General features: G+C 45.7%; 2 protein-coding genes across 2 annotated transcripts; one reads left to right on the forward strand and one right to left on the reverse strand.

Annotated features, from left to right (window-relative positions):
- Positions 1 to 1341: 1341 nt before the first annotated feature.
- On the reverse strand, positions 1342 to 3614 carry LLCFC1 (LLLL and CFNLAS motif containing 1). The gene is made up of 2 exons (XM_067568313.1): positions 3439 to 3614; positions 1342 to 1728 (listed from the first exon to the last, which is right to left on the reverse strand). The coding sequence occupies exons 1-2, from the start codon at positions 3587 to 3589 to the stop codon at positions 1544 to 1546; spliced, it is 336 nt and encodes a 111-aa protein (XP_067424414.1). The 5' UTR covers positions 3590 to 3614; the 3' UTR covers positions 1342 to 1543.
- A 24395-nt stretch (positions 3615 to 28009) lies between these two features.
- LOC137166537 (transient receptor potential cation channel subfamily V member 6-like) lies at positions 28010 to 59201 on the forward strand. Its single transcript, XM_067568308.1, has 15 exons — positions 28010 to 28137; positions 40724 to 40821; positions 41670 to 41792; positions 42745 to 42885; positions 43403 to 43501; positions 43749 to 43924; positions 45418 to 45564; positions 52256 to 52468; positions 52762 to 52848; positions 53328 to 53404; positions 53763 to 53928; positions 54268 to 54334; positions 54693 to 54961; positions 56272 to 56378; positions 58919 to 59201. Exons 1-15 carry the CDS (start codon positions 28010 to 28012, stop codon positions 59199 to 59201), a joined length of 2181 nt encoding a protein of 726 aa, XP_067424409.1.
- The last annotated feature ends 12298 nt before the right edge of the window (positions 59202 to 71499 follow it).

Consider the following 71499-nt stretch of genomic DNA (forward strand, 5'->3'; position numbering starts at 1 on the left):
AAGGAGTTCTGAACCATCTAAAAGCGTTCCCTTTGCAAGTGCTCAGCTTTCAGTCTTTGATGACTCTTACGTCATCTTTCCCCTCGTTATCCTATCTCTGTAGAATCTTTCAGGATGAACAAGACCTGAATTTCTAATGTTTAAAAAAAAAAAACACCACCACCAAACACAGGAAAATAAAGAAATAAATAAATCCTGCTCAGACCAGCAAAACTTGGCACAAGCCTAATTGTTAAAAATCCTTGGCAGATCAATTTTAATGCTCCTCCTATGCTTTCTATTGACTAGTTTGATGGGTTTTTTATCATTGGTATCCCAAAGTGTATTTAGTTACGTTGCTCATAATTTTCATCTGAAAAAAGATTGTATGGCTCCAATAAACCTATTTTTTATTATTTAAAGTGATGCTGATAGTAATCTACACTGAGATCTATGTTGAGTTTTTTATACCTTCTTAATCAAGGAAAAACATTTTCTCTGGAATGTTAGTTGGGAAATATGTATGTCTTTCAGTAGTTTCTGTTCCACCAATGTATCTAACATACGTGTTTAAAGCTGCTGCTCCTTCAAAGACAGAAACATCTTTAAATATGGGTGACTTGAATCAGTTCTTGGCCATTACAGAGTAAGACTTTATTACACAGTGCATAGCTGGCCTGTGGAATTCATTGCCTCAACCTAGTATGGAGATGCAGGGTATAGTGGTATTCAAAGCAGGCTGAGACATGTATCTGAGTAATAAATATCTGCAGTGAAATTGGATAGGATCAACTCTATACGGAATATCCAACCTAATGGGTTAGGGATAAACCAAACACGAGCTGCCTGTATTAAGAAATACCTTCCCCTGGAAGCATGTTTTTGTATAGTTATGGTACAGTTTGTAGCTTCATCTGCAGCATATGGCAATGGCCCCTGCAGGAGACAGAATACTAAACCAGATGGACCACCTGCTGCCCCCGTGTGTGGCTAGTTCCTTTCATGCATTCTCCCACCATGTGAGCAGTCATGTCACTCACTGAACTGTTCAAATACTTAACCCGAGTACCTCCAGGACGAGTCACTCCAGACCCTCGCACTGGGTGGCCCCCTGAATATTTTGGATGCCACCCCTGTAACTACGAGCTGGGTCTCTGTCGCCTTGGCGGGAGCGGAATCAAGGCTGTGACACCAAGGTAGGGCTCCTGCGTAGCAGAGTGCAGCGTGAGCCCCGCTGGCGCCCCCCGGTCCAGCTCACCGTGGAGCGCTCTGTGCTGCCGTACAGAGCAGAGGGGAGATGGAGGGTGGAGATCCTGAGATAGGAAAGTTTGGTTTATGAGAGACTCCACGAGCTTTGGATTGAGAGTTTATTGCTGTCCTCAACGGGGTAAGGCGATGAGGCAGGTCTGGGTGATGGGGAAGGTGCCTGCTGTTGTCACTTGGTGTCACAGGCTCCCTGGGCTGTGGGTGGTGGGGGAAAGCACCGCTGCCTAGTAGGCGATCATGAAACGCAAGTAGACATTCAGATTGTCTTCATCCATGACCATGGCAATGATTTCCGGCTCTATGTCACGCATAAAAAAAAGAGCATGATGCTGCCCGTGTTCAGGGAGATGGCCAGATCCAGCAGCAAATCCTTCATCACCGAGTTCCTCAGTCTTTGCTCCTCCTCGCTCTGCACCATGTCAATCACCTCCATGCCTTCCCCTGTTGACGAGGCCACAAATGTTTCTTCCATTTGCCCCCAGCCTGCAACCCAAGAGGGGGACATAAGCTCTCCTCTCTGCCTATTTCACTCTGTCCCTCCACCCTGTCTGTTCTCTCATTCCTTTTGTTCTCTCGCCGCTTCTCTGTCTGTCCTCTCCTTCCATCCTTTCTCTGTCCTCACCCCAGCGCCATCGTCTCTCTTTCACTCCCCTCCTCACTCAATTCCCAAGCCCTACAGCTCCCCAACTGTCTCCCTTCTTCTTCCCTTTTCTCTCACTTGATCTTCTCTCTCCTGAATTTCCTCCCCTCACTAGCCTTCCTCTGCTAGACCTCTCCCCTTAGCCCGACCCTCACCACATTGTTGTCGGAGCTGCCAAAATTCTATGCAGCGCCTCGAGTGACGTTTTTCTGGATGTGTGTGAAGGGAGTGAACTTTTTTTGAACCAGAAGAATCATCCACTGCTAATCAGTGAGCGCCAGTGCTAGTAAGTGAGTGCTAATACTGGTCTCCCCAGCTGTGAAGGTGCTATCACCACCTGTGAGGTAGGGCTGGGTCATCATCCCCATTTTATAGATGAGGAAACTGAGGCAACGCAGGGACATGAGACTTGCCCAAAGTCCTACCGCAAGTCAGTGGCAGAGCTGGGAATGGAACTCAGGAGTCCTGACTACCAGCCTGCGCAGTAGCCACACAGCCCTGCTTGTCAGCATCTTCCCTCCTCCCTTTTCCTCTCTCAACCACAAGCCCTCATCCAGTCTCTCCCAGCTGTAGATCTTGGTGGTTCTTTCTCTCTCTCTCTCTCTCTTTGCTCTCACCCAGCCCTTTCTCCTCCCCGTTTCCACTGTCCCTCTTCCCACAAGGACCCGGTGCCCCTCAGCCCTTCTGCCCCCTAAACTGTTTTGTGAACTCTGGCCCATTCTCCCGCATTGTGCGGCAGCCGGCGGGGAGTGGGATGTGCCCAGCCCCAGGCTGCTCTCATCTCTGTCTCCTCACCCGCCCCGCAGGTGAGGCAGGAAGCAGTGAGGCTAAGTGAGGGTGGGGCAAGGCGAGGAATGAGGAAGCCTTGGATGCCTGCTCAGAGACGCTCTGAGAACAACCCCCACTGGAAGGGGAGCAGAACGGATGAAGGGGAAACCTGGCTTATGAGCCACATTGCAGCTGGTGTGAGCGAGAGAACGGCAGGAGTGTATCATTCAGGAGTTATCTTTGTTACACGGATGCTCCTGGATGGGTATCAGCAGCTGGAGCAAACCTGGGACTTCTGGACCTTCATGCAGGAGCCTCTGCTGCCTGAACTAAAAAGCTGACTACTCTCTACGTGGCCTAGCCGCCCCAGGGAAGGAGAGAATGCCAGACCAGTAAGCAGAGTTTACACGTTATAGTAGCTCCCAGAGGCCCTGGTCCAGAGCAGGACCCCATTGCACTGAGGCCTTGCACATAAATATAAATAAAAAAGTCCTCGCTCCAACAAGCTCCTCTGAAATCTCCTCGCCTTATATCCTCCCTTCCCTTATGCTGCCATCACTTATCATCTTTTCCCCCTCCCCATCCCATTTCTTTTTCCCCCTCATTCCTCCTTGCCAGTCCCTATTCCCACTTCTCTCTCCATCTCTCTCCATCTCTAGCTGTCCCCTCTCACCCTCCCCCCTTTCTAGCCCTCGCCCTCCGATCGCTCCCTCACTGCATCCCACTGTGCCATCTCTTTAAACCATCCTCTCCCCATTGGCTCCCAACAGGAAAGCCCCTTTCACCTGCAGGTGGGCTCCTTCCCTCTTGCTTCCTGTCCTTGGCTCCCTGGAACATGGTCTGGCTTTTTGATGGTATGAAGGCATCAGAGAACACCAGGACGTGGGTGGCCAGGAGCACGGCCAACAGATAGATGGTGTATCCCAGGGAAACCATCAGGACTGGATCAGCCCTCCTCCACCTCTCCCGTCCAGCAGGAGATGCTTGTACTCATTGCCCCTTGAATTAATAAAGGACTCAGGATCCTCCTAGCAGACTGACTCCTGCTCAGGGTGGGTTATGACATCACCAGGCCCTTATGACATACCATGATGTCATGCTGTGTTATACATCTGCGTTGTGAGCAGGGGGGGAATGGTCCCCTTCAAAATAGAGCAAGGACTCCCAGCTAACAAGGACCTAGAACGTGGAGAGAGTGGGAAAGGAAAAGCTGTACAAAACTAAAAGGGAGGCCAAGGGAATGGAGTTACCAAACTGTAAGACCATAATTAAAGGAAGACCATTGATCTGAACATCACACTGAACATTTTTGTACATACTATCGTTACGAGTTTCACTTAATGCACTATAACAGAAACAGACTGGACAAATCCTGTTTTTCTCTGTTTTTGTGCAGCGGGGTGGGATGGGGTGTCGTCGTTTCTCTCCGCTGGGGCTGTGTGAAAGACCTATACACACAGCAGCGCTTCTTTCACACAGCCGCAGGGGAGAGAATCACATTTTTAAAAATAGGAAAACGTGTCTGTGAAACCACAAAAAAGTCAGGGGGGCTCAGAGGCAAACGTGGGACCTGAAACTACATTTTACGTAAGCAGCTGACTGTCTTTCGAGATGAAGTTTTAAATAGACACATGTGCACTAAAACAGCCTCCAGATGGTGCACTCGCATCATCAGTGAAGGGACACAGCTGCTATTAGGGAGTAGCTCTGTACTATAGATGGAAAAGTTCTTGTAGGTCATGTCTTGTCCATCACTTCTCTTTTCCCCAGCCACTAGAAGCGTGGCAATTTTCTCTAACCATTTTCAAACTCATGGTATAACTCCAGCTCCGTTCGCCTTAGCGGATGCCTACAAAGTTTGTGGAATTTTAGACAGAAAGTTTCTTATTCCTCTTGCTGTATTTGTTTCACATTTTCTGCCTTCCATCTCTGAATATGGGTCAGATTCTTGGGGCTATTTGCTTTGCCCTGGATATATCTGTTGGCCCGTGGCTGGTTAACAAACATCTCTGTGTCAAACCCACAGTGATCGCACACTCCTTCTTCAGGGATTCTGCTCCTACGCTCCAATGTTTGCTTCTTTCCTGTGTGCTCAAAAAATCTGCCTGGGATTTTTAGCCTCACATGATCAGGAAACCATTTCTTTCAAGCTTAGGAATGTATCAAAGGATTGAACGGGCTCGGGGCTGGAATATGGAGACTTTCACCTCTAGGCCAGGGGATATTTTGAAACAATCAGAAAAGAGACTTGCCCAGATAATCTTTCCCTGGTTCTACAATGAGCCCAGGGTGTGCTGGGCGGGACAGGACTTCAGGAGTTTATGACCAAATGTTCAGAGAGGACCATTAGTGTCACAATAGGACCTGCCGTTTGCTGAGCTCTGTTGAAAATCCGGCCTTTAGTGAGTGCTGCGTAGATACCACACAGAGCAGGCGAGATCACTATTTATAGACACCACTCTCACGTCTCAGTGCCTTGATTCAAGGGTACTTCAGTACATAAGACACCATGCGTTCCATTAGATCCCCAGATGTAGGCAGTGCACACTGGACATCTCAGGGGAATGGGACTGGGATATAGAATTTTTCATCTCGTGATCACTACTTGGAGTCCTCTTGCCCTGTTTAAAATGGGTGCAGTGGCTGCTCAGGTAACTCTCTGAAGCATGTTCCCTATAGAGACCCCAGGGGATCAACTGGACCCTGGTCCCAATTTAAAGATGGTATAGGATGTATCCCAGTGATGCCTATCTACGGGAACCTATTCCTTGTTTAAAGGAGGTACAGTGGCTGGGGCGCTCAGACCTAGGTTAGAAGCTCGTGGGCCTCTGAAATGGGAACAAGATAATTATATTATCTTCCCCTGCTTACGAAGTTCTGGCCACTCTGCTTTCACTCAGCCCACAGATAAATGAATCTGGCAGCCAAACAGACACATACCTGAGATAGGACAGACCCATGCAGAGGTGCTGCAGAGAATGAGAAGACTTTGGACTAATGCCAGCACGACTTACCAACAGTTTCTTGGTAGACCAAAATAATCTGGAAGTAAAATTTCTAAAAATAGAAACTCTGTGCAGGGTGTAACAGGGGCACACTGAGTGGTGAGTAAAAGGGATGGCCCAAGCAGTCCAATCAGGCACAGCCCTTCCAGCCACCGAGTGCGTGATGCTCTGACTCTACCCTGCCACCTGCATGTGCAGGCAGGTGCTTGGGTCAGAGGAGTTCAGGGCTGATAAGGAACTCGGAGGCATTCTGGGCAGTAGGATGTTTTTGTCCTAGACCGTCGAGCTAATCAAACACAGCACAGGGAAACTGTGAATGAGGCGCTACACACAGTGGGAAAGCCTGGTATGTTCATATGGCTCCCAAGCGGCTACTCTGGGGCAATCCATGTTTTCCTGCATTTTGAAAGCTGAGTCCCGTCCCCCCTCCCTCCTTTAATCCCTCAGTTATGGCCTGTTGCTAATGTCCTGCTCATCTTAACCGTTACCTCTTCCGCTCCATAACCCCCAGCCTCCTTGGGAGACCTGCACCATCTGCAGCAATGGTTCATGTCCAGCCAAGGGCTCAGATGAACAACCTTAGCTCTGACCTTGTATTTTCTCATGCACAGTGTAAACTTCCCCACTGCCTGTCTTTGTATAGCAGCTGGCAACTGAATGGTTAAACTTTTATCTGTTTTCAGTGAAAGGGACATGGCTCAGCTGTGAAGGCAGGATTTGGATTTGAACATCAGCTTGTTCAGAGGTGGGATTTGGGTTTGTGTCAGGGAGTCATAGAAGATTAGAGTTGGACAGGACCTCAGGAGGTCACCTAGTGTCCAACCCCCTGCTCAAAGCAGGACCAAGCCCAGCTAACTCATCCCAGCCAGGACTTTGTCAAGCCAGGCCTTAAAAACCTCTGAAAACCCTCTCTATCTAACCCTGATGCAAATAAGTATCAGAGAGACAGAGTGAGCATGGGAATGGGGCTTGACTACACTCAAATGTTTTGCCACTTTAACTATACCCGTATAATTAAATGCACGCTATCCCACCCCAGAGTATAGACATAGTTATATTGGTATAAAGGTGCTTATGATAATAGAGCTGAGGCCATATATGCACAAGGAAGGCTTTCCCAATATCAGACAACCAGTGTGCTATACCACAGTGTTCCTAGCAGGGATGCAGTTTATATCAGCAAAGCTGCAAATTTGCTGGCACTGCTTATTCCACCGCCACACCCGAGTGAAGTCAGCTATACCGGTAAGAAGGCAGTTCTGCTGCCGTCACTGGGCCTGCACTTGGCGCTTTTCCCAGTGCAGCTCGCTCAGCCAGGGATCACATCTCTTCACACCCCTTGACCAACAGAGCTGTGCCAGCAGAAGGCGTGGCCTCATTCTGGTTCTGGAAGGGAAATAAGCTGTACCAGCATAAGGCAACTTTTTACCGAAATAACTGTGTCCACCCTAGGGGCTTTTATCGATACAACTAGTTCGGTTAAAAAAAAAAATCATACTTCTGATCAAACTAATTATACCAATAACACTATTAAGCGTAGACCAGGCCTGAGAGAATGAGACCGGGAGAGAGGGAGAGGACGTACATCAGAGGAGGAAAGGGACGGTGGGAGAGAAAGGAGAATGAGAGAGAAAAGGTGTGGAGAAAGTGAGTACGGAAGTGTGATTTACCCTTCAACATAACACAAAAATGAGGGGCAGCAGGTTTAAAACAAACAAAAGGAAGTGCTTCTTCACACAGCGCATGGTCAACCTGTGGAACTCATTGCCAGGGGATGTTGTGAAGGCCAGAAGTATACCTGAGTTCAAAAAAGAATGAGATAAGTTAATGGAGAATAGGTCCATCAATGGCTATTAGCCAGGCTGGGCAGGGATGCAATCCCATGTTCTGAATGTCCCTAAACCTCTGACTGTCAGAAACAGGGACTGGCTGACAGGGGATGGATCACTCAATAATTGCCGTGTTCTGCTCATTCCCTCTGAAGCATCTGGCACCAGGCACTCTCAGAAGACAAGATACCGGGCTAGATGGACCATTGATCTGACCTAGTATGGCCATTCTTATGTCCTTAGGTACAGGGAGAGAGATGAGCAGGTGTGCCCCTGGAAACCTCACTCCACACTTCTCCCTCCTGCTGTGGCACTACCCTGGCCCTGGCCCATTCTGCTACCACTGACGCTAACTCCTACATGCTACCAACCCCTGCCCTTCCCCATCCAGATCCAGAAACAGCTGAATTCCTGTGCCCCTTGAAATGGATTCTAGCTGTAGCTCCCTGGGGACAGGCCCTACTTTCCTCTAGCCCCTGCAGAAGTGGCCCCCATGTGAGAGAACACAGCCTGGGTTGGATTCCTGTGTCCCCTAAATGGACTCTGAGATAAGCTCTTTAGAAGGGAGAGGAGGCGCCAGGGGCTTGTAGCAATGAAGTAGGAGGAAGCCCGGAGTAAGGGAATTCAGGGGGCTTGTGGGTGACTCCGTCTTCCAGGGCTCCTGCCTCTGCCTGGCAAGTGCTCTCCACCGTGATCTGAAGGGAGGGAGAAGCAAAGGCCGTATCTTCCAATCACTCTCCACATAGGCAGGTCCAGCCGCCACACGCCGACCAGAGGGGGGAAGGGGCTGGGGAGTTCACCTGCCCGCTCCCCCATCAGGCGCCAAGGTGAATGAGCTGGCGTGTACGATCCAGCCAAGCCGCTCTCCGGTCCAGTGGAGCACAAAGCCATCGGCCACACCAGGGAGATTATCGCTCTCCACATCGGATGACTCTCCTCTTCTGAGGCCAAACTCCATTAGGTTTGCATGGGGGGAGGTGGGGGAGTCTGCAAAGTCATTCCCAAGTTGGGGGAGTGCAGGTCCTGAGGCAAGAAGGAGCCAGTGGAGGGAAGAAAAGAAATGAACTGAGAGATCCTAATCAGTGAGGTTTCTGCATCCTCCCCCCAGGCCCTGCTCCTCAAAGGACAGGAGGGAGTTAAGCAACACAAAGACTCCCCAGACCTGTCTGTGAGCACTAGGTGCTGCAGAGTGGGACACTGGCAGAACTGGGGGGGTTCTGGGGGATCAGCACTGCCTAGCAGGGGGTGCAGGGCAGGACTGAGGGGCGCTGGCCGGGCTGTGTGGGGATCCCAGGGCTGGCCTAGCAGGGGGCTACGTGGTAAGACTGAGGGGCGCTGGCAGAGCTGTGGGAGAAGGAAGGCGAGGATGGAGGACTGGCTCAGCAAGGAGTGGGACTAGTTTGTCCTGGGTGCATTCATGGAGTTACACAGGGCCTGGAAGTCAGGCAGAGTTGCTGGGGCCCGGGGCTGAAGCTGAAGACTGAGGAATTCAGCCCTGGTGGTGGGGCTCAGGTTACAATCCCCCACCCGAGGCTGACGCCCACGGGCTTTGGCTTTCCCTCTCTCCATCCCCGTCTCCCCCTGGCTCAGGCTTTGGTCCCCCTTCCCTGGGTCGTGTAGCAATTTTTGTTATCAGAAGGGGGTTTGAGAACCACTGCACTAGGGAATGGGGCTGCTCCGTGACATGTACATTAGGAGAGCTCTGTGGAGACCCAGGACTGGATCAGCAGGGGTGCTGCGGGAATGGACTGAGTGGCACTAGCAGAGTTGTGGAGGAAAGTGGGGGCCAGGCTGGGATAGCAGGGGTGCTGCAGATCAGCATGCAAACCATGTGGCTGGAGGTAAAGCAGTTCATACCAGGCTCCAGGGAAACTGACACTGAAGTGCCTCAGTCCAGAGTGGCACAGTGATTGCAGACTGTGATAGCAGCGGCATGACACGTGTGCTGGGAGTCAGAGGGTGCACGGCAAGGTCTGAGAGGCCATTACTCCCGGAGCAGAGAATCCATCACATCTCCCTGTCCTGCTTATTAGCACGGTGCTAAGCAGTTCTGCCAGAATCGCTTTTTCATGCCTCTCCTGTGCATTCCACATCTAGGCCTGCCCCCTGGCTCTTTGTTTTCTCATGTGGCATTCATGGCCTGTAAGGCCACCACGACATAGGGGACTGAGGGGAAAGGGCAAAACAGGACAGAAACCTGTCAGGGGGCTTCAGCAAATAACCCCTTTCCGGCACTGACACAGAGAAAACATCCTACTGCTTCTGTTACTGCAGGTGCCAACAGCTGGCTACTGCCTTCCTGTGCGAAAAAACAAGCCTGAAACTCCCCGTTATCCCAGTGTCCGGCTTGCTTCTCTCTCGCTACCTGGCTATAGCAATGAGATGGAAGTTCTGGTGATTAGTGGGCCATTTGAGAAGTTTTTCACAGAAAATGTCCAATAAATGTTTCCACTGCAAACTCATCTTCCTTGTCAGCATTGTGCATGAATGCCACATCCTTAACTTGCCCTCTGCCACGCTCATCCAGGCTCCATCTTCTCCTCTTGCCTTAATTATCATTATGACAGTTTAAAAGATGTAAAAGGGGCACCTCGCCAAGCCTGTGGGGCCACCTGCCACAAATGTCAAAACTAAATCCCCCCCAGAACACCACACGCCCCTCACAGCTGATTTCTCACAAAGCCACCTCCCCAGGAGCCCACCTGAGCAGACAGGACCTGCAGCATGCTCTGCAGGTCAGCAGACCAGCAGTGACATTTTCAAGAGCACCTAACAGGAGCCTAAGTCCCGTTTTCAGAAGTGACTTATGGGGTTTAGGAACCTAAATCTCATTGAAAGTCAATGCAACTTAAGTTCCAGAATCCCAAGACATCAGGGCTTACAGGTTAAGGCCAGAAGGGGCCACCAGATCATCCAGTCTGACCGCCACCGGCCACCAGCACCCACACACTAAACCCAACAACCAACATGAGACCAAAGTAAGACAGCCCACAAGAGACTAGACTGTTTTGTGCCATGGGCCGAGAATAGGAGCGACCAAAGTGCACCAGTGCCTGAGGCCCCCATAGTGGGAGGGAAATAAGTGCCTGAGTCACTTTTAAAAATGAGACTTAGGTTCCTAAATCACTTAGGTGCGTTGGAAAACTTTACACATGGGGGTAATTTGGATTGGAGGAGGTTTGTGTCAGAGCAGAGGGCCTCTAACAGAGAACACTGCACTGCCAGCCCCATCCCTTAAACAGAGGGACAGCCAGCTCAGATGCCTGTCCGTGGTGACTGTGGCAGTATAGTACGAGGGGAGCAGCCAGTTCTCAAGCTGCAGTTATGATTACTGCAGCTCCCTGCTCTCTGGCCCCTGTGAGTCCCATTTTCCTGTTACCAGAATCATGAGACAGGGCCCCGGCGACCGTGAGACTGGCTTTAAAATCATGAGATTTTTTAATGAATACTTTCTGGGTCTTTCTGGTTTCCGATGGCTCTTGCTTCACATTTTCAGCTTCCCTCTGTCTAGCAACTTACTGATTTTTTAAAATAAAAGAAAGAAAAGATTTTCATGTAATCACTTGGCTCCAGGATCTGGGGCTTAAAGCAAAACACCAGCTAGTGTCAGATGAATGATAACATCCCAAGAGTGGGCAACATCTCTTGTTTCTCTCTACTCTCTTCCCTTGCGCCCTTTGTCTGTCTGGTAACAATCTCTCCTCTGCGCCCCCCTCCCCCCCCGACGTATCATCATTATGCTCAGGGTGAAAGCCGCTGCAGCAGACAGCCTCCATCTATTTTCCCCCCTCATTTGCTTGCCGTCCCTTTTCAAATCTCCACTGACACGTCTCTCTCTCTCTTCACTGAACTTGAGGAAGGCTGCCTGAGTGGCTCAGGCACAGGACTAGGGTGGGAATCTCCTTCCCCAGGCCAGCCCAGCACGGCCCGGCGCCTGAACCAACCTTCAAAGACCGGTAACACTCAGTCTGTAGCTAGTAGGGGGAGAAAGGGAGAATTCCCTCAGCACAGATAGTGCAGAAAGCCACCCCAGATAGCTCTCTGAAGGACCCTGCACAAGCCCGGGTAGTGGGCATGACAGGGATGGAGGGAGCTGAGGGATGGTATGAGATGGAGGATGGAGCCTGCCCATAGCACACAGTGCTATGACATTCCCTGTAATTCTACCACAGCTTGGAGAGCTCCTAACCCCTGAGCTGCCCAGACTACAGGAAGCATAGAGGTGGAGTAAAGCCATCTTAGCTCTCTACACCTGGGCTGTGAGTTCTGCCTCTCATTCTCAGGGCTTCTCTGTCTGTACCTGCCACAGACTTCCTGTGTGACCCTGGGTGAGTCACCCAACCTCTCTGCAATTCATTTGAAAATTGGAGAGAATACTACTTGTCTGCTTCCCTGGGAACACAGTTCACTCTCTGTGTCCACTGCATGGGGCAGGAGAAAGCCTCTTCCGTCTCCTTTGAAGCTGCTCACCCAGTCTGTCTGCTGCAGCTTCTTCCCACTTCCTTTGGCCCCCACAACTCAAAGGGAGAAATCCATTTGGGCAAGTAGCCAGGGAAGTCAGTCAGTAGTGGCCACTTATGGCATGCACCAGCAGATGGGGTAAGTAAGACAAGACACTGGGTGGTGGGCAGAGATCCCAAGCATTCAAAAATCATGTGTAAGGCTCCCAAAGATCATGAGATTATCTTTAAAATAATGAGATTCTTTTAAAAAAATGTCAAACTAGTTTTGCTTGCCTTCTGTTTTTCATCTTAGGGTCTATGTTTTCAATTTCCTCTTCACAATCAGGAGGTCTAGAAATTTGATTAAAAAAAAAAAAAGATAGCTGAGATTCTGATGTACTTAAATGGTTCCAGAAGCTGGTGCTTTAAGAAAACACCAAATATTGCAAGATTTAAGATGAAATCATGAGAACTGGCAACATCGAGATCCACTAGAAATTTGGAAGGCTGGGGTACAGCATGGGCATAGGGAAACTTCCAGGTTATGTAGGGTAGGGAGGGTGTTTGCCCAAGACACCTGGGGTAACAGCCTCAGTGTTGTAAAAAGTTCTGTGGAATCTTTACTGCAATGACTATGGGTGTGGAGGACTTCAGTTTTTGTCTTATCCAATACATGCATCTAAGCAGAGGGGCTTCGGGTCTCAGGAGGCCAGAACAGCAGGACAGGGTTTCAGTTAGGTAATCCATGGGCACAAGGCCTTAATTGAGGGTCCCTGGGATTGCAGGACCTTGGGTTTGCAGAGTGTCTCTTTGGGAACAAGGCTACAGAGCCACAATAGGTTCATTGCAATAGGCATGCAAGGCCTTGATTTGGGATCCGTCACAATGGTGGGCCAGGCCGTGGGCATGTAAGCCAGCAGGGCGCTATTACAAGTTGTCTTGCTGTGGAACCTATGCCTATCACTCCTGCCCTGTGTACCACAGGGTCCCCTTTGTGAGCTGAGGGGAGAAGGCTACTTCTCCTTTGTGAAGTACTTTGGACTAAAAGCACTATGTAAGAGCTCAGTGTCATGATTGTTAAGAGCAGTAATTATTATAATAGAAATGGGAGCCACTCAAAGAGGAATACGGGCCGTCTCCTGGGGCTTCTTTGGAACTTCTTTGGAACAATGCCTTAGTGCACGTGCTTACAGACAGCAGTGGTGGGAGGCTGGTGCATAGCTGCTACGGGGAGTCACTGAGTGCGCTGGCAGGTCTCTGCGTTCACTCCTCCCCGGGCAGAGAATCGCTGACATTTTTCTGACATGTTTTCTTTATGAGAGGGCAGTTCTGCTGAATTCTGTCTTCAGTTCCCTTGAGCCAGTTCCAAAGTAGAGCACGTGATTTAACGTTCCATTTGCTAAAGCATATGAATCTCTGTTGCAATCTTCTTCCAGGCTGCAGTTAGGGTAGGATGAATGAGGGCAGTGAAACATTAGGCTCTGTGTGCCAAGGGAACCTGGCATCTTCGAAAATAGAGATGTGGGGGTTCACTTGCTATCACAAGTGCTACCACAAACTGCCTCTATACTAGTGAGCTCCATCAAGGACACATTTCGATGTCCCTTTCCAATAAAACAGAATGTCCAGAGTTCAAAAGAACTATGTAAACAAATAACTCTATGTTTAACATTTAAATCCTGATTATCGGAGAGATTATTCTTATTTAATTCTCATTGTTCTAATCACATTCTCCAAATAGCCACTGATTATTATAATCTAACCCAAACCACTTTAACTTCCGAATTAGTTTACAAAATTGAAATCATTCCAGTTTCCTTCTACTTGGAGACGTTTCTCTTTCCTAGTCTCTCTCCATGTTTCTGTCTCTGTACGTCCCACATCTCCATACACATGTAGTCTATGTAGCTTTGTAAAATGTTGGGGTGATGAAAAAATTCTGTCTTGCAGGTGTTAAACATAAGGGGTGAAATCGTGGCTCCATTGACGTTGATGGTAAAACACTCACAGTCATTTTAAGATGGCTGATACTGAGAGTTAGACACTGTGCTCTCCCATAGACACTTCATGTTTGTTCTTACTTTATTTAGTTGCTTTCCTTACTCTTTACCAGGAAAAAAAGGTTGGCCAGACTGAATGGGAATGTTCTGCTATTTGTGTATGGGAAATATAGCAATTTTAATTGTGCTGATAAAGGTACTTGGAGAGAGAGATGAGGACTCCCATTTGTATTCCATTGAAATGCATTTTAACCATAATTGTTTGAAGAGGCAGATTGGGCAAATGATTGCTACAACAATAAAGAACTGACTTTCCCAAATATTGGCATTGTTGGGGCATGCAGTGTGTCAGTTTCTTTACATGTGTGTGTCACTGTCTGTATCTCCCTCTCTTTCATGCCTGGAGCTCTCTCATCTCCTCCTCAGAGATATTTTGTGTAACACAATCATAAAATAATAGCCAACAGTTAATACTTCCCTGTTATCAGACAAATTTGATATAAAGTGTTCACCCTATGCTCAATTTTAAAAACAGGTTTGGCCCAAATATTCTCCAGTACTGTGGCCCATCTTTGTTGTTCTCACAGCACCAAGGCAGAGCATCATTCTGGAATATGCATTCTTCCCACAGTGTTCTTGACAGTGTGACCTCCAAATATCTAATCTAATCTATCTATCTTGGAATTTATACTATGCTCATCACTGTGATACCTGTGCTCAGGTATATGCTGAGTTTGTTTGTGTTTGCCTGGAAGTCTTGCCCCAGGAAATTTTTGGGGGTTGTTTTTTTTGGGCTGTTTTTTTGTTTTGTTTTTGGGTGCAGGCATTGCTCCTTCATTCCAGAGATCAGAGAATCATAGATGTTAAGGCTGAGTTGCACCTCAAAGGGGACCAAGTTCAAATTCACTGCATGAATTCACATTACATTATTGCCCTTAAGAGGTTCTTATCATGTTATATGACAACTGAGCTCAAAACTCTCCATACTTGATGTATTTCACCGTAGTTAAAAGGCGTGTGCCTGGTATTTTTCCACTAGAATCCCTATTTATAGCTTTTAAGGGTTGTCAGGTACTGTATGATGCTGTTATTAATAGAAAACCTTTATTTTATATCCTTCATACTAATAGATGTCCTTCATATGAATAGAGCTTAAAGACTTTACAGATTTAGAAATAGTGTTACAGAAATTGCATACATAGTAGAGTTACAAGATTAACTAGCAGATAATAGAAATAATTATAATATTTGCTTGGTAGTGAATGACATACTTAACACTGAAAAATGGTTTCCACCTGCTTTAATTTCCTCATAACTTTTAAAGAAATTATCTATTTGGGTTTCCTCTTGGAGGAAGAGCACACTGGTCTCTATATGCAAGTGTAAAAGAAATGTGCATGAATATAGTAATTACCAATCCATCAAGTTCGTGAGTCACATGATGAAATTATTAGAAAGATTATCGAGAAAAGACTTTGTGAGAAAGGGGAGCACAAAATAGGTGACAACCAGTTCGGGTTTATGCCTGGAAGGTCAACAATGGATGTAGTAGTTGAAGCCCGAATATTGCAGGAGAAATACAGGGAGAAAGCCAAGACATTGCATTTAGTGTCTGTGGATTTAGAGAAGGCTTATGACAAAGTTCCTGAAGAACAGACATGGTGGTGCCTGTTGTCGCACAATCTGCCAGAATATATGTTCAGACTACTATGGATTAGTACAAGGGTAGCCCAACACTAGTGAAAAGCAGCTGTGGTTACAGTGAACCATTCACTGTGAAGGTAGGTCTACATCAATGATTAGTCTTAAACCCATTGCTATTTGTTGCTGTAATGGACACTTTGATGCAGGGGATTAGGGAAGAGGCTGCATGGAGCATGCTTTTTGCCAATGAGATGTTCTGTTGTGAAGATTAATACAAACTGAAAAGGGATCTAGAATGATGGAAGGCTGCACTAGAAGTAAATGGTTCATGAATCAGCCAACAAAAGACGGAATATATGTGATGCTTTGTTGAGAGGGACAATGAGAAGCCAGTAAAGCTAGACGGTATAAAGTCTATGCAACTATTTAAAAACTTCAATTCGTCATTAAGTCATGAGGGGAAGGTGGATGGGAATGTTAGGAATCACATGAAGAGGGAGTTGACGGGAATTCTCTGTGATAAGAATACACCAAGTAAACTAAAAAGCAAAGTATCAAAAGCCATGATTAGACCAGCCATGATGTATGGCTCAGAATGTTGGCCAATGAGAAAGAGAAAAGCACAACTATTTCACACTGCCAAAGTGAGAATGCTCAGGTAATGCTGGGTAAGTGGAGAGCTGATAGGCCATGCCAGAGCTAGCCAATAAGCGGACCAAGGGTCAAATCTAAACCGCCAGATGCTTTTGAACAGACCCCAAAATCTTTTTATGTACTTATTATTATCATTATTGCTATTTTTTATTATTATTTTCTCTGGAGTCTGGACCTTGACTATACCTTGACCAAGAAATTTGGACCTTGACAAAAAATAATTGACTACCCCTGGGCTATGCAATGAAATGTTATAAGCCATGATGCAGGAGTCCCCCATCACGGAAAAGATAAGTTTGTATTGACTGAGATGATTGGGTCATGTGAAACAACAAGACATAGGATATATTGGTCAGAGAGTACATGATCTAGTAGTCACAGGACAAAGACTAAAACGAGGAATACCCAGAAAATAGTGGTTCAAGACACAGAAGAAGGACACGAAGAAGGTTGGTAGCTTGGAAGACACACTCAGCAAGACTTGCAGACAAAGAACAAGAGCTGCTGACCCCAGCTAATGGGACAAGGCTGATCCATTTGGGCTGAAATTTTCCTTTAAGGTGGGTAGCTTGAGGAAAATCTCTTCAGTCATTTTGGAATTCTATGAGGCCAAAATACAGTTCTCTCTGTAAAAAAAAAAGAGAGAGGAAAAGAAAAGATTGCCACACTTCCTTTTCCACACGTATAGCTAACGTCTATATAATGCCAGTAGGTACTAGAAATCAATTTATATTCATACTTCAAATATTGCGTTCAGTTTTGGTCACATCATCTCCAAAAAGGACATAGATGAAAACGTTTAAGAGAAAAGCAGCAAAATTGGAAAGGTTAGAGACAGAGAAGGAAGGAAGATTTCCATCTGAGGAGAGATTGTGTAGTGACATGAAATAGGAAAAAACCCAAGAAGTGACATTACAGAGACCGGTTATGACAGGAGGCAAAATGCTGGCTGGATGAGCCAATGATCTTATCTGTTAGTGATAGACACTGGGATAGCTGATTAGATGCATATTAGCTGAGCATCGATCAGGAGTTCATGTTTATAGTTGACCCTATTGACCACAGGAAATAGGGACTCAAAGGGGAAAAGCTGCTATTAGAATCATCTTGCCTCCTAAACTAGTGACTCTCACCCGTGATCAATTTCACAGAGAGGAGGATGTGAGAATAGTGCAGCTGCTGAGCATGTCTCTCTGGCTAAACTCAGTGACTCCAAAGAATGTAGTATGGAAAAATGCCCTTGGGTGGATGGAGGATACTCAGGTGGAAAAACACTCTCGTGTCTCTCCTTAGACACTGTGTCTGGAGGAAGGTCGGGCTGAACAGGCCATCAATCACTGACCTACAGTATGTTTGGGGAACCCAAGAGACCTGACCTGTAATCCCACAACCTTGGCATTAGAAGAAGCTGGGAAGTTATGAGGGACCCCAATACCAGTCAACCTCTTGCTCTCACAAACAGCAAAGAGCCAAAGACATCACTGAAACTGCCAGTTTGTGAACATCCATCCCAGAAACTGAAATTTGCTTGTAAAAACTATTCAGTAAATATTTGCAAATTCTGAAGAGATTCGTAGATATTTGGGTAGGTTTGCAAATAATTCATGAACAGAAACAATGCTCAAATTTGTTGGATACTTTTTTTTTTTTAGTAAATAGTTTACTCAGCCCTGGTCTACGCTTACCTGGAGATTCGGTGGCAATCGATGGGAGTTACGCAAGCTACACAGAGTAGCTTGTGTAACTCCCATCCACTGCTGTGCTTCTGTTCTGTGAGGTGTCTTCACTGCACTGCGCCGACGGGAACACAGTTCCATCAATGCAACACTACACCACTTGAGGAGGTGGTTTTAGTATATCAGCTTCCGGATCGATTGAGCGGGTCTACACTGACCACTCAATCGATCCAGAAATATTGATCTGATGGCAGCAACTTTGCCACCGTCAGTATAAACATAGTTCCAGCAGACGCTTTGGATGATGATGCATGGAGAAGAATAGACTCCAGCTAGGGTTGCCAGCCAGGATTGTCCTGGAGTCCCCAGGAATTAAGGATTCATCTTTAATTAAAGATTATGTCATGTGATGAAACCTCCAGGAATACGTCCAGCCACAATGGGCAACCCTAACTCTAGCTCTTGCGTTTGGCGGGATCTATGGTTCCAACAGGAGCAAACCATGTGTTTGAGTGATTGACGCCTGCAGAGGTCTGAGTCAGGCACAGCAGCAGCAGATGTGCTGAATAACCACGCGCCTTTTTACCCAGATGGCGTTTTTTCAGACTCTACCCGCACTTTGTAGAAGTTTGTAAAAGATGGTGAAACGTGGTAAAACCTTGAACTGACACAGTCGTCATTCCCACTAGGGGGCAGAACCTCACTTCTTGGTGCAGAGAAGAGAGGGTTGAGCGGAATATGTACTGGTATGCGTTGCTACACCATACTGCAACCGTGGGCTGGGATCTCATCGGGTCTCATAGCTAAATGGGGTCAGATCAGGACGCTTGCACTGGAGGCTTCCAGAAGTAACTCCAGTGCAGTAGGAAGGGGTGTTGGTGACTCTGTGGTGGGTGCCTGTATAGTCTGAGTCAGCCTGAACTAGTGTTGCAGCGTGCTAGACTGTCCACCTCTCCCTACCACTATGGTACGGCATAAAGATCAGTACTGAGTCAGGGAAAAGTCAGCTCCCTACTGAGTCACCTTCCAACCTACCATTCCCTCGTATTATGAAGAGTTCCAGAGGGGTCGCCGTGTTAGTCTGTACGCAGCAAAAACAGCGAGAGTCCTGTAGCACCTTAAAGACTAACACATTCCTGCAGGCATAAGCTTTCGTGGGCTGCAACCCACTTCATCAGAAACATGAAGTGGAAACCACAGATAGGAGGTGTACATACACATCCAAGGGTGAGAAACAACAATGGGGAGGGCAAGTGCTAACAAAGTCCATTCAGTTAGAGTAGATGAGGCCTATTCACAACTGTTGATTAGAGGGTGAGAATGTGTGAGCAGTGACAATTACTTCTTGTAACGAGAAAACCATTCCAAGTCCCTGTTCAGACCCAGTCTGACTGTGTCAAGTTTGCAGATCAGTTCCAGCTCTGCAGTTTCTCGCTGAAGTCTGTTTTTGACATTTTTTTGTTGAAGTATGGCAACTTTCAAGTCTGCTACAAAGTGTCCCTGGAGATTGAAGTGCTCTCCGACTGGCCTATGGATGTTGCCATTTTTTATAACTGATTTGTGTCCATTTATTCTTTTGCATAGTGACCGTCCGGTTTGGCCAATGTACATGGCAGAGGGGCATCGCTGGCATATGTTGGCTGTGACCTGTCCTGTGCCCAGGGCAGCCACCTGAAAATGCCAAGGTCAGGGCAGGCTGCAAAAGGAGAGCAGATTCTCTCAGCACTGGTGGGTGACACTGAAGTCAGACTTCCCAACCAGCTACAAAACATGCTTCTGAATCCCCACAGAAGCCAGTATACAAATGCACACAGCCCCCTTTACTGCATTTCAGCTCCAGGCTCCCAAATCAATCACTAGGTCCAGTAAAGAGACCAGTTATTTAAACTCTATGCTCTTTACTAAAAAGATTCCCTCTGACCCCAAAGGGTCAGCCACAGCACCAGGTCAATATAAGTTTGGATCTTACCCAAAATATCACACTGCCAGCCAGTCCTTTAGTAACTAAACTAAAGGTTTATTGTAAAAAGAAAGAAAGAAACCATAAGAGAAATGTTAAAGGGTCAAAGCAAATCAGATACCTACAAATGATCTGAAAATCCATACACATCAGGTTTCTAGAAGAATTGTGGAGTTGCAGGCTTGGATAGTTCCTCTGATACACATCCAATAATTGGATGGGCCTCAGTCCTTTGTTCACAGCTTCAGTTGCAGATGACTGGATTCAGAGGTAGATAGGTATTTGAAGCTGAGTCCCGACTGGAAGACTGGTGACTGAAGACAAAATGGATTCCCCAGGCCTCTGCCTTATGTACCCTCTGGCCCTGGCCTTACGGTTTGTAGAGTTTTACAGGAACTAAAATGGAGTCCAGAGTCACATGGGCAAGTCCTGGTGCCTCATCAGGTGTATCTCTGGTTTCTCCCCCAGGGCCCCTTGCACCTGGGAATGTCTTAATGGACCATTAAGCAGGTTATTGTTCGGCAGCCATCCTGTCTGAGTCGTTACCCAGACAGCACACTTTGAAATACAGATACATCAAATATATCTATAACTTCCATCTCACGTATCACACATGAACATAGACATCATCATCTGACTTCGCACATTACAGCCTTTCTAACAGTACCTGACATGGCATATCCCACATGAATTATTATGATTTTGACATATTGATGTCAAACAATATAACAAATGCTCTCCCCCCATCTACCCAGCATGACAATGGCATATGTCACATTAGTAGACGTGCAGGTGAATGAGCTCCTTATGGTGTGGCTGATGTGGTTAGGAGCTGTGATGGTGTCACTAGAGTCGATGTGCGGGCAGAGCTGGCAAAGGGGTTTGTTGCAGGGATAGGTTCCTGGGTTAGTGTTCTTGTTGTAGGGTGTATGGTTGCTGGTGAGTATTTGTTTCAGGTTGGGGGGCTGTCTGTAAGCAAGGATAGGCCACCCACGGCTTGAGCAAGTGAGGGATCATCTGCTAGGATAGGTTGTAGATCCTGAATGATGTGTTGGAGAGATTTTAGCTGGGGACTGTAGGTGATGGCCAGTGGGGTTCTGTTGTTTTCTTTGTTGGGTCGGTCCTGTAGTAGGTGACTTCTGGGTACCCGTCTGGCTCTGAGTCATAGCTATGAAAGTAGGGAGCCTCCTATCAGGTAACCTCTTATCTCAACCCCTATCCCCACAAGCCCCCAGCCAATGGAAGATTTTTCCAGCACTTTGCCCAGTCCAGTTTTGAATAATTTAAGTAATGGGGCTCTCCCCAACTAATTTTGGAGACTATTCAGAGATGAGTATATATAATCATTAAGAAAATGAGCTTGAAATGCCCTTACTTCTATCAACCTCAGGAAAATTAAACACCTCTGAATCCTATGAATTTCCCTGAGATCTTATCTCTGAAATTAAACCCCCCTGGATAAAAACAATCTTCTGCTGAATTGGAAAAGCATCTAAGCTTAAATTTGACTGCAATGAATGTCAAATCTGGGGGAGTTTTGTTTTTGTTTGGGGGGAGGGGGGATTGTGAGACTTTTACCCTTTTTCATGTTCCTAACTATGCAGCTGGTGTGATAGTTCAAAGTTTTTGCTACGGAGTGGAATTGTTTAAAATCCCAACATACATTAAAACTGCTGGCTTAACTGCAGCTGCACGACTTTGGGGCCTTGTGATTTCATCAAATGTCACCAGCTACATAGATTTTATCCTGTATGTGCTACTTGGATGAGACACCGACAAGGAACATTCTACAGTTGCAAGGACTAGTGAGGGAATGCTCTTCCCCCGACTAAGTATGGACCCATTGGCCCAGCATAGCGTATGGGCACACGGTGCTGCTCCAGGTATCAACAAAGATATTGACCATCAAAGGGGCCTTGGCTCATGACACAGTTTGGTTTTAGTGTCCTGGCCTCATCACAATTCCCTTTAAGGAAAAGTCCTATATAATTAAAAAGGATGTTTCACCTAGTAGAATTGAAAAGGGAATTATATCATGTCTATGGAACTTTTATATCACCCTACAGAATTTAATTGGTTGATTAAAAATTCCATCGAAAGGTAATCAATTCTCTGTCAAATTCTGTAGGATTGTTTTGTAGGGGTTAGTTAGGTGTATTCTAGCTTCATCAAATTCCCCTTGCATTTTCAATTGGAGACATGAGTCTTCTGCAATTCCTAACCTAAACTGATATGAACTTGGCACTTTTCAACAGCTGCGAAGCTCCACCTCCGTGGTAGCTGCATTTGACTGGTCGATGGGGTGAGTGATACCTGTGTATACATCATACTTGGACCCCTCAAGATGACATTTTTAAAGAGCTGTGAGACAGTATTATTAGCATGGTCTTCCTAGAATCTCTAGGCATTGGACTGTATTTCATTCATTTTTAGTGTTTTACATTGATACGTATTTTATGCATTTACATAATATGATTTCTACAGGAGCATAACACGGCTGTCTGCATAGGTAAGCTGCTCTAACGGGGTTGAGGAACTATTGTGTTGTAACACTATCCTCTAACACAGTAGGAATGGCAGTGTAAATCAAAACCTAAAGAGATGATGTCAATAACTTCTTGGCTGCGCTTTCGCTCTGTGGCTGAAGATGGCAGCATATCCCTGACTGTACGAACCATTCCTTCGCTTATACTCACTCTGGAAGGGCAGGATTTCTCGCTCATGGTTTGTGAAACAGGGGCCATCTAAGAGGAAACGTTTCAGAGGTGTGAGATAGAATCTGGCTGTGATTTGACTGACAAGAGATACTGTCATCTTGTTTCAAACAGGTTGAACATGAAGGAAAGAGAAGGAGGGGAACATGATAAGATGAACGAGGAAGTAAAAGAGGGAGGGCTCTAGAGAATGGCTGGAGCACAGGACTAGGAGCCAGGAGCCCTAATCATGGTCTGCTACTTACTCACAGCCTGGCCTTGGGCAAGTCACTTGACCTTGCCGTGCCCCAGTTTCAAGTGTAGAATGGGTGTGATAATATTTCTAGCCCATTGAGACGATGTAAATATCGGATAGTCAATGACTGCTCAGTGCTTTGAAGATGTAAAGCCTTTTCTAAGTGCTAGGTATTGTCATTGAGGCAAAAAGCATCCTATGTCCATCAGGTGAGTGACATGGATTGGGGAGAACAGTTCAAGTTACACCCAAGTAAAACCACAAAAGAATGTAAGTTTCCCAAAACTAGAATCTACTCCATGCTCTAATCATGAGCAAGATCTGCTAATGCCACCAGCTGCCATTATGTCTCTTCTGTGTTTAAGGTCATGTCTACACTAGAGAGCTTACAGCGGCACAGCTGTAGCCACCCTATGCCGATGGGAGGGAGCTCTCCCGCTGACATGATTCATCCACCCCCAATGTGTGGCGGTGGGAGAAGCTCTCCTGCCCTCCTAGCGCTGTCCACACTGGCACTTATATCGGTGTAACTTACCTCTCTCGGGTATGGGTGTTTTTTCTCATCCCTGAGTGACATAAATTATATCAACAGAAGTGGTAGTAGAGACATAGCCGAAAGATCTGTTAAGTCTCTTCAGGAGCTATAAATGGGGGACTCTTACAGCATGTAGATAAACGTAGCATCTTCCTTAGGTGGAACATTCCTCCCCCACTCTTTTAATATCCTCCCTCAGACTCATTTGCTGCTCTTCACATTGCAGATTCTTCTAGAAGAGGGTGCGTTTTAAACTTTCCTCTTTGGAGTAATTTTGGAGGAATCTCTTCTCCCTTGTATTTCGTTCTACTCCTAAGGACGCGTTTGGACACTATGTGTGGGTGGGAGGGGCAGAGAGCACTTGTCACAAGTTAAATACATTGGATCCAATCTTGCATTCCTTGGGCACTCAAGATTCCCACTGAAGTCAACAGACGTTTTGTTCGAGCGAGGAATGCAAGGGTCAGAGCCATTTCGACTAAAGGAATCCATACGGTATAGTGAATGAATCATGTGTGACTATCATCTAATTTACATATGCTGGCATCAGTGATATTTTTATTACAGTCAATAAAACAAATGCAAACCTGCTTCCTCTCTTGACCTCAGCTCCTCCAGGTGGCCAATACCCAAGGGGACCTGAATGTGTGCCAAGACAGACCCTTCATCCCCCTTGTCATTGCCACTTGCTCTGAGCACCGTGTTGTGTGCCACCCTGCCATAAGGTCACTCTTACACGTGCTCTGCTGCCTTCCTTCACACTCCAAGGTCTTTACAGATTTTTGTCTGATAACCAGCCTTAGCTGCTGCAATGTTCTCCCATGCTTTGGCCAACTTCCATCTCTTGTCCAGGCTGCCAATTTGCCTTGGCCATGTCCACTGCTGTAAGCAGAAAAAAAGTGCCCTCTTGCAAAGTCCGCGTGTTGCATGTATACGTGTGTTGTGTCATGATGCCCTCCAGTGGCTGAGCCACAAAAAGGATAAGAGACATACAATTATTGCTAGCGAAAAGAATTCTCCTTTAGTTTGGAGCTGAAGGACCAGCTCCCTAAGTGTGTTGGCATGTGTGTGTTTGTGAGCGTGTGTGTGCTCAGCTAGTAACTGCGTCTCTAGTTTGCAGACACTACGTATCCTCTTTCATCCCCGGCTGCATTGGCACCATTGCAAAGGGGCAGAACTTAGAGCAGTGGTTCTCAAGCGGGGTATGTGTAGGTCAGTGTTTCTCAACCTGGGGTGGAGGTCTGGGGACTGGGTTATGGGGGATTGCAAGTGCAGGCCGGCGTTAGGCCATGCAAGGCAATTGCCTGGGGCCCCATGCCACAGGAGGTGCTGCGAAGCTAAGTTACATGCTTCAGCCTCGGGCGGCTGGGCTCAGGCTTCAGACTAGGGAAAGGGGTACAGCAGTCTGGAAAGGTTGAAACCACTGCCTTGGAGCTGCTTGGACCAACTTTACGTTGAGCTACCAAAAGTGCACTGGGAAAGAATGTGGACTGCTGTCCATTCCCTTTCACCTAGCCACAGCGCCTTTGAAAGTGAGCGGCCCCTTGGCTCATGGAGACACATCACTCATACTGCACTGCCCACCCTTCTCTACACTTCTAGCCGGCACGCTGGCACGGCGTACACAATTACATTTCTTTTTCCTGCATCACTAGAAATGTACACATTTTCTCTACACAGCTATGGAGTACACAGATAGAGAGAGGAGAAGAGAAAAATCTTTCCCATTGGCCTGTAGTGGCTGTACAGTTAGCCCTGGGTTTTACTATTTAAATTAGAGGTGTCACATTTACATACTAGAGTCCTTCCGATTGTTAGCCTGCAGGTATGACAATGCCCGGACAGACAGAGAATGCCAGCTATGTACCGAGGCAGCAAACCCAGCAGAGGGGTGAGGAGAGCAGCTCAACTCAATGGGGACTTATCTGTCTATCTACTTTCGGTATTTGTAAGGTGCCTATCATCTTGGTATCTAAGAGCCTTATCTAACTTCAACCCAGGCTTGCCTGCCCCTCCCACTCTCCAGGAAAAGCAGGAGAGTGTGTTGATTTAATTACCCAAAGGCTGCATCTCCCCCCCCCCCCCCCCCAGCTGCTTCTCCTGGCTGGCACTGCAGTTAGGAGCGAACCCCCCTCTCCCCCCCAGAGTTCAGAGATTCATAGATCCCAAGGCCAGAAGGTATCGTTATTGTGATCATCTAGTCTGACCTGTGTAGCAAAGGCCATAGAATTTCCCCAAAATAATTCCTGGAGTATCTTTTGGAAAAGCATCCAGACTTGATTGAAAAGTTGTCAGTGATGATGAATCCACCACAACCCTTGGTAAAGTGTTCCAGTGGTTAACTACACTCACCATTAAAAACGTACGCCTTAGTTCCAGTCTGAATTTGTCTAGCTTCATCTTCCAGCCACTGGGTTATGTCATACCTTTCTCTGTCAGACAGAAGAGCCCACTGTTAAAGATTTGTTCCCCATGTAGGTACTTCCAGACTGTATCAAGTCACCAGGGCTTCCTTCGTGCCAGAGCTTGCCAGGGCTGAGCCCCAGCACCTCTGGGCTTGGCAGTTTACGGCCCCGGCACCTCTAGGCTCGCTGCATCAGTTATGAAAGTAACAAAATTGCTTGAGCCCTGGCACCTTCTCATGACAAATCACCCTTTGACCCTGCAAGTCACCCTTTAGCCTTCCCTTTGTTAAGTTAAACAGGTTGAGTTTCTTGGATCTATCAGTAGAAGGCCTGTTTTTCAATCCTTTAATCAGTCCTGAGGCTCTTCTCTGAACCCTCTCCAATTTATCAACATCCTTCTAAAACTGTGGACACCAGAACTGGACACAGTGTTCCAGTGTCAAATACAGAGGTAAAATAACCTCTCTGCTCCTACTTAAGATTCCTCTGTGTATGCATCCCAGAATCGCATTAGCCCTTTTGGGCATAGTGTCACACTGGGAGCTCGTGTTCAGCTGATTCGCCACCATGACCACCACATCTTTTTCAGAGTCACTTTTTCCCAGGATAGAATCCCCCACTGTGTAAGTAAGGCCTCCGTTCCTTGTTCCTATGTATGTACATTTGCATCTAGCCATATTAAAACACACAGTGTTTGCTTGTGCCCAGTTTATCAAGTCATCCAAATAGCTCTGTATCAGTGACCTGTCCTCCTCAATATTTACAACTCCCCCAATGTTTGTGTCATCTGCAATTTTATCAGTGATGATTGCGTGTTTTCTTCCACAACAGTTCTGTTTGACACTTACACTTAGATGTCAAGATTCAGAGAAGCCTAGGCACTAGAGATGAGAAAGACCGGTTAGGTCACCTGTGGCCCAGGAGCCAGAGGCCAAGCCTGTATCATCTCCTGCAGGCTAATCTCTATTCCTCCTTCCCCTCCTTATTTGGTCCTTTACTCACCTTTCTTCCACATAGCCCTCCTCTTCAGATTTCTGCTCCTAACTGCTGATTCGGCTTAATGTCCAATGTCAAGTTTTTCAGACCTTACTCAGACACAATCCCTACTCACTTTACTGGGAATATAGCCTGAGTAAACACTCAGGGCTCCCATTGAATCAATGGCAAAACTCCCATTGTCTTTAAGGATCAGGGCCTTAATGCAGGATTTGGCCCCTGGTTTCTTTCCTCTCAGGTCAGCACATAACATCCCCTACTGTCTTTGCTCTGATACTATGGCTCCTGCTTATCAATACCCCCTGGAGTCACTTTGTGCTTCTTTCCAACAATGAAAGAATAGCACAGGCACATGGTAAATCTCACTCCTCTGATAAATACATTCTACTGACCAAAGAAGGTAGAGAGAGAAAGTAAGAAAGAACGCAGGAAAGAAAGGCTGAGGAGAAGGAAGAGGGGAAGTCTGGGGGCTCAAGTTTCTGTACACTCTTCTCTCACCTCCTAAAAGATTTGGAGATTGGAAATGATTTTTTGTGAGGGAGAGAGAGAGAGAGAGAGAGGTGGGGACGGGGCAGGCCAGCTCCTTAAACACAAGCTGTGTCTCTGCTGTGATTTGCGGAGAGGAGCGCTTGGAGGTGTGGCCTCCTTCGTGCTGCCTTCCCAGCAGGTAGTATCTCTCAGGACACAGGCTCACACGCTCGCAGAGCTAGATGCTGCTCTGTCTGCTCTCTCCAGCCCTCCCTCTATTTCCAGGTCCTACTGCTCAGATGCACCTTCACAGAGGCAGATGGGGTGGATAAGGAGGAAATGTCTTTAAATCCTAGACCTTAGCAATAAAAAAGACATATTAGGATCTGAGGACTTAGATATTCCTCAGCAGCTGGACAGGGTCAGAGCACCTGAAGCATTGTGTCCCAAGTGGCTGTCTTCAAATCAGACATACTTTTGGGGGGTGTTATTTTGGAGATTAAATTGTTGCTCTCTCTGCTTCGTTTTATTCTGATGGTCACGGTGGCTCAGGATGGCCTGCTAGCCAGAGGTGGCTGCATTTTTCTTTTTACACGAGTCTTTAGTAAACTGATGTAGCTGAGCTGTGTGTGCACAGGAGACTCTGGGCAGAGTTAATCAATAGTGAGAAGAGGAGCGTCAGCCCAGGACTGTTTAGTGAGACCACCTTAAATCTTTCTGAGTGAGGATTGCTGGCTTCTGCCTTGGTATAGAAGGCTGCTCCAGCTGAAGAAAAGGATAAAGTAACAAGAAAATGGGGTTGCCTCTGCCTGGGGATAGCAAACCTTTCATCCAGCTCTGGAACAGGCTCAGACACAAGTTACAAGGCAAAAAATCCTGGGTTCGGCGTCTGGATGAAATCCACCTGCTGCAGCAGAAAAGGTATAGTGTCTCTCAGCCTCCTTGCCTTTCCTCCTCCCCATGCTGCTTTCTGTTATTGCTTGTATGTCTTTTTGCCCAGACCTTTCTGACTGTAGTTAAGCTCAGAGGGTGCTTGCACGACTTTTCTATCTGTCTCTGTCTTTCAGGGTGTTTTTAAGGTGGAATGTCTTTGGAGTTCAAATTTTATCTGTGCTCATAGGTGAAATGAATTTAGTGGGTCTCAGTTTAGTCCCCATGAATGAACTGTGTAAAACCTATGGTGTAACAGGGCAATATATGCAGTTTCTGCTCAAGAAGGATGCACTGCTAGAATAGCAGGGGAATGTGTTAAGAAAGAGATGCATTCGCAGAACAGTGTGAGGTTCCCAGGACTGGAGTAGCCAGGATGGTGTTTGTAGGGCAGGACTGAGGGTTATTGGGAGAACTGATTGGGGTTCCCAAGGCTGGAATAACACGGGGCTGCAGGATAGATATATGGTCCCCTGATAGATCTGTGTGGGGAGCCCAGATAGAGATTAGCAGTTGAGTTGCTGGAAGTCAATACTGAGTGGCATGTGCAAAAATTGTATGTGAGGAAACACACAGAGCATGTGTCTGCATTATGCCTGCTTCGACTAGTACTATCTGCTCCTTGCTTTCACAAGTTCTGATTTCACGCTCTTAAAAATATGTTGTTTATGCTCTCTCTCCCCTGCTCCCATTCGTAGAGGTCATGTTAATATGAAAGGGTTTTGTGCAAAACTCCTATGAAACATCAGCATGAAATTGTTGTACTTGCTAAGTGTGTGTGTGTTCAGTGCTGCCATAACCGCTGGCTTTGAAAAATGATGGCTTCCTACCTCCCTAAAGCTCTGTGCCTTTCTTTTCTCCATGAACACACGAGGTTCAAGTCATTGTTGGCCTTCCTCCGGCACAGCCACTTGTGCCAAGTGGGTATGAAATGCTAGTCAGTCAGACTGATGTTTTGCACTCACTTGACACAAGCATAGGTGACTCCCCAAGGTGCAGGGCAGCAAAGAATTGGGCCTAGCTTTCCTCTCCAGGGGGAGTTGTAGGTGCTCCGAGTTTCTGAGGGTATGAAGAATATTGCCCATCACCTCAATAAGTGCTGGATCAAGCTCTTTGCTGCTGTGCGGTGCTGTTCCTTGCTGGATGCGGAGATGCAGTTGCATTTCAGCAACGGGGGTGAAGTGTCTGTGGCACGCGCTGAGTTTGTGGACTGTGGGATCTTTGGATAGCAGTGCGTGTAGAGATGTCAGTCTTTAAGCTGATGTGTTGCACACGTTCACTCAGAGACCTCTAGGATCTGCTGAGAGGTTGTTTTTCATAGTCGCGGAGGAGAGCCCCCCTCACACATCATTTCTGACTGTTCACAGAGATCCAAACAGCCCTTAGACTGATCACTTCCAACTGCAAACACTTGGTAGTTGTGGGGGGACATGGCCATTCCTTCCTTTCCAATTCCCCGTCTATACTGCCTATATCACTTTGGAAGCAATATAAGCCACACTGGAGTAAAGTCCCCACAGGGAGTTATACCGACGTTTATACAGTACCACTAGAGTTCTGCCAGTCACTTTCCCGGTGGAGAGAAGCCCTGAATCTCATCTTTTAAACCTTTATTCTTTCCTCATATGAGTCCCCGTCATGGACCCACTGAGCTAAGTGCTGTATAATCACTGAACAAAAAGATGGCCCTCAGACAAAGCCTAGTCACCTAGCTCTTGAATAAGGTGCTGCTGAATGTAATACAAAATGTTACAGAGAGGTGGGGAGAAGAGAGAGAAAATGCTTTTAAAGGTAGAAAAGTTTTAAATCATACTAGCATGTGGAAATTCTCTCTCAGAAATAGGGACAGATCTTTCTCCCCTGCTCCCAATATAATATCCTACCCATTCCTTTCAATAAAAGCTCTGTCCAGTCTAGCTTATAAGGTGTATTTCTACTATCTTTTTCTCCCCAAATATATCTAGCCTTCCAGTGTTTTGGGGAGAGAGAGGGAATGTTTTACAAAGAGATGGGGGCTGCCTTGTGCATTTGAGTTTTGTAATCCATGTACAGGCAGAAATGAAGGAAATCAGCAGAAATCTTCTGATTTGGAGATTTACCCATTGAACTGTCCCTCAAAATCCTTCCCTGCTCCAAGTTTTTGGAAAAAAACTAGTGTAAGCCACTGAGGCTTGCCCTGCATTTGAGTAATTTTGTTTTTGCGGTCTCGGTGGTCAGATATTATCCCAGACCATTCTTGGTGAACGTGTTCTACCACTACAATAGAAAACACATACTGGATAGGCAGTAATATTCTCCTTTGATTTGCACTCCAGTGTCTCCCATTATAATCAGGGGTGAAGCTGGTGCAGAATCTGGCTCTGTTTGGCTGTCTACTTTGCAATCCTGTCTCTGACAGCCGCTGATTCTATGATTTGCCTTGTGTAATAGTTGTAGGATGGGACAAGAACAGAATTTCTTCCTGATCTCTTGCAATTGGCAAAAGAGGAGGATTGATGGTTGTGGTCTTTTCTCTCTAATTTCCCATGTGTGTCCATCCTTCTTACTGAACTATTTCCACAGCTTAACCTTGCATTATATAACAGTTCCCAACGGGGTATCAAAGCGCAGCAAACATGACAACATTTCTCACTGAGCGAGAAGGGTCTCTTGAGTTCACTTTGACTCTCCCCTCCCATTCCTTTACTGCTAAGCAGCATATCCTCCCCTGCACAGCATGCAACTAGGCATGGGATGCTGGGGACTTGGCAACTCACATCCATGTGTCTACTTTTTGATTCTGAGGTTATCTGTGGAGGTGAACTCTGAAATTTGCATAGGATTTAGGTGTATTAACATATAAAAAGCAAGCACAAAGAACATGTGCAAGAATGCAGTAATTAGCAACCCGTCAAGTTAATGAGTCACGCAGTTAACTGGCAGGAAAGAATTATGAAGAAAAGAGTTCCAGGGTAGCTGGATCATCGGGTAAGGAACAACCAATTTGGGTTTATGCCAAGAAAGTCAACAGCCCGAATACTGCAAGAGAGGTATTGGGAGAAATGCATGGAATTGCACTGAGTGTTTGTGGATTTAGAGAAGGTTTAGGACCGAGTTCCTAGAAAATTGTCCTGATGGTGCCTGCAGTTATGCAATCTGCTGGAAACATATGTTCCGATTAACACAGCCATGTCTGAGGGTAGCACAACACTAGTGAGAAGCAGCTGTGTCTATAGTGAGTCATTCACTGTGAGGGGAGATCTATAACAAGAATCAATCTTAAATCCATACCTATTTCTGATTGTAATGGTCACCTTCGTGCAAAGGATCTGGGGAGAGGTTCCATGAAGTGGGCTTTTCCCCGATGACATTATATAGTATCCTGAAGATAAATACGAACTGGAAAGGGACCTAGAATGACGGAAGGCTGCATTCGAAGAAAATGACTGACAAATCAGCCCTCAATACATGGAATACATGTGACGTTTTGCTGAGAGGCACAATCAGAAGCCAGTAAAACTAGATGTTATAGAGTTAAGGTCTGTGCAACAATTTAAATACCTCAGTTCAGTGTTGAGCTATGGCAGGAATGTGTGAATGCAGATGTTAGGAGCCATATGAAGAGCAGCTGGTGTAAATGGAGGGAATTGATGGGAATTTTCTGTGATAAGAATGTGCCCAGTAAACTAACCTGACAAGAACACTTGGAGATGAAGAACAAGAGTCTCCAACCTCAACTGATGGGACAAGGCAAAGATGAAGGAGAACTGATAAAAACAATGTTTAGCCTGGGATTATAGAAATCAAAAAATAATTCAGGTTAAAATAATACCTATTGTACCCAGGGGACATCCATGTGGCTTAATTAATTTATGCGTATGAGAAGACTTTGAGGTCAGTTGTTAAAAGGCAGAACAGAAATTAAAGGTATAATTATAATTATATGTAAACGGCACAGGGTGCTATAAAGATTCTATTGCCAGGAGTTTGGGACAACCAGCCTAATGCAGAGAGAGCTATGCAGGTCATCCTGAAGTAGTGGCAATAAAAAGTTTATACCCCTCTACGCCCCTTCATCACATATCTTGCTAATGCTACATATTTGCCTTAGTTTACTGGGGGGTAGTTTTGTGGCTCTTTAGTCTCATCCATGCACTCAGATAATTCAAGAGGGGTGGAGGTCTAAGGGGAATTACAGACCTGCAGAAACTTGGTACAATATCCGAGGAATAGTAGCAGCATTTATTTGAACATAGCTTGCTTTCTACAGGATAAGTAATGAACTTGTACACAATCTCTGGAATCTGCATATGGAAACTGCATCACCAGAGAATTCCACTGTACATCCAAAAAATTCAAAGACATAACATGAGTACAGAATGCAGATTAGGGGTTCGAGCCAGCAGGTGACTGGGAACCACGGCAACTGGGTTCTCTTTCCATTTCTTCTACTGACTCACTATGTGACTCTGCGCTTGGGAAAATGATTTAATCTCTGCACGTCTCCCATTTGCCCCATCTGTACCATATCATGAGCCTTAATTAATTAATGTGTGCAAAAAGACTTTGAGATCATCTGTTAAAGGCAGAACAGAAATTAGAGGCATTATTATAATTACATGTAAACGGCACAGGGTGCTATAAAGATTCTATTGCCATGAGTTTGGGACAACCTGCCTAACTCAGAGAGAGCTATGCAGGTCATTCTGAAGTAGTGGCAATAAAAGGTTTATACCCCTCTACGCCCCTTCATCACATATCTTGCTAATGCCATACATTTGCCTTAGTTTATTGGGTGGGTTGTGTGGCTCTTTAGTTTTATTTATGCAGGTTTTTTTTCCATTTGAAGTGCTTTAATTACTGTATACCCAGTGTCAGAGCTGTGAAACAAACTAGCGTTATGCCATGTGATTGGATGGCTCACGATTTGTGAAGGGATACAGAGAGCCTTTTGCCGCTAAATCAATGGGTCCAAACTACCCCAGGCTGGTGGCAATAACAGTAATAGCATTTTTCATCTCTAGATCTCAAAGCACTTTACAAAGGAAGTCAGTAACATTTTAGAGATGGGGAAACTGAGGCACATGACTTACTTAAGGTCACCAGCAGAGCCAGGAACTGAACCCCTGTCTCCTGAGTACCGTTCTAGTCCCCTAGCCACTAGACCCCAATCCCTGAAAAATGCTCTCAGCCCTGGGCCTATGTGAAATGATCAGCGAATAGAAAGTTTAACTTTGCCGTGGAGATAGCGCTGCCTGCTTGCCCCCCTACAGCTCCATTCCTCCTGGGTTGGTAAGTTGTTTCAGTCACAGTGTTTACAGGACACAAACAAATGGCCTGTTGGAAACCGTGTCACTCCGCCTAGACCCTGAGTCATGTGATAGGCACCTTTCTTCTTTCCTTTCCTGGGTCTCCACCCCAGTGAAAGCTGTAGGGCAAGATTTTGAGAAGCAGTAAATAGGTGACCTGATTTTCAAAGGTTCTGAGCAAGCACTGAAGTCAGTAGCAATTGCTAGGTGCTGCACACCTGTGAACATCAGTGCTCTGTTTTTATCTAAAGATGGATTTAGAGGCATAGCTCTATGCAGCCAGTTCTTTAAAATCTTGGCCATTGTGTTTTCTCTGGGGAAGGAATGGAAGCAGGGTTTCCTCCACCACAAAGGGCCTTCAGGGAGATGGACCATTCTAGGACGGGGTGATAAGGTTAATGAAGAGGAGCTGCAGGGAAGCTGCCCGGGTCCTGGGATTCAGGTCTAGCTGGTTCTTGCTGGGGGGAGGGAGGCTAAGATTTGTGTTGCAGGGTGAGAGGTACATTTCAGAGTGCAATTTAAACTTGCTATTGTCTTGATGAATGTATAAATGATCCAGGATGAATTGCTGGCCCAGCCTTAGTGTCTCAGTACACACCTTAAATCTCCTAGCAGAGGAGTCTTGGGATGTGATTTTTGACTGGATGCGGTCCCCAGGAGGAGTTTCTGTTTGCAGGCAGGGTGGGTAGTTTAACCTTCAAAGGGGGGAAGTCTGGTTTGCAACTTCTTGTCTGGCAGTATCTGTAATGAGTTACTCAGCCACACAAAGGGTTTTATTTATTCTGAGTTTTATTGCTATACTGTGTGGTCACACATTCAGGCTGATATGTGCCTTAGAAATACCTAGCATACTTATTGTCACAGACTTGAGGCCACCTAAGACTTCATATTTGTCACTGTGCTGCAACACTATGACTTTTTGGCGCTTCCCAGTGACAGCAGGGCTAACATGTGGATCCTCCTCATCCTGCACAAGGCCAACACTTGAACTCCAGGAGAACCTCTGTTCAGCATCAGTCGAACGGGGTCTGACGCGCAGTGGGACCGGTCTCTCTCTCTCTCTCTCACTCACTCACATGAGGTTCCCAATCCTTTTTTTCTTGGAGCCTCTGTCCAAAGCATTGAAGTTAGCATCCCTAACATGTCAAATGGAGGTGCAGACCCCTTTGGAAATCTCAAACCTTGTTTTCAGATCCCCAGAGGTCTGCAGACCACAGGTTGAGAACCACTGCTGTACGCAATGTGAAGCGCCTGTACAACAAGCTTTCTGGAGAAAGTGAAAGTATTGTATATATTAGAGACAGCTGTGGGCTAGAGAACAGAGGCTTTTATCTGTCCACAAATAGGGCAATTCACAGAGCTGCAAGCAGAGGATACAGCGACTCTCCTAGTCAGTCGTTGACCCACATACTCCCATCCTCTCTGTTTCCTGCTGGGTTTGCCCCTGCGCCTTATTTCACCCCATCCAACTGAGGAAGATAAAATGTGTCTTTTGCAATCTATTACTGAGTCATTAATAAATTGTATCTAAGAAATGCTGCAAGGTTGTGATACAGGACAGACAGACTCAAGGAGCACCTTCAAATAGCTACATTACTTCCCTCACTACAAGGAATCCAATGGAAGTTTCCAGTTCTTCCCCATTGCTCACCCTAAACTGTTGTGTGGTGAGGTTGTGCTTCCTTAGAGCTCCAGGACCATCCCAATCTAGTCCTATAAAGGGGTGTTTACTAATGAAGGATGAGTCTCAGCAGTTCCCAGGAAACACCCCCAAATTCCTCTGCTTTTTCCAAACCTCTGGAGGCTGGGCAATCAGGCTGGAAATGGTGGGAGGGAACTGGTTTCCCGTTGTGAAATTCCCTGTTCTTGCCACTGGTCAGACCAGAAATACGACAGGAACAGCCTTCCTGTCTTCCAGTCATGTTAAGTGGAATCAGAGGAGGCAGCCCAGTGGAACAGAGAGTAAAAACGAGCTAAAATGTAAAATATTCCAAAAAGAAATAATATCTTCAACTGGTCTAAGGTTTGGGAGAAGGTTCAAGATTTAGGTGACTGTTTTTTTGGTTTTGTTTTTCACATCATCTGAACTGGTTCACCCCCTTCCCGACATTTACACACTTGGAACACTTCAGCAGCTTATAAAAGTCTGGTTCATAGTTATAATTATATATTTTGGATGATGGCCAGTTTCCTCTGTTAGGTGCCAGAAAATTAAATGAGGATGCATGTGGAGCAAGTATGTAGAACATGGATTTAGGAGTCAGGAGAGGCTGAGAAGGTTGAAGTAGAGTAATTCAGTGGTTACAGCAGGGGCTGGGAATCAAAGCTTCGGGGTTCTAGTCCTGGCTGAGCTGCTGATTTTCCTGTAGGTAAGTCCACATTTTCAAAAGTGGCCACTGATCTGGGTGCCCAGCTCAAGACCCCTAAAATTAGAGGGTATTTTTGAAAATTGTGGCCTAATCTCTATCAAATGAGGATAATAATTAATTCTTGGCTATCTCTCAGAGGCTTCATTAGTTGTTTGTAAGGTGTATAGAGATCCCTGAATCCTTGAAAGGTGCTACAAAAGCTCATCATCTGCGTCCATGCCCTCCCAGAATGGTCTGTTGTCCAATCCTTCCCCCTCTAACAGCAGTGAGCTAACCAGTAAAGCATCAGCATGTTAATTATAGCATGGTTAGTATTAGCCAAATGCCTTCTTACCCCGGTCCTGCTTTTGGGAGTAAAACTTTTCCTGGAGCCACGGGATCTTCCTGGGCCAAAGCCCTGAGAGGCCCCTGGCAAACATCTGGCAAACTTGCCTGACCTGTGTTGAGTCCTGCAGGCTGTGTTCCTGGGGCATGATTCCCACCCCCACCCCCCGGGTCTGGTCCTAGTCATAATGTCTTCAGGTCCACCTGCTTTAAGCAACAACATACAGGTGGGCTAAACAGAGCATTCCCGTAACTGAATATGTGCTAGGGGTCAGAACGACATTTACAAGATCACACCTTAACCTCTCCCTGGCTTATTCAGGATTGTTCCCCGTAGTCTGTTCTCCAGGGCTTTGTTCGTCCATGTTTTCAAGAATCCAGCAACAGGGCTCTCACTGCTTCCTCATTGACAGGAAATATTTCCTGATATTCAGTAGGAAACACTCCCTTCTGTTCACTTTCACCACTTTATTCGAGTGCTATCTGTACTCAATTCCTTCCCTCCCGACTGTTTGCACCCATCAAATATGCATAGGTAGTTGCATACGCGCACGCACACACACACACACACACACACGCACACCACCCTGCTTAGCTGTGACATAATCAACTATTCGTATTTGCCACTTATTCGTCTAATGTTTCCTCATTTTTCTTTCTTCTCTGAATTCCCTGCAGTTCCCTCCAGACATCTTTCTGGCACAGAGTTACCCAGAATTCAATGTCACATTCTAGGTGTGGCTAGACCAGAGAATGAAAAAGTAGATTTAAAAAGAGCTTTTAGTTTCATGGCTGTACGGTGGCACTAGCAACAGAGAGACTGAAATAAAGAAAATGCATCAAGAAAAGAAATCTGATTTTTACACTTTGCAATGTCTGCAATTTTAATTATCAGTTCCCTGGGAACAGTGTGGTTTGGATTTTGATATCAGTTCTCCTGGCTGTGTGCTACTTCTCCTCTCTGGGACTGGCCATTCTAATATAAAGGGGTTGCGAGGTGATTTTTTGTGAACAAACTTCCTTCCACTATGATTCGAGGAGCTGTATTATCGAGTAGTCTGATGTCTGACTATGGGGTGTACTGGTGAAAATATTCTTGAGTCCCAAAGGTTTCAAGAATTTTAGACTCCAGAATCACTATCAGCTATTTCTGTATTTAAAATGTTTGGTCATCCATCAGGGAGTGGAAATGATACCACGAGACTTAACGGCATGTAACACATTGGCCACTTTGTAATGCCTCATCATGGGCCATCAGGAGGGGGTAGATCCACTTGGACTAAAGGAGAAATTCTGCTAGATGTGAATGTTAGTAGTTGATTATCTTCTGTGGACTACCCACTAGAGGCGCCTTATGAATAGTGAAGAGTTGACGAGAACTGTACGCAGACACTACATAGGCTGAAATTTGTTCCCATGAACCACTCATTGAACACATTTGCAGAAAGCAGGACTGGGTATTGTGTGTTTCACAAACGGAAAAGGGGTAACTCACTGGATAATTTGTTCTGACAAATTCCACCAGCTTGATGAACAATACAAAGCATTTTTTGTTTTGTGAAACACCTTTCATACAAAGTCAGCCCCAAACCTACAGAAACCTTACAGCTAAATAGTAAACCAAAGGAGAGGCAGAAAACAATAGACTTGGGAAGCAACATTAAAAGAGTCCCAAACTCTCTGGTTTTGGTTTACAGGGGTTTGCGCCATCTTCCTTTCACTCTGAGTTTCAGGCTACAAGGATCTCCACCAACAGTGGTTAGAGTATGAGGAGGGACAAAGAGGAGGCCAGTGATATATAAATAGAGACAAAGGAGGCTGGATTCTGCTCTCACGTCAGCATGACTCTGGAGTAACTCCTCCGTCATCAGTGGCACTTTCTCCTTTCTACACCAGTGTAAATGAGCTAAAATGTGGCCTAAGGTCTTTCAGGGAAGTCAGAGAGTCAGAGTCAGTGTAATGAATACATTACAGGAGTGTAGAGATCAGACAAAGTTGCAGAGTTTGGAGCCAGTCTCAGCTCTGAATTGGAACTTCCCCAGTGAGGATTGCATTGGTGCCAGATCTCACAATTTCATCATGGGTTTAGTGACACTCGGTGTTTTGTCTTAAAGCACCAGCTACTGGAGTCAGAAGACTCGGACAATCTCAGATTTCTTTCATTTAAAAAAAAAAAAGTCTAGTCATGTTTCTAGAGCTTGTGATTGAGGAAACAAAAAACATGTTCTGAGTGAACCTCAAAGGCTCAGAAATGAGGAAGCAAAGAAAAGAATCCAAAATGAGTATATACAAAAATCATGAGTTTTTGGATGTCTGATGCCTGGTTTTTGAACACTTGGGGCTTGGCAATACTCTTGGCTCTCTTTTGGGCCTGCTATACGGAGGCGTGAAAGTCACGATTATGATCCAAACTTCACCACAGTATGAAGGGTTTGAGTCTGATTATCTTTTTCAAGCCCAGGAGACATCTGACAATGCAATTATCTGGTATCATGGGAACTCTTCAGTCCCATCCAGTGAAAAGTTAAATTTAAAACTCTGCATGTGGGATGGGATGGGTGGAGAAAGGAGCTTGCAAAAGGCTTGGGAAGTGACTGGGGGAGGCGAGACCAGCTCCTTCTTGTCCTCTATATGCATTTGTAGTTCTCTGTGTGTGCTTCTTTCATTCATTATCCAGAAAAGAGTGTGGCCATTAACACACTTTAGTTTCAGGGCTCCTTAATCCCCCTGGGAAACCGGATACTTCTTCCTTACAGTGGACCTGAGCTCTAGCCTGTCTCTGTCACAAGGTAAACCTCCTCCTTCCCCCTCCTCCAGAGACTGAAGTCCACCTTGTAGGGTAAAAGGTAACACTCCTGTTGACTATCCTTGACCCCTTTCTACTGAGATTCCCAAGGCTGGAGAAAGCCAGCTGCCTCTTATCCTCACACTCGAGGGACACAGATCCTCAAGTGGTGGCCCGTGGAATTTCCCCATGACTTATTCCTTACACCGTGAACAAGTGTGGCAGTTCTACCTTGGGAAGAATGCCAGCCTCACAGCCATCCTGTCAAGAGAACTTTGTTATGCCACTACTGACTAAATCACTGAGCATATTTCCCCTTTTGCTTGTTTCTCAGAATTCTTATCATGTTTGCTAATTACTGAGTTTAGCTGTTGCCGTAAGAACTAAGACCATTGGTCTGTCTAGGCCAGCATCCAACCTCCTGCTGTACTGGATCAGACTGATGGTCCTCCTACTCTTGAATCTCACTTTCAACAGTGACCTACTTTATGTGAACGCTGCAGTAGCATTTGGCAGACTGGGTCTGCAGCCACCCGCACCAGTTCAAAAATCATGAGTCAGGCACTCAAAAATCCTAAGACTGGCTTAAAAATTTCAGATTTTTAAAAAGAATACATTTGGGGTTTTTTTTCTTTGCCTCCTGACTTTTGAACCTTTAGGGGCATGTGGGTCATCTTTTAAATGCTTCCCTGCAATCATGAGGGCTAGAAATAAATGCTGAGAAGCTGATGTCATCATGTGCCTTGCAGAGCAGCTGGGGCTATAAGAAAAGCACCAGATATTGCAAGACTGATGATAAAGTTGTGGGACGTGGCTGCACTCTCTTGCCAGAGCTCCGTGAAGGTAAGGATCCCATCACAGGATCCTGCCATAGGTGAAAACCAGGGCACCATATAGCTGCAGGTTCTTAGTCAACCCAAAATAATCTGATGAAATAACCAAGAACCTGGGAGTGTGGGTAAAACCAGCCAAGTTCATTCTTCCACTATAATTGCTTCATTTTATTTGGAGCTTGTTTGCTGGCGTGTGCTTTCCTGGGACTGTTGCCTGTAGCTGGAACAATTTCAGTGCTCTGTAACTTCCATGATTCCCGTCAGCAATAGGGAAAAGATTGTTCATGTTGAGCTTTTGGGTCTTTAGCTCCCACACAGCATAAGATTCCAGTTTAGCTGCTAGTCCATTAATTGTGGAGCTCTGGGGAATCGAAGAGGGGATTTTCTCTTTTATCTCCTTTTCCTTCCTATCCAGCATGGCGGCAATTTAGGTTTCCACTTTGAGACACCATTTGTACAGTGATCCCTGAAATAAGGGGATGTGGTTGCTGGCTTTCTTGCTCCCAAAATACCTGGACTACTGACAGCTAAGGTCTCCAGTGACTGGCAATGCAGTCTCTTAGCATCTTTCACGGACACACTTTCAAACAAAGACACTATCTATTTTAAATGTGGGTAACAGCAATTGAAACAGTGTGGGAGTCACTTTCTCCAAAAGCGTAACTGACCCTTTCTTGTCTCTTTCCCTCTGCTGCCACCACCTGGTCTCATCTCAGTGCAGGAAGAGTTGATGATTTGCCTTGCTTGTTATTGTTATTGTTTTATTGTTATTGTTTTATTGTTTCTGTACAGGGAGGAGGGAATTCAAAGAGCAACTCCAATGCTTAACAAGTACATGACTTACAGGGAAGGTGCTAAACTTGAGGGTTGTTATTGGCTCCGGAAAGCCATTTGATCCTGAAGAATTAGACTCTAGATCAGAGAGAATGTGGGTGCCGTTGTGTTTTTTCACAGTTTGTTTCTTTTTCTTGGTTGCAGAATCTGGGAGTCTCCACTTCTCCAGGCTGCCAAGGAAAATGATCTCCGGGCCATCAAGAAACTGATCTCTGATGGCACCTGTGATGTCTATCAAAGAGGTAAATTGTCCACCTACTTTCCTGCTCTCTACCAGTGACAGACATCCAGGTGCTGCCAGTGTGAGTCTGTGGTTATTTGTTATTAGTTTCTTCCTGGGGAGGCCAAGACACTATTCCAATGATCTGGCTACTAGATGTGTGCACCACTATCTTCATGTGGGTGGAATCAGACTTGCCTGACTCTGTGTCCTCAGACCTTTCATTGCTAACAGATAAAGGAGAGTGGCCAAGGCCTGGGCTTTTGGAGCAGGAGGAAAGGAGGAACCCAATGGCCTCAATACTGCAGCGAAGTGAAATTCCTAGTTCAGTCCCAATTACTCTATCAAAGAACTAGTCAGCTCATAGATGAATTCTGAAATTTAGAGGTGGAAAAGACCTATTGGGTAATAGTTTGTCTAGGCCTCTCTTCTCCCTTGCCCTACCCAGCCTGTTGTATGACTGTTCTCTGCAAAATAGCTCAAACCATGCTTCCTCCATCACCTTTGGGAAATGCTCTTCCAGACTGGAATATTATTGCATTACAGTAGAGCCTAAAGACCACAACTGAAATCAAGGGTCCATTGTGTTAGTGGCTGCACAGACATGGTAAGAAACAGTCCCTGCCCCAAAGAACTTACCAGACAAGAAGGACTAAGGATGGGATGGGAAACAGAAGCACAGCCAGGGGAATTCAAGGTCATACAGCAGGCCAGTGACAGTCAGAAATAGGACCCAGGTTTCCTGAGTCATCCTCTTTGCTAGACTTCACTCCCACTCAGAAAGCTCCCACCATTAATAGGAAATCTCTACTCAGCTTTGTGCTGTACACATGAATGACTCGTTGTGTGTGCTATTTCCACTCTCTCCAGGTGCAGTGGGAGAAACAGCCCTTCATGTGGCTGCCTTGTATGATAATATGGAGGCTGCTCAGGCTCTGATGGAGGCAGCTCCAGAACTCGTTAACGAGAGGATGACGTCTGAGCTCTATGAAGGTACCGTCACCATGACAGGAGATGGAACGGGGATCTCCCTGGAGAGGCAGGAAATAAATATAAGGCAGTTAGGACAGTGGGTTAGAGATCTCCTGCTTTGCTGTATTGCGAAAGAAGCCCAGCAATGACTCCTGTCTGCTTTGTGGAGACTGGGATTGAGCTGTGCCCAGGAACACTCATGCAGATACACAAAGGCCAGGCTCCATCCCTGCTGGATCAGCTGGCTGTGTAAGGGAACGTGGAGGATGATTATCATGCTGTGTATGCTAAATTAGATTGTTGCTGTGCGATTGTCTGGTCCCCAGTGATCCAGGGGTTAACCGCTCCCTCCCCTGGCATAACTACTCAAGAAAAGGAATATAAACCAGCTTTTTGGTAGGCAGGCAGTGGGGGTAAGAATATACAGCTGAAATGCTTTTACAGATTCTAACGGTGCTAAAGGGACAGATTCAAAAACAGGGAGGGAAAATAGAATCAGGTCTGAAAGAATAAGTGTGGTTGCAGAAAAAGGAATGCCAAACTAGAATTCAAAACAATAATATCCCTCCCTAAAATAGTGGGGAAAAAATAAATACAGAGGGTTTAAATCCCAATCTCTGTTTTGGGAATTGGAGGTGGTGTCCCTTTCTAGTCACAGCTTAATTTGCTATTCATTCCCTGGAGAGATAACAGAGTCTCAGTCTGAGCAGTTGGTCTCTGAGTCCACTTGCCAGAGAAGCCTGGCACATCTCTGCCCCACTGAAAGCCATCATTCAAGCTGCCCGAGTGTCTTTTCTATCTCCATCAAGGAAACATCAAATGTGCAGCCTGCGCATCTGCCTGGCAAGTGGCAGAACTCATAAGCTTCACAATATACACGCAATAAACCTGGGCACCGATTACTGATCTCTGCTTTAGTGGCTAGGTGGATTTCCTGAAGGATGTGTTTTATCCGGGTGCATGTGTGTTGCAGGGCAGACAGCTCTCCATATCGCCGCAGTGAATCAGAATATTAATCTGGTGAAGGCTTTGCTCAAGAAGGGGGCCAACGTCTCCAGCCCACAGGCCACTGGACTCTTCTTCAGGAGCAGCACCCATAACCTCATCTACTTTGGTATGGCCCTGTCTGCAGCTCCCAGGACAGACTGGGTTTCTTCTCCTGCTCTCTAGTAGAGGATTGGGTGATGGAGGGATTGTAGGGAGGCTTGCACTGATGTTGCCCAGGCTGTACCCGCTCTGGGTAAATACAGGGCTCTGCTCTCCAGGGTTCTCAGTTACACACTTTCTACCAGACACTCAAATTCATTTAACCGCCAATCATCCTAGCAGCGCAAAGCAATTGATGGTGTTTCTCTAGCCTGTCATCTGACTAAACCTATCCCTTCTGAGAGCCTGGGTCTCCCCTAACTGCTACCCATTCTGTCATCTTGACTGTGGGGTGGAATGGGTTGCACTTTAGTAGTAAGACTTTTTTTTTTCCGGGGTGGGGATTTCTTGAACTTCTGGGTAACTCTTTTCCCTTCCCAAGCTTAGACTCACCAGGGATAGATTCCCATATATATCCAGTCTGGCTCATGTGTGTATTTCCTTGTGGTCTGAGTCTCACTTTCCGTCTGTTGCTTCCTCTTCAGGGGAGCATGTTCTATCATTTGCTGCCTGTATGGGGAGTGAGGAGATCGTCCGGTTGCTCATTGAAAATGGAGCTGACATCAGAGCACAAGACTCTCTAGGTAAGAGCTCTGCATGGCCAAGTGACTTGCATATGGCCAGGTTCTGCCACCCTTACACACACTGAGCAATTACTTTACTCCACATGCAGTCCCTGGCTTGGAGGGTGCTAGGAAAATGTAAGAAGATGTTCACGTTGTCAATCAATTATAAACTCCTTAGTTTTGTTAATCAATAATTATTTTCACTGCACAGCAGCTGTTCTAGTCTATATAATGTACCGTAATCCCTGCATTGCTTCCTCCATAGGGAACACCGTTCTCCACATCCTGGTTCTCCAGCCCAACAAGACTTTTGCCTGCCAGATGTACAACCTGCTTCTCTCCTATGACAAGAGCGATAGGGAGCTGGGATCCCTGGACTCAATTCCAAACAACGAGGGGCTCACTCCATTCAAACTGGCTGGAGTTGAAGGCAACACTGTGGTGAGTTCATGCACAACACAGTAGCTCTTTACAGGAGGCTTTCAGAAATGGGTAGGTCAAGGGTTCTCTGCCTATGGCGACTGGCAACCAGGAAGCCTATTAAGTGCATAGAAAAGGAATATCAAGTCTTGTCTTCCCTCCTTTTCTGGGATCTTCATGGAGGACCAGGGAACTTGTGTGAGAACTTTCTTAGTCCTTAATGGAAGGAACTGGAGTGTGGATTTTAGACAAAGAGATATTCCTTAAACTCTTTGTCAGCCACTTGAGTTAAATAGATGTTACCAAAAAAAATCCAACAAAAAACAAAGAATTTTAAGCACTCTCCATTACCTCACCTTCATTACTCTTGATACTACAGAGTTAGTAGTTCTCCAACCAGCCAGTCTTCCAAGAAAAACAGTGTAGACAAGAACTGAATTTCTAATTTAATAACAAAACCGGAGGGGGGAGGGAGGGAATTATCTAAACTTTTCCCTAAACAAATAAAGAAAAAAAGTTCAGGACTCCTTTTGATGTATCAATAAAGGACAAGAACACTTTACCCATGTTTCCAGATTGCCTTTAAAACAGATTAAAGGGAATGTTTTTTTGTGACCAACATGTAATTAAGCTGTGGAATCCATTGTCACAAGTTGGCATTCAGTCAAATATCTTAGTAAATTAAAAAAAAAAAAGATAAGGACAATTTGGACGAAATCTGTCACACAGGCTCAACACTCGATTAGTCACTTACACAAATGAGAACTGAGGACCAGATCCTCAGCTCAAGTTGCTGAGGCTGAGCTAATTTACACCAGCTAAAGACATAGACCAGAGTTGGTAGTGACACCAGAGAGGCTAAACTACATGGCTGCCAATCCTCCTACTGCAAGGAATAAATTGACCATCAGCGGGGGATGAGGAAGAAATTCCTCCTCTCTCACCATAGTATTGTATTGCTAGATACATGGGAAATACACAGATGTGAATATTGGGGCTTAATGACTGTCTGCAAAGTATTTCTTATTGGCCATCGTTGCAGGCCAGGTATTAGGATGAGTGGCCACTGATGTTTTCTGGAATAGCAGACCCCCGTGTCATCCTAGACAGATGTGTGTGGAATATTTGTGACAACAGGTGAAGCTGCATGAACTTGTGAGGGACGAGGGGCTAATTTTTAAAAACATTTTCTTATAAATGAGCTCGTTTCACCCCAAAATTTGCCTTTTTTGTGATTTTATTTTTGTTTGAAAGTGCTAAAAATGACATCTTCTGAATGAGGCGAGGCGTCAACATCGTGCATGGCCAGGTGGTTGACTGTGGAGTTTGATAATGCAGTATCAGCCATTTTGTCACAGTCACAGAAAAGCAAACTTCTGAAAGATGTGGAAACTGCAAAAAGATCCAAATTTTGTGTGAAACTGGTTGTAACCAATTTGGTCCAAGTGTAGCGTGAGTTGCATGATTGTTTGGGCATTGACTGATTCCCCACTATTGCTTTCCTTGCTCCTCAGATGTTTCAGCACCTCATGCAGAAGCGAAAGCACACTCTGTGGTCTTTTGGCCCCGTGACCTCTGTCCTTTATGACCTCACAGAAATTGACTCCTGGGGTGAAGACCAGTCCTTCCTGGAGCTCGTTGTCTCAACCAAGAAGAGAGAGGTACACTGGGGGATCAGAGTCTCTGTACAGAAAGTGGTTGTTATGAAAGGAACTATGCAACTGGACACTGAAGGTTCCAGCTGTGCAGCTGTTCCATACTGTTCACTTCTTGTCTGTCTGAAACAGGGAACAAGTGAAATGTACCACACCCTTTGTGACACAGTGAATATGATTCTACCACAGCAGTTATACCGTAGACTCTGATTCTAGTCTCAAAGACATGAATAAGAATTACTCTGTGCAGCTGTGATACTCCTTGCCTATCACATGGGGTGTTGTGAGGCTTTCTGTGACGTTTATTGAGCCGCTTTGAGATCCTGGGCTGGAAGATAAGTGAAGTTTGATTATTAGGTCCCTCATTAACTAATATTCCAAATTATCTTCTGAAACAAAACTGGGTAAAACCCATCCAGGCTTGACGTTGGGGAAAAAGATACCTCCAACAACAGGTTTCCTTACAAAGAAAACACAAATATCTTCAGGGCTCAATAAGTGTCCTAAAGCATTAATTGTAATGACATCAACAAGTAACGAACTAGACCTCCTACTCTATGGAAAATGTCAATAAATACTGAAATTATAAGAAGCGGAAACAAATCCAGTGCATTGTTAGTCATGTTATGTAATTTCCATACAGCAAAGGTCTAGTCACACTTATGAAATGGATGGTCCTAGATCAAAAATGAATGATACCTCTTCCAGCTATTAGAAGACCTGGGAGATATGCTGAAAATGTTTGCGTATATTCAGAATCCCTTAAATTCTTGCATGTGTTGGTATCTGTGAGCATTTAGAGGAGGACAGAATACATGCTGAAATAGATCTATAAAAACTACCTTACAGCCAATCCAAAAGACTAATCCAAACATTTAAAATAAAGTCTGATGACTCCCTCTCTTCCAAAGAATTATTCTGGCTGGGACGATTTAGTTGGTGTTGTTTCTGTTTTGAGCAGGGGGTTGGACTAGATGACCTTCTGAGGACCCTTCCAACCCTAATCTTCTATGAGTCTATGAAAGACGCGTGCATTTGCAGAGCCACAATTCTTGATGCCATAAGCTAAATAATGTCCAGACAGCCATTTTCCCAAATAGAGGATCTTACTATCCAATAACATTCCCTCAAACATTGAGAATGACATTTTTGCCAGAATCTGCACTAATAGACTAGCCCTTCTTTTTCCATCCCATACACCTATGGATCATCCTTTAAAGTGCTGTTTGCCATTCACATCCTGCTGTGATTTACACACCCACTTTTGCACTGGTGTAACCCCATTATTATTAGTTATTTGCACTAGCATCTCAAGGTTCCAACCGAGATCAGAGTCCTATTGTGCTGGGCACTGTACAAACACAAAATCAGAGATAATCCTTGCCCTTTTACAGTGCAAACAGAAAAGAATGGGAGAAATGTTTACACCTGGGAGCCAAGGCACAGAGAGATTAAGGGTAACATTTCCAAAAGCACTAAAGTCCCAGTTGAAAATGGGCCTTAGACTGTTAAGTCACTTAGATGCTTTTGAAAATGTTGCATTAAGTGCATTGCACAAGTCACAGGAGAAGTCAGTAGCAGAATCTGTCACTGACACTCAGTTCAGTGGGATATGGACATCAGTTGCATTACTTCTGGATTACATTAATATGAGAGGAGGAGCAGGCCCCTGGCAGATGGTTGGGGAGTCACGAAAAGCTAAATCTCCTCATTTTAGATTCTGTTATGTTCATTTTGGTTCAGCTGTGTATTAGCCTCACAGGTCCTCACCTCTGCCACCGTAACTGGACTAGCTCAGTATCAGCCAGCTGCAGTAATACACTCAACATCATTTTAGGCAACCAGAGGATTTTAATAAAGCTTATTCTAGATTGTTTTCAAGACAAAATCCTGTATTCAGGTAATAATCCATGTCTTCAGGAATAATTGTAATCTGTTTATGGAATAGAAATTAAACACTTATAAGCGGATCTCTAGCTAAGGGTTTTGGTAACCCCTGTTTGCACACTAGAGGCCTGTCTAGACAAATAGTGAGTGTGTGGCGAGCTGCAGTGTAAATCCACAGTGTGCTAGCCTGCTGCACATTAACTGGCCAGTGGACCCTGTAGCACACACTAAGGGTACCTGTACACTGTGAGCTAGGGTGCGATTCCCCAGCTCGTGCACACATCCTCTCATTAGCGCTCATCAAGCTAGTGTGAGAATAGCGATTAATGTAGCCGCAGTAGCACGGGTAATGTCAGCAAATGCCTGGCTCCGCCAGTTTCAGACAGGTTTGTACTCAGCACGGTTCAGCCATGCCCACGCTGCCACTGCCTGTGCAAATGTGGCTACCCTGCTATTTATACTTGTGCTAGCCTGGTGAGAGTGAGTGGAGTATGTGCAGGCAAACCAAGGCATCGCACCCCTAGCTCATAGTGTGGAGGTGGGCTAAAAGTTCCCTCGTGCCCCTTGATCTATTCCTGTTCCAAAGTAGAGTAGATCAAAGTGCACGAAGGAACTTTTGGTGTGTGGTACAGGGTCCACATGCCCAGTTAATGCGCTGTGGATTTACAGCCCAGCTTCCCACACGCTAACTCATCGTCCAGACAAGCCCTTAGACTCACACTCACTTACCAGCATGTAACTTAGCTATGCACACCCCATACACAGCACCCACCAAATCTAAGGGAGTCTTAGCTGGAGTGATGTAAGGGCTCAGAAGAGGGAGTGTAGCAAGTGAATCAAAACTAGGGTATTGTAAGAATGTGTAGTTTAAAGTAGCCTTTCATCCCTTACTTTAACTTACACCTTTTTCCTGCTTCTGGTACATAAACTGCCCAAAGCTGGACACCCCTATACACCTGTAAATAGATTTACGGGAGACTTAACTGCATGTAAGGGTGTCTACCTTATATTTCTGAATTTGGCCCCATATGTCTGCAAGTATCTTAAACAAAAATCTCAGTCTTAGAGCAGACATCTAGGACTTGATGCAGCTGAAGCAAATGGGTACTGGGCAACAAATGTACAGATTGTTTAAAATATGCAAATATAATATTTTATTGGCCTGAGACTCTTACTTGCTGTCCATGGCTAATCAAATCTGGAAAGATTTACCTGCTTCCTGGCCCTAAAAATATCTGATACCAAGGACTCCTGTATTTCAGTGTTTATGTGTTGTCTCGTGATCCTAAATCTTTGGGAACCAAGCTCATAGGATTACTTAAAGTCCTTCCTAGAAAAATAATAGACTCTCATTCTCTTGCTGTCTCTTGAAGGAACTGTCATAACTCAAAGTAATTCTAAATGAGTTAGAAATCTGCCATCCATCTTCCTTTTTGGAGAAAGAACTCACTCACCTTCAGATCACAAGTGGCAAACCTACTGTGAACTCTTGGAAACGTAAATTGTTTGCTAGTGAGGAGCTTGTTAACCTTGCCAACCTTGTAAACTATCTTTGAGAGCAAACCAATAAATTCTCTGAGGTTCATTTTTTTTATATGTGAAGGAATTGCAAGTGAAATAACATCATATGCTGAGTTCTGCTGAAGCAGCATGCAACTGACTTTGACTCTCGTGTTATGACTGACGTCTGTATAGACTGTTTCTCTTCACCTCTGAAGCAGACTTTGATCCACATAAGCATACCAGCTATGTACCTAATTCTGCCTTTACATGCATGGAGGTACTTTCTGCTGAAGTCAATGGGCGTTACATTCACATATGGGAGAGCAAAACTGAATCTCAGGGCCATCTGGAGTACGTCAGCATAATTCCATTTACTTCAGTTGAATTATACTGATTTACAACCTCTGAGGATCAGGGCCTACATCGCTACAGTGAAGTGACTGAAGAGAACTGGCTTCTGGGTCAATCTTTTGGCTTTGTTTTTCAGTTCAAATATATAAAATATCTCCTTTCTATGGCCATGGCTTTGACGTCAAAGGCAGTCAAACTTGTAAACCAAACTGTACAATTCTAGAGAAGGGACATACTTCTCTAACAAATATTATATATCGGTATAGAAATTCTGTAGAACATGTGTCATTCTCTGTTCCATCGGATAGGACATTCAGAGACATTTCTATAGAATCCCACTGGTTTCATGCCTTTTAAATTCTATGGGCTTTTCCCATAAGAGTATGTTTCAGACTGTTCCTATGAAAGAACTCTCTCTAATTTAGAAGCTTCGCACAAGGACTTGCTTAGCATTGCTTACTGAAAAGCTGTAACTGACTTTCTCAGTCTGTTTCTATGGCAGATCTATGAACTTTTTTCTTATTTTTGTTCTGTAGTTGCAGGCTTGATTTCAGTTGGTAATAGCATGTAGGCACATTAATATTGTTGTGGAAAAAGCACACATACGAAAACTAAAAAACCGTGCAGTGTTATTTTTACTCTTGCAGTTAAAACCTCAATAAAAAGATTGCCGCACATTTGTAGGATTTTTTTATATCGATGAACTCCTTGGCTGGTGAACAAACAAGCCAATCCCTTTGTATAGTTATCACTTGTTTCTCTTGTTTTCTCTAGCCTGTTTTTCTTTTGCTGTTTTTCCCAGTCAACTGTCTTCCAGCCCTCTCCCTTTCTTCTCCTAATGGTTTAATGCCAACAAAACGTTTGATGTGAGAATGTTAGAAACCTACAAAGGCAAGAATCAAACCTGCTCCTTTGCAGGAAGAACTTCATCCAGCAGCAGCTACTGGAAATTCTGTTTGTGACTTCCTAAAAATGTAAAGGTGGCCATAGTGAATATGATCACAATATATTCCTACTCCCATTTCTCCATGTCCCCATTCCGAGTACATCTTTCCTAGCCAAGGCAGGAAGGCTTTTTTCCAGGGTTATTTCAAATGCCTCAAGTGACAGGGATGCCATCATTTCTTGGAGTCAACTATTCTATGTGCTGATGGATGCTTCCCCATTAGCAAACGTTGATTGATGATCCCATTTATAGTAATAAAAACAACAGTTGCCCCTCCTAGCATACCTCCCCCTGAGGATCTCTGCATGCTTTACAAATATTAGAGAATTAAGGGCCAGGTATTCCAAAGAGCTCAGCAGTAAACAGGTCCTAATGCTCTCTATTCGATGCAATTTAAGTTCTTACACTACCTTCATCATTGTAGTATGTGAATGCCTTTTCCACAATGCATTAAGTGAGGAGGCTAACGTCTGTCATGCGTCCAGAGGAGGGTTTAGTTTTGTTTTTACAATGTGTACACTGCTGTGTTTGTGTCAGGGAAGGCAGGTTGAAGAAGTACACCTTGCACTTGGAGGAGATGACAGTGAGGTTGTGATGGTCCTTAGTTCTTGTGGGAGTTCGTTCCACAGTTTGGGACTGAACCCTGTGCAAATGAGCTTTATACTGACAGTAGAAAGTTCCATTGTCCCAGAGGAGCAGAATTGTTGAGCATGGTCTTCATCTTAGAGCTTTAGTTAATCTTCTAAGGAGAAGGGGAAAGTTCTGGCCACAAGCCTCTCAGCCCCTTCCCCCCAATAAGTTAACTGAAGTATCATACCTACTTTACAGAGGGGGGAAACAGGCAAGGCCAGAATTTTTCAGCCTTGGTGACAAGTTTTCCACAGATGCAGAATTCCCACAACTCCAAGTGACAGGGTGGGTTAGGAATATCTTTTACTGGACCAACTTCTGTTGGGGAGAGAGAAAAGATATTATCTCACGCCCCTTGTCTCTCTAATATCCTGAGATCAACACAGCTACAACTACACTGCACACAACTCCAAGTGAAGTCAATAAAAGTGCCTTTGGAAAACATACCATTTATTTAGGTGCCTAAGTGGGACGCTGTCTGAAAACTTTGACTTAAGTGACTTACACAAGGTCACTTGAGAAATCTGTGCCATAACTGGAAATAGAACCCAATCTTCTGACTTCCCGTCCTTTCCTTTGATGACTGGACTATGTTTTTTACAGTGGCAGGTTTCCCTCTCTTATATAGCACAAGGTTCCCTTTAGCTTTCATTGAATCAGTTTTCAAAACAACTTCCAATCACAGGAAAAGAAAATTCATGAACTTGAACTAGTCTTGTGCACCCTATGAACCTCCAGAACAGTTCACAAAGTTCAAAAACTATCAACATTGTGAGGTTAGCCCATCCCTACTGTAAACACATCATACAGTGTATAAAATGGCTCATAAAAGAGGTAGAGAATTTTCTAGATTGAGGAGACCATAAAAATGAGTTTTATGATCATTTTCAATAATACAGTTTCTTTTCTGCAGTGCCTTACATCCCCACAGGTTTTATAGGGATCGTTCACTCACTGCAGAAATACATCTACCTCTGGCTAGAGCCCACTAGCTATTTAGCAGTGCAGAGCAACACATCAGGATAGTAAGTGCAGAGCTGCAGAGTAGTTTAGTCAATTTCCCCCATGGTCTCCAACACACACACACACCTATACCTCTTAACAAATAAAACCCATCCAGCTATCTAGTCCATCCTGCAGACAGTGCAATGGTGTTCCCTATTTTCTTAGCACTTTGTCCCAACAGTCTTATGGGCAGCTGGGCTAATGCAACTTGCACTGAGAATTCACTTGTGTATGAGATGAATATAGTGTCCTCATGCTGAGGTGCCTTTGGAGAAAATAGCTTGTGTTAATATCCTCCCAGGAACTACTGCAGACACTGCCCATAAACAACTGTCTCTCACAGCTAATAACCAAATCTCTCTCTCTCTCTCTCAGGCCCGTCAGATCTTAGACCTGACCCCTGTGAAGGAGTTGGTGAGCCTGAAGTGGAACATGTATGGACGTCCCTATTTCTGTTTCCTGGCCTTGTTCTATGTGCTGTACATGATTTGCTTCACCATGTGCTGTGTCTACCGACCTCTGAAGCCTCGATCAGAAAACAAAACAAATGAGAGAGACAACACCATCTACGTCCAGAAAATTCTGCAGGTGCATTGTGTTTGGGGATTGGAGGGCCACATGGATGGGGTTGGAGGGCACCGTCCTGACCTATTAAATCAGGGAAATCCTAGTGTCTCTTGACCTTAGTAGCTGCAGCAACGCCTTCTTTCATTTCCTCACCCCCTGCTCTTTCTCAGGGAAGGAATATGGTTGGGGAAGTTCTCCATGTCCTGATGGCTTGGGTGCTCAGGTTGGGTTGGGCCTGGATGGCTGTCATGGCCTCTCCAGGTCCTATAGCATTCCCCCTTACCAACCACTAGCCCCTCTTGTTCTCCTTTCAGGAATCCTATGTGATGTATGAGGATGAGCTCAGGCTGGTCGGGGAGATGATCACAGTGATTGGAGCTGTAGTGATATTGATCCTGGAGGTAAAGGCAACCGTCTGAGCCATCCCAACTTAGGTTCTAATCAAGAGAACTCTTACTTAAGCTAAACGGAAACTGGCCTGTGCTGGTGACTCAGTAGGAGCCAGTCTCTGACCCTAAGTGCCTCAGCGTTGACCTACAGAGCACTAGACGACTGGAAGTGCCACCTCTCAGATCAGACCTGAGCTTGTGACCACTTGTCGCTAAGGGTTTCAGACACTTGAGAGAAGAGTTAGAGTGTTGGCCCCATTGTCTGGCCAAACCTAGCTGGGACTGGATCTGGGATGTTTGTGTAATGCCCTGTGCTCTTAAATAGCTTCCATGTTCCCCCCCATGCGTGGCTGCTTTTCAGCCCTGAATATCCAGTTCAACGCATTGTTAATTGAAGATCAGAACTCGGTGAAGGTTGGGCATGATCATTCTGGTCATTTTCTTGGATGATCAGAAGCTGAGCCGCAAACCTAACAGACCATTCCTCTTAGATTCCAGATATTCTTAGAGTTGGAGCGACCAAGTACTTTGGACAAACCATCCTGGGAGGACCGTTCCACGTCATCATGTGAGTTCCACCTCTCCAAATCTCATAAATAGCCTGTCTCTCGTTTTCTCTCCAGCTGTTCATTACCTTGTCACTAGCCCTGCCCCCTCTCCTCTTCTGGGTGTTCCTTTTTTGGGGGGGGTTCTTTCTCTTTCTGCATCAGCTCGTGTGCATGAGAGAGAGAGAGAGAGAGAGAGAGAGAGAGAGAGAGAATGATGCCTGACAGCCAGGCAAGTGAGTATGCACAGATGAGCATACAGCATTCATTATCATCCACGTGTGGAACAGATGTTACTCTGTACCTGTGTGTGAACAAAAAGGAAAGAAGGATGATGTGATTCCCATGCTGATCCTCCTGACTCTCCCTCTTCCTCTACAGCATCACTTATGCCTGTATGATCCTGGTGACCATGGTGATGCGTCTCACCAGCACCACCGGAGAAGTGGTCCCCATGTCCTTCGCCCTGGTGCTGGGCTGGTGCAATGTCATGTACTTCGCACGAGGCTTTCAGATGCTGGGACCCTTCACCATCATGATACAGAAGGTAAGGACAACACAGCCTTGTTACACAGAGACTGATCCCAGTACACAAGTCCAGACTGTGGGAACCAGAAAAGCAGACATCCTCCAATGGGATTTACATTAGAGCATGGGGATGATGTCTTTTCTTTGACAAGAAGGGCTCAAGACTTGTCCATATGGGCAAGATGTGTGCCTTTTCCACTGGACACAGGTGTTAGCCATAAAGGCTTTCTATTGCTCCTTTCTTCAACGTACCTGTAAAGTGAGATATATTTAGTATCACACAGTGAGGTGGGGAAGTCCTTGGCTTCCTGGGAAAGTCAGGTCTCATGGGAACTATACCTGTCTTTTTGCTCTGCAGATGATATTCGGGGACCTCATGCGCTTCTGTTGGCTCATGGCGGTGGTGATACTTGGCTTTTCATCAGGTGAGACCATAATTGGAAAACCAGGTTGTGTTACCTCTGCTGCCTCTCCATGTCTGATCTGGGTAATTGAGCCTTGTTTAGGTTACCCTCTGTGAGTGAGCCAGCTAGGGCTGTGACAACACATGGCTTCTCGTTCTGTGGGAACGATGCTAGAATTTCCCCAACATGCCCTTCTGCTGCGGCATGGCTTGTTTTATTATTAATTACTTACATTACCATAATGCCCAAAGGCCCCCGTCAGTAGTTAGCTCCCAGAATGCTGGGAGCTGCACACACAGATAGACACAATCCCTGTCCAGAAGATGTTACTCTCCAAGACCATAACTTTCTCACTCTTCCATTCTTTGTATCCCTCCAGCCTTCTACGTCATCTTCCAGACAGAGAACCCTTCGGAGCTGGGCCAGTTCTACAACTACCCCATGTCTCTGTTCACCACCTTCGAGCTCTTCCTCACCATCATTGATGGGCCTGCAAACTATAACGTGGACCTGCCCTTCATGTACAGTGTGGTATACTTCGCCTTCGCCGTCATCGCCGCCCTCCTCATGCTCAACCTTCTTATCGCCATGATGGGCGACACCCACTGGCGTGTGGCCCACGAGCGGGACGAGCTTTGGAGAGCGCAGGTGAGGGCAGCGTCATCTTAGGCCAGGCAGTGGGGAAATGAGGAGAGCTGGCCCTGATGGAAGTGCTGACAGGGGCAGCTACTCACACCTGCAATGCAGAGAATCCTGGCCATATCACCCCCAACCTTTCACAGCTCCACACCTCCCATTCATTTCAGGATCTAGTTTAACCTCCCACCACCTCAGAGGGCTGCCCCAGTCTGTCTGTCTCCTCTCTCACTCCCTCTGCTTATCAGGAACCATCTTTTCTGTCTCTTCACACAGTCTAGGGACTCTCAGTGTGAGACACTTCTCCTCTGCAGCTTCTGACATCTGGACCAGCTTTCTGCCTCTTCTGGCCCTATCGACATTTCCATATTATCTCAAATTCCCACTCAGAAACGTGTTTGTCCTCTCTTGTCCATTCCAACCTCTTTATATTCTTTACTCACTGACACTCTTGTAATTATTGTATTTAATTATCAGGAGTTTGGGGATGTGGCTTGTATGAAAGATATTGTATAGGATTAGAGCTGTCTGTATAACATAGGAATCTCCATTCTGACTCAGACCATTCATCCAGAATCCTGCATCTTGTTCAATCCAACCACACCAAAGGTCCATCTGTTCCATTGTTATCCCACCTCATAGTCATGGATTCCAAGGCCAGAAGGGACCATTGTGATCATCTGGTTTGACCTCCTGTAGAACACAGACGATAAAAATTCCTCAAAATAATCCCTAGGGTATATCCTTTAAAAAAAAATCCAATCTTGATTTAAAACTTGTGAATGATGGAGAATCTACCATGACCCTTGGTAAATTGTTCCAATGGTTAATTACCCTCACTGTTAAAAATGTGCATCTTATTTCCTGTCTGAATTTGTTTACCTTCAATTTCTCTGCTACCTCCTGTCTTTCCAAGAGAGACCAGCAAGTTTAATGACTGACTTTCCTAAAGTTGCAGGGTATTGCGTTCCTGATGGTAACTGGACACTCACCCTGCTCATAGCTGTAACGCTTGCATACGCACAGTGTCATCTCCTATAGCCTGTACACTGATTGGCTTATTCCCTGCCCCAATGTGTAAAGGGGAATAACTTGCTGTTTTCTGTTGTTTGAAGATGGTCCATGGTTTGCTCAAACTATGGTAAAATTAAAACAAAAATAGTGAGCGTCCCTTCAGTAGACAGGATAGAGATGCTGTCCCTCTTTCCTCCAGTGCCTCTAAACTCTACTTATGGAGGTGTCCATGAATTTCAAAGTGAAGTTTTTCAGATAGTTATTTGTGGGTTTTTTCTGACATTCCTCTGTCATTTTTATTTGGGAAGGTTGTTGCCACTACAGTCATGCTGGAACGGAAACTCCCACGATGCCTCTGGCCTCGCTCTGGAATCTGTGGACGGGATTACGGACTGGGGGATCAGTGGTACCTTAGGTGAGTCCCTTCACCTACATGTCCTTGTGGATGTGCATGCATGCACGTGTATATACACACTAGTGCTGGTCAGATAATGGATTTTTCATCCTGTGAAAAGCTTAAAAATTTCAAAAAAATATTCATACTGAATTGGGACCAAAAACCAAAATTCTGTCATTTTTCACAAAACAAAATTTCAAAGACACATTCATTTCAGGTCAATTGAAAGATTTTGTTTTGACAAATTTGAAACATTTTGCTTAAATTTTAACCCCTTTATAATTTTTTTATATAAAATCCAGGAAATTTCAAAACAGAACAACATGAAAAATCAAAACATTTCATTCCAGAAATGTCAAAATGGGACAATTGGACATGTTCACAAAAACAGATTTCCATTTTTTTTTCCAAAATGAAATTTTGTTGAAATCAGTAGGACTTTGCAACAACAACAACAAAAAATCATTTTCATCAGAACAGAATTTTCTAGTGAAAAGCTGCTTTGACTGAAATGTTCTGACCAGCTGTAGTGTTCCCCCACTCATGAGGGAATTGCATGTGATCGTGCAGCACAGAGAAAGAGAAAGGGACAGCGTTATAGTGCAGGGGATGAGCCTGGGAGTAGCTGGCTCCAGTGGCTCAGGGAATGGTTGATGAAACCAGTCCCCCTCAAGGATACAGATCCCAACCCAGCTTCGGGCAGGGCTGGCCAAGCTCTGGTCCCATTGGAAGGCAATTCAGTGCCATGCCATGTGAAATGAGTTGATGTGCTCGGTTCAGCTCTTTGAGGGTAGATGCTCATATCCCAGAAGCCATCTTCCTACCTGGCAATCTCAGTAGAGAGGCGAAGGCCCTGAATTCTTCTTTCACTCCCACACACCAAGTATGAGAAGCATTTGTTGCGGTGTTGTGTGTAGCTGGGGAAGCTTGTCCCTGTGCATTAGATAAGCAGAAGGTTCAGTCTCTGGGACTGTCAGTCTAGTAGTTTTCACCAGCACTGAAATGCACTTCAAATATTTCCAAAACAGGACAGGAATAACAAAGAGGGCATTTGGACAGGACCCCGGGATCTAACATGAGCCACCCAGCATGAAGTTACTGTTATGTGTTTCCAAAGTAGACTGTATCCATCAGGGAAGGGACCCGAGACACAAAATTTGGACCAAATTCCAATCACAACCCTCCAAGTTTGCAGTTGTTTAGATCCAGGATTTTGGTTTAAGTCCTGTACGAGGGTTTCAAGAGAACTTCTTCGTTTTGGTCCGGATAACACTGGGCCTGATTCACCTCTCACTTGCACTGGTTTTACTCCTGTTTCTTAGCCCTCTGAGAGGAGAGTAAGACCAATGTATGGATTTATCCTTTCACACGTCTGCGGTTTGTGCATCAGGCCCAAAGAGGGAGCCATTGCACTGCAGAAAAGGGGTGGTCAGCAGGTTTCAGCAGATGGAGGAGGCTTGTCAATTCCACGCCTGCTGGAGTCAAGCCGCTATGTAGTAGCACCGATGGGGAGCAGTTCCAGAGGGGTAGCCCTGTTAGTCTGCGTACAGCAAAGACAACGAGAGTTCTGTGGCACTTCAGAGACTAACGCATTTGGAATGGCTCTCTCATAACAAGAAGTCATTTGCTCTGATGACCCATTCTCACCTCCTACTCAATGGTTGTCATTAAGCCTTAAGTACCCGGCTTCTATCCACCTACCCCATTGTTTTCTATGCCCTTGGATATGTAAATGTTGCCTTCTATATGTTTTCTGTGTTTCCTATTTTGCTGTATCGTTTCTACCAACTGCATCTGAGGAAGTGGGCTGAGGCTCACGAAGCTTATGCCTGCTGAAATTAAATCCCTTAGTCTATAAAGTGTTACAGAACTCACCTTGTTTTTGGTGGGGAACAGCTTCTAGCTGAGAGGTCTATGTACCCTGCACTGGGTATGAGGGGAGAATGGTGCTGATACAATCCAATCATGTGTGCTGTTCCCGGTGCACAGCATGGCAGAGTGCTACCCTGGGAGAGACAGCAGCCAGCCAAAGAGAGAAGGAAGGTTTTTGGGTGGAATGAAGGAGGGGAAGTGGATTAGAAGGAGTGAGCATCAGGTGCGATGCGCAGCACAAGGGGAAGAGTGTCTTTCCCAGGGTCTCAGCTGTGGAGAATCGGAGGGAAAGGCAGATGACCACAATCAGAAGAGACTAATGAGCAGTTGGGAAGAGAAGTATATGTGGGGTCAAGTGAGCAAGTCCACCAAGAATCAGGTGCGGCTAGGTAATCAGTGAAGGGGACAGAGAACTGGGAAGGGGAACGGAAACAGTGCCAGCAAAGATGTTGGGATGCTCAGGAGAATGGATAGAAGCCAGTGGAGGTGGTGGGTCTTCTTCAATAGTATGTGTGTGTGAACAGAAGTCAGTTAAAGGACCTCTGCTTGTGACTAGCTCCTCCTTGGATGTGGTGAGCCCTGTGCTGGATGTAGCGTGAGAAGAGGACTGCTTGGTGGAGCTGCTAGTGACTGTTGAGAAGCTGGGATGTTTCTAGTGTATTCACCTTCTTCTCGCCTTTCTACAGGGTAGAAGACAGGCTTGATCCCAACAAGCAAAAGATGCATCGCTACACAGAAGCGTTTAAAACCCAGGATAAGGAGGACTCCGACAAGAACTCAGAGAAGCTGGAGATGAATGAGGAGGTCCCATGCAAAAAGGACCTAGTCCCATTTACTCCTTCAGTGTCCCGGAGCACATCCCAGAGCAGTTCCCACCGTGGCTGGGAGATCCTGAGGCGTACCACCTTCAGACAGCTTCAAGGGGAAGTCAACCATGCCATGGAAGAGGAGGAGGTCTACCATGTCTGAGACATATTTCTGCTGCCTATGCAACGTGGATGCCTTATGTTGAAGCGATTATCTTCACCAAGTATCAGTGGAAACTCCAGTATGGACACCACAGCTATTCAGAGCTCTCCTAGTGCAACAGGAATGCTCCGTGCTGCAGGATGGACGCTACTCCCCAAGTCTCCTGTCTTCCTCGTGTCCTTGCTGCTGTGCTGGTGAGGAGCTGAGTTGAGGGGCTTGCGGTTTGTTCAGCTCTGTAACTCAAACAGAAAAACGTGCCAGCATTGGGGTTTCGTCCACTTACAGGAGATCCTGATCGCAGTGCAACTATGAATGAGGAGTAACTCCTCTCTCGTCCTGTGGTATATGGTATCTTCCTTCCCTCGGTCACACAAAGACCGCAGTGCCTTCTGAACTGAGAAGAGCTGACTTGGGAGATTTTTTGGTACAGTACTGAAAACAATATTTATACTCAGGAAACTAGTAGCGGCTGACACTGCGGTGATTAAAGGAACTGTCACTATACAGCTGGCATTCAAGAGGCTGCCAGATGTTCCTCCCTCAAGAAAGACAAACTTTATTACCAGCATTTTCTGCATTGCTATACTAGGCGGGACTGAGTGTTTTTCTACCATATGAATGCACTTTAATCGTATTTGCTACAGAAATGTGATTGTTGGTTTTCTCCCAGTTACATATTTCCCTAAGGATATGTCACAGGTTCTGTGCTGGGACTTTTACCCTTTTTAAAGAGGGTGCAAGGGCTGGTGAGGTGACTCCCTATAAAAATCCCAGGTGAACTGATCCTGAGCCATGTTTCCTATGGAAAAGTAGAAGTCTCTGGCTCAGGGTCTGATATCTACCTGACATCTATTACCTTTGCCATGTTGAGATTGCAGGCTGTTTGGTCTCTGTCTTCATGGAAACCAGCAGTGTAATCCAAATAGCAGAACTAAATGGAAAGCAAAGTGTAGCCTGTCATTTCTTCTATAGTAGGCCCTGTGAGAGCATCTCTGTGTCTTAGGGGACATGCTTGTATTAGACCCTACAAATGTAGCAGGCCAGCCTTTACCGCTCTGAAATCCAGAACCAAGTGGTGAAGGAACAGTAAATAGTGGCTTTCTTATTAATGGTGTTATTCCCACCCTTCACAGCAATTATCCCCTGCCTGGGACTGCTGCAGACTTCAGTGCCATATCCAGCTGCATGGCCTTTGAGGCTATGTGCATTTTATTAAATATCCTATTTTTTCCCCTTAGGTTAAGATAAATACTTATTATTTGATTCACTTGGATGAATTGAAGTAGTGCGGGTTGGTCTCTTCAGCTCTGTACTCCCAGTTCCTCTTGTTTATCCATAGGGATTTGCACTAAATGTTTATGGAGATAGAAAATATGTGATTTTGCACATTTACCACAACTGTGAATTGCTGCTGTAATTTTAATGTAATTTCCTTAATCAATGGAGGTGGGAAGGAGGTTGATGGATTTTTCCTTCATCTTCCCAAATTGAGATCTGCTCTTTAATCAGCTGGAAATCTGACTGAGACACAATTAAGATGAAATACATGAGGTCATGTTCACCCAATGGGTCTGGAAATCCAGCTGTGCATTTTCTGTCTCTGGTGTCACCGTAATCACACTTTAATCTTTTAGTGCCAGTATCTCTCCTCAGTTAGGCCTGCACAAGTTCATAAAAGTCACTGGGGTTGCACAGGAGTAAAGGAGAGGAGACTCCAGTGTGCTGTGTGTGTTCGTACAGAGTCACTAACTAAAATACGTTTGCTAAATTGGCAGCCTTTGTGCAGGTGCCCCAGCGACAAGACAAGTGAGATCCGTAGGTATAAAACACCTATGAATTGTTCCTGTTTCTTTAAATTCTGTACATAAAATGGGGTTGAAATGTAGACCAGTATGATTGGTTCTGCTGTTTTTCACGATGACGTTAGCTGGAGCTACATAGCCTCATCATATCCTCCAATTCAGAATCTCCTTCCTCCTTTCTTGTATCAGAAACTTGTAAGGCAAGGCAGGGAGAAATATAATACAGTAGAACCTCAGAGTTACAAACTGCACGAACAGTCAGTACGAACTGACCAGCCAGCCACACACCTCATTTGGAACCAATCTGGAATCAGGCATCAGCAGAGACAAAAAGCCAAAAACCAAATACAGTACAGCACTGTGTTAAATGTAAACTATGTAAAAAAGAAAGGCCAAGCAGCATTTTAATTCTGCATAGTAAAGTTTCAAAGCTGTATTAAATCAATGTTCAGCTGTAAACTTTTGAAACAACAGTGTTTTGTTCAGAGTTACAACATTTTGGAATATCAAACAACCTCCATTCCCAAGGTGTTCGTAACTCTGAGGCTCTCCTGTACAGAGGTCTGAAAAGTGATAGACTTAACTCCTCATAGGAGCTGATGAGTACCCTTAAATCCTGCTCACGTCAGTGGAAGTGGAGCCTGCTCAGCTGAATGAAACTGAGGAATGAAACTGACATTCTTGCAATGACATCGTGTCTCTGGGCAGGCTCAGAAGCTGTGCACGGGAAAGACTCCCTTTAATTTCAGTGGGCTTTGGATCAGGCCCTAAAGGAGGATTCTAATCTAGTAAGGATGATTTTTTTTTTTCAAGTAAAATTTTAAGTCATCTCATTTTCTTTAACCAATTTGGGCCTTAAACAAGGATTTATAGACCTGTAATTTAAAAATAATGTGTTCCTGTGATCTGTTTTTCTCTACTATCTTTTGTCTTAATTTAAAGTGTGATTTTTATGGTGGCTCTGTATTCTGTATTTCATGGTTGGTGTTGCTGATTCAGTTGCCAGTCAAAAAGTTCTTTTAACTGGCAACTCTACAAACTGCACATGGGTTTTGAAAATCCAGCTGTGCTTTTTCCCATTTGTCAGTCAAAGATTCCACAGTCATAATTCTGTTAAGAGCTCTGTTGCTTGAGTGAGGCGGGCTCCCTCTTCCATAGCTTTATTGGCTCTGCAGAAATAAAAACTTGTTTGGGTCAGGAAAGCCAGCAGATACGATTCTGACACCAAGGACCAAATACACAGGGTAACAAAGGTGCCTCATTTATATTAAAACTTTTCTGAACAAAACTGCACATTTGTGCTGTATTCTCTTCTACCTCTGTAAAAATGGATTAACACTTATACTGGTGTAATTGCGAGAATTTAGCCCTAAGACTCTGAAATGTGGTACTGTTTGGAGCAGATGATCGTTATTACGATATTACTCCGTTTCTTTTCCTCCAGTGTTGTAGTCATTTCAGACCAGACCTTCCTCTTTTCCCTCCACAAACTGTTGAGCTCAAACAATCTTAAATCACCACTGAAGCAACTGTAGGGTTGTAAGATCTTGTTTTGTATCTGGCAAATTAGTAGGTTGGAAAATGTCTCCAAAATGAAATGGAAGAACTATTTTGATCTGATGTTGCTCATTAAGAAAACAGAAGCATTTTGTTCAAAATAAAAATTTGGTGATTAAGCATGTGTGTGTTTTGTTAATTTGTTTTTTGTTGTTTTTTTTTAAAATAAGAGTAATAACTTATGATCATTCCTGTGATTCTCCCCACATTAGCCACTCGTCAGCCACTGTGAGTTCTAGACTTTACTTGAGTTTTTTTATATGTTTCTGGTTATTTTTACAATCCTACCTCATCCTACCATCCGTTCCTCTACCCCCGCCAAAAATTGATTACAATCCATTTTAGAAAATCCTTGATTCAAACTGTAACTGTAAAGAATTCAAATAATCATCTCCAGTAGAGAACATCAAGGTCCCTTATTTGCTTGATTTTGAAATATCTGAATGTTTGTTGTAAATAAAATTGAAAGCTCTTTGGGGACAGGACCATATTTTCCTGTGTGTGTGTGTGTGTGTCTGTGTATGTGTGTGCTCACATGTGTGCAGCATGTGGTACAATGGGCCACTATCCTGATTAGAGTCTGAGAGCACTCCCCCAAATTGAGGTATTGAGCTTTGTACACAGGGTCATTCATCTGCAAAGAGAGATATAGACAACAGTGGTTTTCTTTCCAAATATTGGACTTTAAAAAAAGATCAACCTATGGATCTGAGTATGCCTATTTTTTAGTTTTTTACAGTGACTGCCCTCCTGTTTAGCTGTTACTCAGACAAGTAAACATATTGATCCTAGAGGAACACTTGAAAGCTCAGGTTCCAGTGGTGCAAACCTTTGAGGCGCTCAACCCCCTTTCCTATTTAAGGGCATTCAACGGGTCTCACTCAGCCCTAAGTGAGAGAACACAGCCAGATCCTGCTCTCCCTGAAGTTATTAGTAAAATCCCTATTGATTTAAATGGAAGCGGAATTGTGTCCTTGTACTGATACTTGATGGCTCTTTTGTTTCCACTATTTATTTAGGTTTATGTACAACAATAACAAAGTGCCAGCTCGAAGCTGTAGGCACCTGGAGAAAATCTGCCAGAATGCAATCAATACAGCTACGAGAGCCAGCAACAGCACTTCACCCGTATTCCACGAAGCGATAAAAAGACGTTATCTGTATTTCTAACTTTTAATTACTTTTTTTCTAAATCTTAATCGAGTTTAAGAAACCCCGAACACTCCACCTTTCAATGTTCGTGCAGCATTTGGGGCCATCGCTTCATGTTTGTTTTTGAAGGGTGGGTTTTTATAATTTATTAAGCACCCAAACAGCCACCAGGAACTTCTCGATAACAAAGACAATTCCCTGCCTCAAAGATCTTATGCTCCAAGCTCAGCCACGACACAAGCAAGAACTGTAGACCAAAGGCCAGTCAGGGAGTGGTAGGACAATCACTAGTTAGCTGACCTTGCATCTACTTTGTAACTTGTTGATCCATGAAAGGAGGGTCTGGTTCACTGTTAGTCGTTTCAGTGTCTCTGCACCATTCTGTCTCCCTGACTGAAAAACTAATTTAAACTTGCCTGCAGGGTCACCTCCTTCATTGTGTATTGAATCCTGTTGCTGGCTGCTGCGCTCTCTGCTGTGAAACAAATGAATCCCTGATTGCGCTTGGGGAGCAGAGCAAAGCAGAGTGAGGGGATGGTGTAATGTTCTTCACACCTGCAGCACCAGGGCTAATGATTTTATAAAATCTTCAGAGCTGTCCTCAGCTGAGCTGGGAATTTTCTATTTAAAATAGTAAAATAAAATATTTACACACAGTCTTAGCCTCGGTCCTAGGGGAGCCAACACCCCAGCACAAAAACCAAGAGCCCATCTTCCTCAGCACAGAAGTCAAGGACCAAATGGCTCCTGGAGCATGACAGCTCCTCTCGGCTCTAGAGAAGGTGTCTCCCTAGCTGCTTTCTCTCCCAGCTTTTGCAAACCTGACCTAGCTCATTTCAATTTCTATTGCCAAGAAATAAATATCTGTCATTTCCATCCCCCTCTCCCCCCCAAAAGCATACACAGCAACAGCTCAGTTACAAATACTCATTGATGTAAAATTTGACAGGGATTATTTCTCAGGATGGTTTTTTTCCACTCCGCTCTCTAAGCAGCTGGCTCCACTGCCTCAGGCCTTGGCTCCTGAGATTTTTGTCTTTAAGACTCGGCTTAAAAACTCCTTTCACCCCACACATACCGGGGCTGTTCTCCAGGCTGGCTTCCCAGCTCACCAGCCTCCATGTCTGGCTGCAAGATGGGCTCCAAAACCGTCTCCCTGACCCCTGACTGCCTGGGTCGAAAGAATAGTGCAGAGAGCATGCACTGTAAGCCAATTACTGTCCTCTTGTGGGGAAGACTAGAGAGCAAGAGGCAGGTGTAGGCAGAGACAGAAAACAAAGTGTCAGGGCCTGGCTGGAAAAAAAGGCAGAATGCCGAATTTCCATGGGATCTTGCAAAAGATGGCAAATTCCATGGCTGTTTAATTTCAGCGTCCATGGAGGGCTGACAGATGAAGGGGGCAGGTCACACTTCTGGGCACTAGTGTTTCAGGCCCCCTGCAAACCAGGAGGCCGTCGCTGCCTCAGTGACTCTCGCCTCAGGTTTCCAAGGTTCTCACTGCAACCAGAAAGGACAGAAAATGTATTTTTAATATAAAATGAAGATTCTGCAGCAAGTGGTGAATTTCATGGCAAATTCCAGGGCCCTGCTTTTAAGGAAATAGCATCATCTGAGGAAAGGGATATGCCAGGAGCACTATTCTCCATTTCTGTTCTATGCTGATGAATTGTAAGCCATTTTCTATGTCTTTTGAACTCACCGGTCTCAGAAAATAACCGAAAACTCAACAGCACGTACAGACAACCACCCCTGGTTTCTTGCTGCTGTGCGAGCCCTTCTGGCTCACTGGAGCTGGCCTTGGAATTCTTTCCAGCTGTGGGCAACTGCGGCATGCTGTCTCCAAGGCAGGACTGAGGTGCGCTGGGCCAAGCTCCTCCCTGGTGTAAGTCAGATGATTGGATTCACTAACAGGAGGCAGCACAGGTGGCAGCCAGGGGTGCTGGAACGGGGAGGGGGGTTAGGGGCCTGGACCCATCACTTTTTTCCTGCCTTAAGGGTGAGCAATGGGGAGGGGACGGAGATGAGCAAGTGGCAGGCAGGGCCTCAGTGAAGAGGTGGAGTAGGGGTGGGAAGAGGCCAAGGGGGTGCGGGGCCTCAGGGGATGGGTAGAGAGGGAGTAGGGCCATGGTCCGGGTGCCAGTGCCCCCCCACTTCTAACACTCTTGGTGGGAGCAGCTTGCACCGCACCCGTCCTGCTGGTAAACCTGGAGTTCAAGGTACAAGTGTGGGAAATGACAAATCTTCTCAAATCTGAAATGTTCGTACTTCAAAATGGGGGTAAGCATAGAAAACGCTCAGAGTTACGTATTAACGAGCAGCTCGCCAGCAAGGGAAATCCATGCATCGCCCACTGCTCTTTGAGATGCCATCTTCTTTTTCCAGCACCCGGCCGAGCTTTGTGGTTTTCTACTTTACGTCCCTCAGTGGTGCGCTCTGCTCCCCCTCCGTTCCCTTCTGCCTGATTTCCTCACCCCATCCCACCCCAGCCACTCCAGAATACTTAGTTCATACTTCTGCCTTTGCATGTTCAAAGATAGTCACTAATTAACCCCCCCAACCCCCCTTGTGGGGTGAGTAGGTGTCATCCTGCTCTGCAGATAGGGAATCAGAGGCACCGAGCAATCAAATAACTTGTCCCAGGCACACAGCAAACCAGTGCAGTGCCAGTATCTGAACTAGCAGCTCCCGACTCCCACCCCTCATGATTGCCTTGGACTCCCCTGGTTTGTCGTGTAGGACAGTGTTTCTCAACCTTTTTGATACCAGGGACCGGTTTGCTGCCTCCCTAAACTGTGTCAAGGAGATCTCAGGAGACCTCAGGGACTGGCGCCGGTCCATGGCCCGGTCGTTGAGAAACACTGGTGTAGGAGACCTCTGAATTAGTTTGACAGATGTGACTATAAAGTCTTTAGACCCAAGGATTTCTCTAGTTCAAATCCAGCGTACGTTGTTGTGGTAGCTGAAAGACGTTAGCACCTGCGGGACGACTTCTGGTCTGTGTGAAGTCATTTCGGGTCTCAGTCGTGTTCCTAGTGGGCGTCACAAAAGACTTCACTGAGCAGCCATCTTGTTGGCAAGCTCAGGAGAAGGGCCAAGGACTGCATGGGCCTTGCAGGCTGAACCCTACAGGGGAGGCAAGACAGGGAGGGGCTGCTACTTGTGCTGCTCCTGTTCTCTGGATACAGCGATGTCTTCTCAGTTCAGCTCCGTTCACCAGGCACTGGATTTGCGTGAAAGGTATGATAAACAAACCATCAGCCTGGGCTGGTTTAAAAGGTCATTAAAGGGATTGAGACTCCGTTTCCTCCGAGGTCACCGTGTCTGAACCACACCTTGGTTTGGCGCCTTGATCCCAAAGGGCACTGGGTGCAAAATGTGTCTGACTCAACCTTTCCCGCACCTTCGTGGTGCTGCCAGCACACACAGACGCTGACAAATCGCTGTCGTGTTCTCAGCACCACCACCTGACCGCTAATGGTAGGAAAGGATCCCTGGCATAGGCTGTGCTTCCCAGGAGATCAGGCACTGGTGCCAGCCTGGCACTCATGCCGTCACTCAGGGCTCTGCCTTTGGCTATAGAGAGGCATATCCATGCAAGCTACCCAGGAAAGCTCGATAGACATTGGCAGATATATATGTTTTTTAAATTGCTGACTGGCTGTGGATTGATGAATGTTGAGGAACAACCATGTAACTCCTATTTCCTGAGCTAGGGCACGTGCTCCCCCCACCAGTAGTACTTTGCACTGCTATTCTTTCCATCTGATGACACCATCTCCACAGACACAGTCCTGCTGTGAGCAGGGTTAGATAACATAGTGGTTCATAGTGCTGGAGCAACCAACTAGGGGCCGTGCTTCTCTTGACCTGCTGCTCACAAACAGGGAAGATTTGGTAGGGGAAGTGGAAGTGGGTGGCAACCTAGGCAGCAGTGACCATGAGATGGTCGAGTTCAGGATCCTGACAAAAGGAAGAAAGGAGAACAGCAGGATACGGACCATGGACTTCAGAAAAGCGGACTTTGACTCCCTCAGGGAACTGATGGGCAGGATTCCCTGGGAGGCTAATATGAGGGGGAAAGGAACCCAAGAGAGCTGGCTGTATTTTAGAGAGACCTTATTGAGGGCACAAGAGCAAACCATCCCGATGTGCAGAAAGAATAGCAAATATGGTAGGCGTCCAGCTTGGCTTAACAAAGAAGTCTTTGGCGAACTTAAACGCAAAAAAGAAGCTTACAAGAAGCGGAAGCTTGGTCAGATGACTAGGGAGGATTATATAAACACTGCTCGAACGTGCAGGAATGAAATCAGGAAGGCCAAAGCACAATTGGAGTTGCAACTAGCAAGGGACGTGAAGGGGAACAAGAAGGGTTTCTACAGGCATGTTGCCAACAAGAGGAAGATTAGAGAAAGTGTGGGCCCCTTAGAGAATGAGGGAGGCGACCTAGTGACGGAGGATGTGGAGAAAGCTGAGGTACTCAATGTCTTTTTTGCCTCTGTCTTCACAGACAAGATCAGCTCCCAGACTGCTGCACTGGGTGGCACAGAATGGGAAGGAGGCGAACATCCCACAGTGCTGAAGGAACGGGTCCAAGACTATTTAGAAGGATTGGACATTCACAAGTCCATGGGGCCGGATGCAATCCACCCGAGGGTGCTGAGGGAGTTGGCTGAGGTGATTTCAGAGCCGTTGGCTATTATCTTTGAAAGCTCGTGGGAACAGGGGGAGGTCCCTGACGACTGGAAAAAAGCAAATATAGTGCCCATCTTCAAAAAAGGGAGGAAAGAGGATCCAGGGAACTACAGACCGGTCAGCCTCACCTCAATCCCTGGAAAGATCATGGAGCAGGTCCTTAAGGAATCCATTTTAAGGCACTTGGAGGAGAGGAAGGTGATCAGGAACAGTCAACATGGATTCACTAAGGGAAAGTCATGCCTGACCAACCTGATTGCTTTCTATGATGAGGTGACTGGCTCTGTGGATGTAGGGAAGGCGGTGGATGTGATATACCTTGACTTTAGCAAAGCTTTTGATACTGTCTCACACAGTATTCTTATCAGCAAGTTAAAGAAGTATGGGTTAGATGAATGGACTATAAAATGGATAGAGAACTGGCTAGAGCATAGGGCTCAACGAGTAGTGATCAATGGCTCCATGTCTAGCTGGCAACCGGTCACAAGCGGAGTGCCCCAGGGGTCGGTCCTGGGGCCGGTTTTGTTCAACATCTTTATTAATGATCTGGAGGATGGGGTAGATTGCACCCTCAGCAAGTTTGCGGACGACACTAAGCTGGGGGGAGTGGTAGATACCCTGCAAGGTAGGGATAGGATACAGAGTGACCTAAACAAACTGGAGGATTGGGCCAAAAGAAATCTAATGAGGTTCAACAAGGACAAGTGCAGAGTCCTCCACTTAGGAAGGAAGAATCACATGCACAGCTATAGACTGGGGACCGACGAGCTGGGCAGCAGCTCTGCAGAAAAGGACCTGGGGGTAACGGTGGATAAAAAGCTGGATATGAGTCAGCAGTGTGCCCTGGTTGTCAAGAAGGCTAATGGCATATTGGGCTGCATTAGGAGGGGCATTGCCAGCAGGTCACAGGAAGTGATTATTCCCCTCTATTCGGCATTGGTGAGGCCGCATTTAGAATATTGTGTCCAGTTTTGGGCCCCCCACTACAAAAAGGATGTGGACAAGTTGGAGAGAGTGCAGCGGAGGGCAACCAAAATGATTAGGGGCTGGAGCACAGGACTTATGAGGAGAGGCTGAGGGAACTGGGCTTGTTTAGTCTGCAAAAGAGAAGAGTGAGGGGGATTTGATAGCAGCCTTTAACTACCTGAAAGGGGGTTCCAGGGAGGATGGGGCTAGGCTGTTCTCGGTGGTGGCAGATGACCGAACAAGGAGCAACGGTCTCAAGTTGCAGGGCGGGAGGTCTAAGTTGGACATTAGGAAAAAGTTTTTTACTAGGAGGGTGGTGAAGCATTGGAATGGGTTACCTAGGGAGGTGGTGGAATCTCCATCCTTAGAGGTTTTTAAGGTGAGGCTTGACAAAGCCCTGGTTGGGATGATATAGCTGAGGTTAGTCCTGCTTTGAGCAGGGGGTTGGACTAGATGACCTCCTGAGGTCCCTTCCAACTCTAATATTCTATGATTCTATGATTCAAACACCAGTTGCTGCCTGGAGCCCTAGCTACACTATCACTCCCACCACTGTTATCAGCAAGGGAAATGCACCAGAGATAGCAACGGTGAGAAATTTGGGTGGGAAAAGTCAGTTCAGATTGCCACCAAATTTTAAACTTTGTCCTATAGGAAAGAGTAGCCATTTCATGACGTTGCCTTCATAACATCTTTTGGGACACTTAAATCTCAAGGAACAGGAACGCTTTCTCAAATGCTGTGATGGGGTGTGTACCCAACACAGGCCCTGCAGGAGTTAATGTGAGTCTGAGGGGCCAATTAAGGTACCTGGCTGCACCTGGAGGGACAGCCAGCCCTAAATGAACAAGAAGCTCAGCTGGGCAGGAGTAGGCTGGATTATAAAGCCAGGAAGTTTGCAGCAGAACAAGGCTGCAGGGAGATAGTCTGCAGTCATTCTCTGAGAGTAGAAAAACCAAGAGGGAGAATAAACCCCCAGGTTCTAGCCTGGGAAGAAGGATCAGCCTCACAGGAGCTGAGAGGAAAGAAATTGTGAGAGGATTAGGTAGGAAAAATCAGGGACACAGCAGTAAGGAGTAGTACTATGTAGAGCTTAGCTGCTTGTTATAGGGTCCTTGGCTGGAACCAATTTAGAAGGTGACCCTGGGTTTCCTACCAGCCACTGTGAAGTAGCCCAGGGGGGTTGAAGGTTTCAGCTGTACAGCTGGTCCAGAGAGATCTTGTTACCCCAGAAGGGGAAGGTTATATAGTGACCTGGTCGGAGGGCTGAGTCACAAAGAGGCAGCACACTGGTTTGTGAAGAGAGAGAGAGAGATCACAGCTTGAGTAAGCAATACAAGGGGGTACTACTCCAAGCAAAAGCTGATCTCCAGAGCAGCCACAAGGATGTGCCACATGCGGTTAGTGAACCCTGGCACCAATGAGAGCTGGGAGTTTGCTGTTTCTAAGGCTTTAGAAGTGCTAGGGATTTGTAGTGGGGGAGGAGGCGGAATAGTGTCAGGCTTTTCTATTTCCTTAAGTCCCTACATGTAGAAGTGGGTTAGGGTACTTGTGAGAGAGGAAAGGAAGCGATGGGGAGATGAGGCTACGTATACTTATAGACTCTAAGGTCAGAAGGGACCAATCTGATCTAGTCTGACCTCCTGCACAACGCAGGCCACAGAACCTCACCCACCCACTCCTGTAATAAACCTCTAACCTATGAGTGAGTTATTGAAGTCCTCAAATCATGGTTTACAGACTTTAAGGCACAGAAAATCCACCAGCAAGTGAGCAGGGCCCCATGCTCCAGAGGAAGGTGGAAAAAACCCAGAGCTTTGCCAATCTGCCCTGGGGAAAAGTTCCTTCCTGACCCCAAATATGGTGATCAGCTAAACCCTGAGCATGTGGGCAAGACTCACCAGCCAGACACCCAGAAAAAATTATCTGTGATAACTCCGAACCCACCCCATTTAATATCCTTTCACAAGCCAAGGGCATATCTACCCCAGCAGTCAAAGACCAGTCAATTGCCAAACTAGGCTGTCCCATCAGACCATCCCCTCCATACATTTATCAAACTCAGTCTTGAAGCCAGCAAGGCTTTTTGCCCCCACTGCTCCCCTTGAAAGGTGGTTCTAGAACTTCAC

Source organism: Emydura macquarii, unplaced genomic scaffold (assembly GCF_026122565.2).
Source record: "Emydura macquarii macquarii isolate MOO-44397 ecotype Brisbane River unplaced genomic scaffold, CSIRO-AGI_Emac_v2 contig_2871, whole genome shotgun sequence".
NCBI classification, from domain to species: Eukaryota; Metazoa; Chordata; order Testudines; family Chelidae; genus Emydura; species Emydura macquarii.

Excerpts from the sequence above, each read along its gene's own strand:
- LLCFC1 (XM_067568313.1), bottom strand. The coding sequence starts at position 3,589 with ATGGTTTCCCTGGGATACACCATCTATCTGTTGGCCGTGCTCCTGGCC. Across the intron at positions 1,729-3,438 it reads GGGAAGGAGCCCACCTGCAG|GCTGGGGGCAAATGGAAGAA; the intron begins GTGAAAGGGGCT and ends CTTGGGTTGCAG.
- LOC137166537 (XM_067568308.1), top strand. The coding sequence starts at position 28,010 with ATGGGGTTGCCTCTGCCTGGGGATAGCAAACCTTTCATCCAGCTCTGG. Across the intron at positions 41,793-42,744 it reads GACGTCTGAGCTCTATGAAG|GGCAGACAGCTCTCCATATC; the intron begins GTACCGTCACCA and ends TGTGTGTTGCAG. Across the intron at positions 52,469-52,761 it reads ACGTCCAGAAAATTCTGCAG|GAATCCTATGTGATGTATGA; the intron begins GTGCATTGTGTT and ends TTCTCCTTTCAG.